This window comes from Siphateles boraxobius, unplaced genomic scaffold (assembly GCF_051911475.1).
Source record: "Siphateles boraxobius isolate OS27281-9 unplaced genomic scaffold, OSU_SipBor_1 61, whole genome shotgun sequence".
Classification (NCBI taxonomy): Eukaryota; Metazoa; Chordata; class Actinopteri; order Cypriniformes; family Leuciscidae; genus Siphateles; species Siphateles boraxobius.
The window spans coordinates 5,811,785-5,883,873 of record NW_027509188.1 but is presented as its reverse complement, the minus strand read 5'-3'; the positions used below and the strand labels follow the sequence as shown (position 1 = coordinate 5,883,873).

At 41.4% G+C, this 72,089-nt stretch overlaps 2 protein-coding genes across 4 annotated transcripts; both read right to left on the bottom strand.

Moving 5' to 3' along the window:
* Nucleotides 1-12,725: 12,725 nt before the first annotated feature.
* On the bottom strand, nucleotides 12,726-47,818 carry LOC143718630 (uncharacterized). 3 transcript variants are annotated; one of them, XR_013196459.1, is made up of 5 exons: nucleotides 47,764-47,818; nucleotides 40,762-40,914; nucleotides 15,143-16,576; nucleotides 14,130-15,087; nucleotides 12,726-13,424 (listed from the first exon to the last, which is right to left on the bottom strand). XR_013196459.1 is itself a non-coding variant. In XM_077209657.1 (3 exons), exon 3 carries the CDS (start codon nucleotides 16,569-16,571, stop codon nucleotides 15,780-15,782), a length of 792 nt encoding a protein of 263 aa, XP_077065772.1. In that variant the 5' UTR covers nucleotides 16,572-16,576; nucleotides 35,533-35,797; nucleotides 40,762-40,894; the 3' UTR covers nucleotides 12,726-15,779. The 3 variants fall into 3 exon arrangements, 2 of the variants coding, with proteins under 2 accessions (XP_077065772.1, XP_077065771.1); XM_077209657.1 differs by lacking the exon at nucleotides 47,764-47,818 and adding an exon at nucleotides 35,533-35,797 and having other exon boundaries at nucleotides 12,726-16,576; nucleotides 40,762-40,894; XM_077209656.1 differs by lacking the exon at nucleotides 47,764-47,818 and having other exon boundaries at nucleotides 12,726-16,576.
* Nucleotides 47,819-55,841: 8,023 nt separating this feature from the next.
* On the bottom strand, nucleotides 55,842-70,708 carry LOC143718626 (uncharacterized). Its single transcript, XM_077209650.1, has 3 exons — nucleotides 70,630-70,708; nucleotides 69,908-70,027; nucleotides 55,842-58,428 (listed from the first exon to the last, which is right to left on the bottom strand). Exons 1-3 carry the CDS (start codon nucleotides 70,652-70,654, stop codon nucleotides 57,599-57,601), a joined length of 975 nt encoding a protein of 324 aa, XP_077065765.1. The 5' UTR covers nucleotides 70,655-70,708; the 3' UTR covers nucleotides 55,842-57,598.
* Nucleotides 70,709-72,089: the final 1,381 nt, after the last annotated feature.

The following is a 72,089-nucleotide window of genomic DNA, read 5'->3' as shown; positions in this document are numbered from 1 at the left end:
GGCCACCAAAATCTTTGGCGGATAGCCGCAAGCGTTCCTCTTACTCCGGGATGAGCAAACAGCTTAGAGGAATGCCCCCATTGCAGAACGGCAGAGCGCGCAGCGACTGGAACGAACAACAAATTCCTAGGACACTGAAGAGGAACGGTGACAAGGGAAAGAGCTCGTTTGACTAGTCGTTATATTCCCCAGATGGAAGCTCCGAGGACGCATCCCTGAGGAAGGATCTCTTCCTTAACAGGGACCTCCCTGGGGGAAGCGAACTGGCGAGAAAGCGCGTCGGGCTTGAGATTCTTCGAACCGGGGCGATAAGAAATGGTAAAATTGAAACGGCCAAAAAATAACGCCCAACGAGCTTGACGGGCGTTAAGACGCTTAGCAGATCGGATGTATTCGAGATTTCTGTGATCGGTCCAGACTATGAACGGAACGGAGGAGCCCTCTAGCCAGTGACGCCACTCGCCCAAAGCTAAACGAATGGCCAACAGTTCGCGGTTACCCACGTCGTAATTGCGTTCAGACGGTGTAAGGCGGTGAGAAAAATAAGTGCACGGATGGACCTTGCCGTCAGTGGAAAAGCGTTGGGAGAGGATGGCCCCGACGCCCACCTCTGACGCGTCCACTTCGACGATGGATTGGTTGGAGGTATCAGGAGTAGTGAGAATGGGAGCGGAAGTAAACATAGACTTGAGATGATCAAAGGCTGTCTGGGCAGCCCGAGACCACTCAAAACGAGACTTGACGGAGGTGAGTGCGGTTAGGGGCGCGGCTACCTGACTAAAATTGCGGATAAACCGTCTGTAAAAATTCGCAAACCCCAGAAAACGCTGAAGAGCGACGCGAGAGTCAGGCACCGGCCACCCGGTAACAGCCTGCACCTTAGTAGGGTCCATGCTGATCCCCTCCGCCGAGATGACAGAACCGAGAAACGTGACAGACTGGGCGTGAAACATGCACTTCTCTGCTTTTACAAACAAACTATTCTCTAGAAGTCGTTGGAGAACCCGTCGAACGTGCTGGACGTGCACCTGGAGAGAAGGGGAGAAAATCAAAATATCATCCAAGTAAACGAAAACAAATATATTGAGCATATCTCTCAAAACATCATTCACCAGGGCTTGAAACACGGCGGGAGCGTTGACCAACCCGAACGGCAAAACCCGATACTCGAAGTGCCCAAGTGGAGTGTTAAACGCAGTTTTCCACTCGTCTCCGTCCTTAATGCGCACCAAATGGTACGCATTGCGTAAATCCAGCTTTGTGAAAATCTTTGCGCCCTGCAGAATCTCGAAGGCGGATGACATAAGGGGAAGTGGATAGCGATTCTTCACCGTTATGTCATTCAGCCCACGATAGTCAATGCAAGGGCGCAAAGAACCATCCTACTTTTTCACAAAGAAGAATCCAGCACCGGCGGGAGAGGAGGACGAGACAATAGTACCGGCTTCTAAGGATTCAGAGAGATATTTCTCAAGGGCTTCGCGTTCTGGGGCTGATAAAGAATATAGCCTCCCACGAGGGGGCGTTGTGCCGGGGAGGAGGTCGATACCGCAGTCATAGGGTCTATGAGGAGGGAGAGAAGTGGGCCGGGAACGACTGAAGACCGCCCGCAAATCATGGTACTCCTCCGGCACCCCAGACAAATCACCTGGATCCTCCTGAAACACAGAAACAGAAGAAACGGGGGCAACAGCAGACACTAAACATTTAACATGACATGATAATTTCCATGAAAGAATAGAACCCCTGGACCAATCGATCTGAGGATTGTGTTCCACAAGCCAAGGATGGCCCAACACAACAGGTATATAAGGAGAATGAAAAATTAAAAACAAAATTGTCTCTCGGTGATTACCCGAGACAGTAAGACTCACCGGTATGGTAGCACGGTGAACCTTCTCGAGGACACTGCCATCGAGAGCGAAAACAGAAGTGGGCTGATTCAAATCAATCAAAGGAATACCCTGTTCAAGGGCCCAGGCTTCATCAATAAAACTTCCCTCGGCTCCTGAATCGATAAGGGCTTGACAGGAAACGGAGGAGCCCGGCCAGTGGAGAGCAGTAGAAAAAGTAGTGCGGGTTCTGAGTGGAGGGACAAGGGCAGTAGCGCTCGCCAGTAACCCTCTCTCTACTGGCGAGCGTTGGCTTTTAGTTGACATGTCGACACATAGTGACCAGCCGACCCGCAGTAAAGGCAGAGTCGATTAGAGATTCGGCGTTCGCGTTCAGTGGCGGTAATGCGAATCCCTCCCAGCTGCATAGGCTCCGTCCCAGCACCAGCGGAGGAGGAAATGGTGGTAGCGGGGAGCGGAGAAAGGAGAGTGGACTCCATACTGCGAGATCGACGCCGGAGCTCGAAACGCTTGTCGATGCGAATGGCCAGGTCGAATAAAGCGTCAAGACGAGTAGGAAGTTCCCGGGAGATTACCTCATCTTTAATGTCTGCATTGAGTCCCTCCAAAAAACGAGCGACCTGGGCGGGTTCGTTCCATCCGCAGGAAGTAGCGAGAGTGCGGAATTCAATAGCAAAGTCGGGAACCGAACGTCTACCTTGACGAAGAGATGAGAGAAGACGCGAAGCCTCTGTTCCATGAGCGGAGCGGTCAAAAACTCGGGTCATCTCTTCTCTAAACAGCGAATACCGGTCTAAACAGTCAGACTCAGCGTTCCAAACCGCCGTGCCCCATTCGCGTGCCCTTCCGGTGAGCAAGGAGACAATATAGGCGATCCGGGCTCGATCCAGGGAGTAAGTGACTGGTTGAAGATAAAACACCACCTCACATTGTGTCAAAAGGAGCGACATTCTGAAGGCTCACCGGCATAACAGGGCGGATTGTTAATCCTGGGCTCATGAACGTCTTGAGGTCTGGGTGGAGGATCAAGCCGGAGACGGTGAATCTGCTCGGAGAGGTCGGTCATCCGAGCCGCTAACGACTCCACTGCGTGTCTGGTAGTGGGCAGTTCCTCCTCGTGACGGCCCAGCATGGCTCCTTGAAGCTCGATCGCCATCTGAATGGGGTTTTCCGTCGCTGGGTCCATAATGGCCAGATTATTCTGTCAGGGATGTCTGAAGGAAGGACCCAAGAGCGATAGCAGATTAACAATGTCTTTAATATAACAAAGGAATGCGCCTCGTAGGGCTAGCAACAGAAAGTCTCTCATTAAATGCTGCAAACAATAGAGAAGTAACCCTGGGCTGGGCTGGCGGGTCCCGGGGTGACAACGAAGGAGAAAAGCAGAGCCACTACAGCAGCGGTATGGAACTCAGGTAAGGAACCCGTCTCTTGTCTTCAGGAGCAGGGTAACTGGGCAGATAATAGCTTTAGCGAGCGAACAATCAGGGAAGCCTGCAGAACAGGACTCACCAAACAAGACAGGACAGGACAAGATAATCAGGTGAACAGTCAGACTCGTACGCAATCATAGATAATAATCTGGCAAAGGAGAGGTGGAAGAAGGAACAAGAAGTAGGAAGACTAATCAGAGGTAAAGAGGTAGCAGCGAGGAAAGGAATGAATGCAATAGCGATAATTGAAGAGAGGGCTGGCGGAGAATGAAGAGAGTAATAGTAAATGGGTGTGTCTGCACAGAGTGTGTGTGTGTGTGTGTGAGAGTGAATGAATAAATGAAAGATAATAGCGTGTGTGACCAGAAGAGGGAGACAGAGAAAGGAAGGAGAATACCAGGATCATGACAGGTAGATTCCATGAAAGCAAGTAAGCCTTAAATACTTAAAAATACATGTGTGTAGTATATTGTTACCTTAATTTTAAGCAAATAGCAGTACCATTTTTTTTACAATGTAACTTTAGCAAGTGGGGCCTGTTGTGCCACAACGTCCAGTCCACCTGAGATGATAAATCTGCTCTTGGCAATGGGCATGGCCTAAATACAGAGTAAGGGTGCGTTTACATGACAACGATGTACAAAAAACAAACTTTTTTTATTTTATTTTATTTTTTTTTTTTTTACAAATGACAACGTTATTAAAACAATCCCCGTTCACACTGATTTGCGAAAATTACTAAAATGCTGTATTTTGCACATTTAGCAATGTCAGTTAATATTGATAAATATACCATTAATTCTGAAGAATGAAATGCTTTTCTTTACGTCAGTTCACAGTGACATACACATTCTTCTACACAAGCAGACTTGTGCCAAACTATAGTATAACTAGTATAGTCAGACTAAACAGGTAATATGCATATGTGTACGTCGTCACAGTTTTTGCGTTTTGGTTGTTTACACAGAGACGAGAATGGTTAATATTGAAAGTAGAAAAATTAGATTTTTCCAACAAACCAAAAAAACACGTCAAACAAGAATTCAGCTTGATTTTTCATTCTGAGGTATAAATATGATTAACAGCTTTAATATTCGATTTCTGCACGTGGGCGGGAACAGCAGAATAATAGTCCTCCGCTATTGCAGTTGTACGGATTGGATTCTTAACGCGTTTATTGCAACTAAATTTCATCTTTTTCTCATCAAACAACCAGATTAACGAATGGCTTAACACAACCCGTACCAGGAAGAGCCTAGACAGGGATTTCTTCTGTGTATATGAATTCACCTACGCTTTGGATCAGCTAGGTATGGCAGGGTAATGATGGCTGTTATAGCCTACCATGGTCTCCCAGTAAGTAAAAATAATAATAAATTAAGATATATATCAATATAATTAGTCATAAATTAAATTTTTTAAACACTAATAAAAAGAAAAAAAAGAAAAATGTATTGACTTGGGTATATAAAGCAGTAGACTAATGGCTAGTGTCCGAGAAATGCATTGATATTTATGAAATAAACACTTATAATAGCCTAGCCATTATACATGTGTAGTTAGACATAAGTGAATTCGTCTACACCAAAATACATTTCCAAAGCCCCTGTAATAATAACAGTGATTAAGCCCAAAATGAATGTAGGTGCGGGTAATGAACACAATATGCTTTTTGTTTTTTTGCCCAAATTGTCTCCATCCTATATTTGTAATAATACAGGTAACATTTTATAATTGACCGTATTTCCCAGAAAATAAATCGCATGTAGACCTGAGAGTAAGTCACACCAGGTCATGTTGAGAGAGAAACACGTGCGTCTAAAGCTCCTGCTCCCCCTTGAGTCGAGTGGGAGAACAACACCACAGGTTCATTCACACCACAACCAGGAGTACACTTTTGACCACATTAAATTTTACACCATACATGCCAGAGTTTAAAGTGTGGATGTCCTGTAAAGAGCACATTCAGAACTTTTCAGAGATACCAAACGACAACAACTTCTCCTTGGTCTTTAAAAATAACTGACATTGAAATTAGCCAATGATTTACTCACCCTGAAGGTTTACATCCAAGGTGTATATGACATTCTTCTTTCAGCCGAATACAATCGGAGTTATATTAAAAAAGTCCTGGCTCTTCCAAGCTTTATAATGGAGTGAATGGCTGTATGTCTTTGGATGTCCATCAAAGCCCATCTATTCATGATTAAAATGTTCCACAGGCTCTGCAGGGGTTAATAAAGATATTCTAAAGTGAAGAGATGCGTTCGTGTAAGAAAGATATTCATATTTAAAACTTCATAGACTAAAATAACTAGCTTCCGGCAGACGGCTGTACACATCGATTTACGCCAAAAGAGTTACCCTTGAATTTGACGCACAACGTCAAAGTCTCTCACATCATTCATCTGTTCTGACCCGACAGACTCACACATCATTTATATGCCTCCGCCTAATCTACTGCGTAAACATTTTGGGAATCATGCTTTCCAAATGGCATATAAACTTCACCTGCTGAAGTTGGAAGTTTAGTTTGAAGACGAAAAACCTTAACAGGCACAATGCTCTCCACCGGTTCTAACTTCTAACATGCATCCATAGTCGCGGTCTCATTGCGCTTTCATAAATAAATTGTGCAAACCTATTTCGTCCATTTGATCAAACCCTTTGACAGCCTGTTTCCTGAACAAGTCTGATACTTACATTTTTGGTCCTTGGTGATATATCGATATCTTTATTTTCACTGCATTTTTAATTGTTATATATATTGGGAAGAGAAACCAAAAGAATATGGATCATGTTAGTTGGTTTAATTTGTTAGCAAATATATATTTCCTTCAGTTATTTTCATGCTTAGTTAAGCATGCTTACATGTGTTGTATGAATTGTTACTTTCACTCTTCATTATTTCGCTCTAGTATATTTTATCTTCATTTAATAGCACAGCAAATATTAAGAGCTGCTTCAGCAGGGCTCAGTGCTGAGGATTGGGTCAGTGATTCAAATGTATATCACAATTCTCTATTTCAATTTTGATACTACAGCAATAACTACAAGCCTAATTAATATAAATATAACATTATTATAGACAAGTAAGCAGTCAGTAATAAAATAAAAAACAAATAATCGAATTACAAATAGCACAAATAAATGCAATAGAACAAAGAAAGGCTACAAATTAAAAAGTGTTTTGCGTTTTTCAGGTAGGTCTAACATTAGTTTTCAGGTACAAAAATTGAATAAAGTAATCAAATGTGAAATAACGATACTCGGTTACTAACGTAACCTCGGTTCTCTCTAGAGAGGGAACGAGTATTGCGTAAGTTTAGCTTACGCTACGGGAAAGATTCATCTTCTCGAGATACTGAAGCCAAAAAATTATCCTTAATTTTGTATAACTTGTCAACGCAGTGCAGCAGCTAGCAGACCTAGAGCAGGCCATCTCGCGTGCTCATTGGCTGCCCTGCGGGCAACTGCTGCAGCCTACCAGTGCGCCCGGCGTGACGTCATGCCCAATGAAGGGCGCCCGCGCCTTTATAGCGTCACAGCCCACCAGATAGGCGTGGCTTAGCGTATAAAATAGGGGCTGTAGGCTGAATTCTCTGGTTTTTTGACGACTGAAGCGAAGTCGCTCGTGGCGCGAGCACGGCCGGTTACGCAATACTCGTTCCCTCTCTAGAGAGAACCGAGGTTACGTTAGTAACCGAGTATCGTTCTCTTACGAGAGGTTCTCTCGTATTGCGTAAGTTTAGCTTACGCTACGGGAACACTTTGTCAACGCCGTGCGCGCCAAGCATTCACATGAGACCCCGAGCTTAAGGGGAACCCCATAAGTGGAAAAAATAAGGTGGCCAGCCACGCAGGCCATCACTTGTACATAAGCACACATAGGGAATACAGAGCAGCGCGCCGGTCTGTATAGTCATATGGCACATACCCTACTTAGTGCAGCTCAACCAGGAGAGCTGAGTCATGAACGTGATCTGAGCAGGAGATCTGGGCAGAATACACCTCTTTTCAGAGTGACAACAGTTTAGCCTGCAAGGCAGGAACTTCTAGGTTATAAAACCTGACAAAGGTAGACGGGGAGCTCCAGCCCGCCGCTACACATATGTCATGGATAGAAATTCCACTGGACCATGCCCACGAAGAGGCCACGCCTCTCGTGGAATGAGCCCTGATGCCCAGAGGGCATTGCAGGCCTTTTGACGCGTAAGCTGCCGCTATAGCGTCCACTATCCATCTGGACAGGCTCTGTTTCGAGGAGGCAAGCCCCTTGGCGCGCCCACCAAACGAAACGAAAAGCTGTTCCGAACGCCTGAAGGAGGCGGAGCGCGTAATGTAAACCCTCAGCGCTCTGACAGGGCAGAGGAGATTCACATCACTTTCGCTGTCAGATGCTGGGAGAGCTGACAGCGAAATAACTTGCGCTCTGAATGGAGTGCCCATCACTTTAGGGACATAACCATGTCTAGGTCTGAGGATGACTTTAGAGTCATTTGGTCCGAACTCAAGACACGACAAGCTGAAAGACAGCGCGTGCAGATCCCCTACACGTTTTACTGACGACAGTGCAGTCAGAAAAACGGCTTTTAGTGATAGATATTTCAACTCCACGGAGTCTAGTGGTTGGAAAAGCTTTCAGGGCCTCGAGGACCAGTGAAAGATCCCACATGGGAACCGACGGGGGGCGCGGCGGATTCATCCTTCTAGCTCCTCTAAGGAAGCGGATGACCAACTCATGTCTTCCCAGTGACTGGCCGTGCGTCGATTCTGCGAACGCTGCCACGGCCGCCACGTAAACTTTGAGCGTGGATGGGGATCTTCCCTTATCCAACAGCTCTTGTAGGAAAGTGAGCAGATGCGCCACCCCGCATGTCCGCGGGTCCAGACCTCTGTCGGTGCACCATCCAGAGAACACCGACCATTTAGACGCGTAGAGCCTTCTCGTGGAAGGGGCTCTAGACTGCGTGATCGTGTTCATCACTCCTTCTGGCAGGGCAACGAGTACCCGTTGATCAACCATGCATGCAGAGACCAGCGCTCTGGATGGGGATGCCAGATCGTGCCGCGAGCTTGAGAGAGGAGATCTGCCCTCACCGGAATCGGCCACGGAGCTGTATGTGACAGCCGTGCCGGTTCCGGGAACAAAGTCTGATTCTCCCAACGCGGGGCTATGAGGAGCACCGAGTGGCGCGTTTCCCTGATCCTCTTGATCACCTGTGGCAACAGAGAGACCGGAGGGAAAGCATATAGCGGGACGCTGGGCCAAACCTGGGCCAGCGCGTCCTCGTCCTTCGAGAAGAACATCGGGCATTGAGCGTTGTCTTTTGACGCAAACAGGTCGACTTCCGCTCTGCCGAATAGGCGCCACAGTTTCTGGACCGTTTGGGGGTGCAGGGACCATTCCCCTGGGGGAACATTGTCCCTGGACAGTCTGTCTGGGCCGTCGTTCAAATGGCCAGGCACATGCGCCGCCCTCAGCGAGCGCAGGTTCGTCTGTGACCAAATAAGGAGGCGTTCCGTCAGATTGCAGAGATTTCTGGATCTGACACCGCCCTGACGGTTTACATAGGATACCACAGATGTGTTGTCCGAGCGGACAAGAACATGCTGGTCCTGTATAAACGGGAGGAAGCACTTCAGCGCGTTCTCGACCGCTATCATTTCCAGACAGTTTATGTGAAAACCCTTCTCCTGGTCTGACCACTGGCCAAAGGCCGGTCTGCCCTCGAACAGCGCGCCCCAACCCGAGTTGGACGCGTCTGTCGAGATGACCTTCCGATAAGAGATGGTTCCCATCATTACTCCATGCTGGTACCAATCGGCCACTAACCAGGGCTGCAGAGCTGTTATGCAGGTCTGAGTCACTCTGATTTTCTGGCCGCCAGACACCCAGGCTCGGCGAGGCGCGCGAGCGTTCAACCAGCGTTGGAGCGGGCGCATGCGCAGTAGGCCCAGCTGGAGCACCGCTGCAGCTGATGCTATACAGCCCAACATCCTTTGAAATGTTTTCAAAGGGAGAAAGCTGCCCTTCTGGAAAGATGCGGCTAGGTGGCGAACACGGCGCGCGCGCTGTGTCGATAAACGAGCCGTCATGGTCATCGAGCTCGCAGCCCCCGGACTCGAGGGCGAGCTCTTCGTGTTCCAGGCCCAGGCAGAGAGCGCAGATCAGGTGGCGGTCTCCGGCGCTGAGCGGGGCTTTACACGAGCCGCAGGAAGTGCGAGGCATCTTTAAAAAGACGCTCGCTGCTCTTTTAGAATGATTTGCAAAAAGGATACGTCGCCGGATAGCGTAGCTCGCACGGATGGCTGAAGGTGGCGAAGACGGCCGGCTTCCTCAGCGCTGTCCTAAGCTGGCTGTTCGCTGTTCGACGGCGGCGGTGGCTTCTCTCAAATCCAGCGATGCGAAGAGCTCGCTGAAGAGTCGAAAAATCAGAGAATTCAGCCTACAGCCCCTATTTTATACGCTAAGCCACGCCTATCTGGTGGGCTGTGACGCTATAAAGGCGCGGGCGCCCTTCATTGGGCGTGACGTCACGCCGGGCGCACTGGTAGGCTGCAGCAGTTGCCCGCAGGGCAGCCAATGAGCACGCGAGATGGCCTGCTCTAGGTCTGCTAGCTGCTGCACTGCGTTGACAAGTTATACAAAATTAAGGATAATTTTTTGGCTTCAGTATCTCGAGAAGATGAATCTTTCCCGTAGCGTAAGCTAAACTTACGCAATACGAGAGAACCTCTCGTAAGAGAACACTACATATTCCTCACTGTATAAATTAAATAATAATGGATCTTTATGAAGTTACAAAAGTTTGTCAATTAAGAGCAGTGAGTGATGTCTTTGTCCTTTGTTGTTTGATTAACATTAAAAATGTTAAGACAATGCACAAATCCAATATAGGTACTTTTACACATTTTATTTCTCTACTGTCTACGTTCACTTAAGATGTAACTAACTATGTTTACTAGGATACTCCCCAAAATGTTAGTTTTAACATAAATTTGTGTGAATTCGCCAGTTTAAACGCAAGATATGAAAGAGAATTTAATTCGGTATTCGTGCACTGTCTGATGTAGCTTTCAGTATACGCGTTTCAGAATTATGTGTACAGAAAACTTCTTAAAAACATCATGTGAATACTGCACTGCCTTGTAATAATGTAGGGAACGATTTGTTATACATAAATCTCAAAACAGTTCATGTTTTACTCGATATTACATAATTAGTTTTAATCCAAATGACGCATACATGCTGAACGAACGATCGATTCGCAATCAAGAACATTCAACAGAAGTGCACTGTAATGACTGAGACAAATCAGATACAAGTATGTTATATTTAACAAATAATCTTTAAAACCCCTCAACAACCACAAAACAACCCCCAAGGTAATAGAACCAGGCCTCTGGTTGCCATAGTTTTAGGACTTAATAAAATGCAGAGCTCTGCTCTAAACTCACTTTGAATCAGGCCAAGCCTGTAAAAATAGACTCTTCTGCCTCAAGTTATAGACTAACTGTTTTTTAAATGAACATGCATCCCAGTACATTGTGTGTATGATTATAACTGTCTTGTATAGTGTCTCTTTGCATTGTATTTTGTTTTATGCATTCTTTGAGTGAACTACTAATTAATGTAACCCCACCCATATAGTGCCTTCTATCAAATGAATGCTCATTCAAGGACTCACACTTTAGTGTACATCACCTCCTCATAGAATGCAGTGTGTGTTTGTTGTATTAATTGAAGTAAAAATGGACACAAACTGCAAAACCCATTCTAACCATGCTCCATAAGGGCCATAAAACCTCCCAACAGAGGAATGTTCCCACTTGGAAATTCCACCTTTCTCATTAATCAAGCCAACCCTGAGAGGTGTGACTTTCCCCAGGCTTTATAAAGCAACCACACAAGTTCCTCCCTCTCTTCCTTTGCCTGGTCGCTCTGCGTGTGGGACCTGAAACCCACTGCTAAGTCCACTGCTCAGGTATTTTGAACTATATCAGGGGCGCTTATGTGAACCAGAGTATGTGAGCGGAGCGAGGAGTGGATTGGTGTGATTTTGAATGGAGTGCGGAGTGGATTTTTCGCTTCGAAGAGCGCTCCACTACCGCTCCATCACAAATACAATTCATGCCAACGGCCCATTATAGAATTGCATTTTTAGTAAGAATTCACACATTAAACGCCACTCAAATCCGAAAAAAACGTGAAGGTTATGATGACGCCGATGGACATGAAGACGGAGCGATATTTCTGATATCAGTGAGCGAGGAGTGGTAAATGGTGAACCCGGAGTGAAGCTGGAACGGATTATTAAATGCTTGGAAAATTGTTGCCGCTCAACTCCGCTCACATACACTGATGTGAATCTCAAGATTGCCTTGTTTCTGCAAGTGTTTCCACAGTGATGGCACATGAAATTCTTCTCTCTGGTGTAAGTTATTACATGATTCTTAAAGGCTAAAAGGCTGTTATAGAAAGGCTAAAACATTTCAAAATGCATCTGCAGACTATTTTTGCAGTCATGAATTTTGTTATTGAGGATTTCTTAAAAATGTGTTTCGGGAACCCAATCTTGTGTCTCGCATTGTGAGCCAAGTGTCTTGTCACACCTCTAGAAGTGAGTGTTAGAAATAACTTCCATTTGTGATCCTATGTAGATTCTGATCACTGTAGAAGACAGTGAAATACAAAGTTCTGGCATGAAACTCGAGAAGTTGTACGCTAATAGGTCCTTTAACCTATTGTATTGGTTCCTATTCTATTGTAGCCAATGAGCTCGCTGCTCAACCTTCAAATACTTGGGTATATTTTGCCTTAGCAGTGCAGCGCACTTTCAGAAACCCTCTGGAATTCAACATCAAAGATAAGTGTATGGGTTTATATCACATCACTATGCGTTTTGCTTCTTCGATTCCTTATGAACGAACCATTCACAAGGTTTAAATCATGTCATGTCAAAAGTCCTGATTTAATGCTTATAGCAGTGCTTCCCAAACTGTGGGCCGCAGCCCCCCGGTGGGCCGTCGCAGTATTGCAGGGAATTTTTTTCCTCCTTATTACACAAATATAAAACATATACAAATATTTTTTTTCCATTATAGCGAGATGAGATACATTGCTTAATTTCAAACTGACGTTAGTTGCTTAGTAGGAATTCAGTTGGTCACAATTAACCGTTAATAAAAAAATGACGTGGCTGCTCTGTAAGTAGCATATGACGACAATTCATCCTGATCAACTAGAACTAAGTGCACTTCAAGTAAACAAAGTAAATGGGTCGTGGAGCTTTTGCTATGTTTTTAGGGGGCCTTACTCCTCTGAAGTTTGGGAAGCTCTGGCTTAGAGTGAATTACTAGCATTAGCAGTTAGATATGCATTTTACATTAATGCAGCAGCAAGCAGACAATGTAAGGATACACAGACAAGCTTTGCTTAACTCTTTAATATGAAAGGCTTTTATTTGTATTTACATATCTAACAGAGCTACAGCAATTCCTAGCATTTTTACAATAGCAACATGTATAACAAATCAGATTGCAATGTTAACGAATATCAACAGCAGTAAACACGAACATGATTTAAAATGCAAACAATGTATTCACCTTATTTACATACAAAGCGGGCAGCTGCATTTTCGGCAGAATTATACTTGGACATAATACTATTTCATAACTACCGACGAACAGCAATGTATGCTACCTTTTCGTATTAGACATCACTGCTCACATGTAGAATGATAATTGTCATTTCAACTTACCTAGAGCGTGCGCAAGGGTATGTGTGTGTGCACCCTGGAGTACGTCAGTCATTTTCGTTTGCGGCACATTTTGCGCTTCGATCACGGACATGTAGCAGCACTTGCTAATCACATGGGCTGAGATGAGTGAGCAGTTTTGCACGTTCTCACGGCTTTATGTCATTCACTGAATAAGTGTTCATGCTGTGGTGAGGACAGACAGTCGGGTGCAGGCTTCGAAGTTCAGGAAGTGACAATGTGGGATTCACTCTCAAATTGCGTTGTTGAAAAATGGTGCGGAAGCAGCAATAACCTAAAGCAGCAGCAATAACCTACAGTAGAAGCAGCAATAACCTAAAGCAGCAGCAATAACCTACAGTAGAAGCAGCAATAACCTAAAGCAGCAGCAATAACCTACAGTAGAAGCAGCAATAACCTAAAGCAGCAGCAATAACCTACAGTAGAAGCAGCAATAACCTAAAGCAGCAGCAATAACCTACAGTAGAAGCAGCAATAACCTACAGCAGAAGCAATAACCTACAGTAGAAGCAGCAATAACCTAAAGCAGCAGCAATAACCTACAGTAGAAGCAGCAATAACCTAAAGCAGCAGCAATAACCTACAGTAGAAGCAGCAATAACCAACAGCAGAAGCAGCAATAAAAGCAGCAGATCTACTCCGCTAAGACCAAACATACAACATTGTCATACCTATTACCAGGCCAATCACTCTGAGTTGTCATGACAGAAATACAAAGTTCTGGCATGAAACTCTAGATTGTGCAGGCTAATATGTCCTTTAACTCACCTGTTCATAATCACATCGTTATCTATAGGGCACAGCTGATATTAACCTTCAAATATTTGGGTAGCATTTGCCTTGGCAGTGCAGCGCGCTTTCAGAAACCCTCCACCTTCCCCAGCTCAACCTGTGTAGATCTGCTAAGGGTAATTCATGTATGCTATATACAGCAGCAGCATGTCTTACTTGCTCACAGCAGCGTGTCGTGTATGTATTGGCAGTAGCAAGTCCCGTACTTGCTCTACCGCACAGCAGCAATACAAGCAGCAGCAGCAATAACCTACAGCAGTAATAAAAGCAGAAGCAGCGTAGCAGATCTATTCCGCCAAGAACAAACATACAACATTGTCATACCTATTACCATGCCAATCACTCCGAAAGTTGTCATGACAGAAATATATTTATATATGTGATTCAAAAGGCTACACACGATAACAGTTAACAAGCAAACAGTAAAGACACTGCTTGTAGAAATCAGACAAATCATCACAATTGTGTATTTATTTGATTGTATATTTTATCTGTCAAAACGCCTCTTCTCTTTATACCAGACTGCCTGATATGCATATCTAGCTGTGCATATGTCATAAAATATAGCCTCCTCTATCATAACTCCTGTTTTTTCATTCGGGAGCTCCCTCTGTTTCTCTGGCTGAAATGATAACACTGTATAAGGATTGGTGAGAGCGCTCAAAACTCCTCAGATGGTGGAAAAATTATAGAAATAATCATTCCTTCTAAGGAAATTTGATGTAAACATGATAATTGTTTTTAATGGGCATGCTTTAGAACTAAAGCGCCAGAGTTGTATGCTGTCCTGTGACTTCAAATAAACAGATATAGACATGACTACGTGTCCGCTGTCTTTTGTGAAAAAAAAAAAAAAAATTGTGAATAAACTTTATTCCTGTATCATTACTGTGCAATCCTCACACAAAAAAATTATCAATGTATCACTTTTTATTGTAAAACTGTGGTAAAACATTGATGCTTGAGTTTTAAATCTTTAAGTAAAAAACAAAAAGGCAAACATTTATCACGTTTGTAAGGCTAAAAGCTTACCCTGCTATTTTGAACCAATAATCTGAACAAAAGGCAGTTGAAGGATGACGTGTATAATTCAAATATTTATCTGACTCCAATATAATTAATCTGACTCAATTAAGTTACTTCTTCTTCTTTAAAGGTAAAGGTCTTTCTTAGAAATGATAGGAAAACATTGGATTTAACCTGAACGTTTAGAAAAAGTTATAATCACTTTAGTGATTTTAGTTTTTAACTTTTAAACTTTTAGTTTAAAAGTTATAATCACTTTAGCTTTCAACATCATCAGTGATAAAAGGAAAGATTCCCAAAGAAAACGACCAACAGGGAACCTAAAGAATGGGCGGTGATCAAGAGGGGGTGAAGAACATTAACATATTATCCTCAATGAATGTTTAAGCAATAGTACCTAGATTGTACATTAGGATACTTTAATATGTCTATTAAGTTCACCACCATTCATTTCAGTGTATAAGCGGTCAGATGAGACCAAACAGACATAATTACATATTAGAACACACAGTAATAAACAGTATGTAGTTGAAAGCATATGTAGTGTGAAGCAAATGGTACAGACGTGTCATTGCGGTGTAAATGACTCCGTCTCTCTCGACAGAACCATCCTGTGCCTGAAGTGTCCCAACAGTCCTCAATCAGCATATTGATGAAATCCCTTGCACTAGATAGGCATTAACATACTGTGATGATGAAGGCAATTGTGCCACATTTAATTCACATGTATACCTTTAAAAGGCTTTTTGAAGTACTAGGGCAGTAAAGAGTTCTGCCCATATTTGCTCAGCCCTACACGTTCATTTTGTGATCTCGCTAGTTTCCAGTCTGATAAAACCTCCTTTTGTTGGTGAAATGATGGGGTTGTGTGATGTTTAGTAAAAACAATGGTTTTAGTAAAGCGCTGCGGAGCTTCTGGCCTGACGGTGGAAACAGTGTGATTTCTCTCCAGTGTGAACTCTCATGTGCCTGTTAAGGATTCCTTTTTGGTTGAAACTTTTTCCACATTGTTGGCAGGTGAAAGGCGTCTCTCCCGTGTGAATTCTAATGTGTTCTACAAAGTGACGTTTTTGAGTGAAATTCTTTCCACACTGAGGGCATGTGTAGGGTTTCTCCCCAGAGTGGATTCTCATGTGCCTGTTAAGGCTTCCTTTTTGAGTGAAACTTATTCCACAGTGTTGGCAGGTGAAAAGGCTCTCTTCAGTGTGAATTCTTATATGCCTGTTAAGGCTTCCTTTTCGGGTGAAACTTCTCCCACACTGTTGGCAGGTGAAAGGCGTCTCTCCAGCGTGAGCACTCATGTGAACATTAAGGTTTCCAATTTGAGTGAAACTCCTTCCACACCGTTGGCAGGTGTAAGGCTTCTCTCCAGTGTGAATTCTCATGTGGACTTTAAACTTTCTGAGTTGATTGAAACTCTTTCCACACTGTTTGCAGATGTGAGGCTTCTCTCCAGTTTGAACTCTCATGTGGACTTCATTAATTTCATGTTGGTTGAAACACTTTCCACACTGTTGGCTGGTGAAATTACTTCTAGTTCCTGTCTTTTTATCCTTTTTTCGTGAGGAAGTCTTTTCAGGCTGTGAACAACTAAAAGTTTTTTCTTTTGTCATGAAATCATAATTCTTATATTGATCTTTCTCTTCCATTTCATTCAGTACCTCATTCTCCTTTTTCAGCACCATCAGGTCTAAGGCGAAAAAAGACAAATGCAAATTACACCAGTTTAAGGGTACAAAGCAACAGACAACAAAACATTTAGACATGTCAAAACTGATATACAACAAGATCCTATATCAGGGATGGGGGCCCTCGGTCCTGGAGGGCCACTGTCCAGAGTTTAGCTCCAACGCTGAAAAAAAACTCCCCTGCCTGAAGCCTAAAGGCCCGTTCACACCAAGCACAATAACTATAAAGATAACGATAAAGATATAATTCTAAAAATCGTTCTCCATATTAAAGAATAGCAGAGTTCTACACCAGAACTATTACGATAAAGATATGAGGAACGATATCGTTGGGATCACTTTCAATTTTTTTCCAGCTGTCGAACGATAAAACACTGACAGCCAATCAGAATCCATTCTAATTTAAAGGTCTCGCGCATTTAAAATGGCCGATGACATTGCAGAGAAGTTAATCGTCGAGGTACAAAAAAATCCTCCACTGTTTGACAAGTCAAATCTCCCTTTCAAGGATACGTTAAAAAAGATGGATACATGGAAAGCAATCGGTCGTATCCTGGGAATAAATGGTGAGAAGTATTAACGATGAGATATTATGCAGTCTAGCATAGTGTAACAAAATTACCTCAGGTAGGCTATAACTTACAGCGCTAGTTTTGACAACATTGCTGAAGTTGCAGTGAAAAAGGCGTTGTATACATAAAGGTGTTGTTGACTAGGCGATGTTTTTATCCATCATTGACTTCGTCAGCTAAACACACTGTTAGATTTGATCGGTTACACTTGACTTGCTAGATTCACTGTTTAGATGCGCTCGGGACATAGCATGCTGGCTGAGGACATCTGCTGGCAAAGACGTGTAAAGGCAATAAGAACAGCAAAAACATATTAAATGACATTGTTGTAAACAACAATTATAATAAAATGTAATCTATAAAATCAGTCAATATCATTAAAGCTATTGTAGTACGTTTTTATGAATGAAACTGTTGTTGATTCATTCGAAAATATGAATTCAATTTGTCTTCAAAAGATGACAACTCTCTAATCAGTGACGGATTCTCCCAACTCCTCTCGTCTTTTAAGGATATCGTGTACCCAAAAGCGCCTGTTTTTCTTTTGATATTTTTTTGTAACGTAAAGCAGCAGCAGGTCATCCATTTTCGCTATTTTGAAACCGCAGCGCGGGCGCGGACGCATATATAGTGTTGTGGACGCATATATAGTTATCTTTATCGTTATCTTTATAGTTATCGTGCTTGGTGTGAACGGGCCTTAAGGCTATGTTTACACGGAAAAGTGGTGTTGTGTTATCACTTTTTATTCTGCATTTAGACAAGCATTATGGGAGGGAAAGCTGCGTGCAAATGGTGACGCAAATGTGTGTGAAATTCGATGTAGTATGCACTCCAGGCAGCTAGGTGGCAGTGTGAAGCACTGTGTGACTCTTGTACGTTTATCAGAGCTGCTAGGGCAACTTGAAGGTCCAACGTATGGAAAAATCCGACATGTTGGTTGTTATTTTCCTGGACTGGCGCTTGCCTGTCGCATGCCTGTGACATACAGTGTTTGGAATAACGCCGTTTAAAAAGAACGGCGTTAGGTAACAACATTATTTTTTCAGTAACGGGCTAATCTAACTAATTTCTTTTCCCGTCGTTACAACGCCTTTAACATTGCTGGACTTTAAATGCGGTGCGTTACCACAGGCGTCAGTTTGGTTTGAAATGTGCTGGGGACAGAGATGCATTCGGAAGTGCATTTTGAGAAGTGCTGGGTACAAACTTGTCAAACTGTGCAGCCCGTTTGCTCAACCCGTAAATAAATCCATCGATCCGCAATCTTTGTCTGAGTTCTTAAATGGTCTGGTGGTAGATCTTTTGCCAAGCGTATCAGAGGTTACGGGTTCGAATCCGCCCTTGTGTAGTTTTTTTTCTCTCATCAAAACTCAATATGTTCATCATTGGTTACAATTTCCAGTACACGAGAGTAGATGTTAAAACTTCATGCTGATTTGTACTCGGCTTTCGCCAAGATAAGCACCAACTAAGACGTAGCTTTACAGTAACCTATGCTTCTCCATCCATTTACGCTTCTTTCCATCTGGTGACGTGAATCTCCTTCTGTCTGGTGTTAATAGTGTATTTGCGCGTCAGCACACACAACGGCTGCAACCACAGTGCGGTCCCCCCATAACAACCCTCTGGATTGAGCGGAGTAGGGAACATCTCTAGGGTCTTCAAGGGGCACCTTCCGTCCTCAGTGTTTCGTCGACTAGCCCACGACACCTCAAGAGGGCTCGACAGTGACTCTGGCGTCCCAGAGTCAACCCCCCTCCGTCCCCCACTCAACTCAGCCCAGCTTACTGACCTCTACTTCCCTCTTGCTGCTGAGACCTAACCACAATCTCACAATCTCTCCGCAACCCAACCATACGCGCCAACCCGTTTGACTAAGGCTGTCGAGCCCCACTGGTGCGTTAATATGCAGTTTCAGTGGCAATGGTTCCGTATGGCATACCACCTACCGCAAAACACAATATCTGCCCAACCACCCGTCATTCACGCAATATACACAGGAACGTAATGACTGTAAATACTATACAACCTCTACAAATAAACCAACAGTGCTGCTGAGACCTAACCGCAATCTTACAATCTCTCCGCAACCCAACCATACGCGCCAACCCGTTTGACTAAGGCTGTCGAGCCCCACTGGTGCGTTAATATGCAGTTTCAGTGGCAACGGTTCCGTATGGCATACCACCTACCGCAAAACACAATATCTGCCCAACCACCCGTCATTCACGCAATATACAGAGGAACGTAATGACTGTAAATACTATACAACCTATACAAATAAACCAACAGACCTTTCAAGTTTTCAAGAATTCTACGAAACCGTAACATGGCGGCCTGTACTCAGCCAGCTAGAATCTTTCCGTCTCAACCACAGCCAGTTGCTGCTCCTTTCTGCTGCTTCAGATAAGTTCTTTACTGTGCGACGCAACTCTTGACCACTGAATCCGACGTCTCTGAGGAACCGGGTTGTAGAGTGTGCCACAAAACCTCGACAACCCACTTCCACTGGATAAACCTGGACTCTCCATCCTCGCTGTTCTGCTTCAGTGGCCAGATGAGCATACCGCAATTTCTTCCTCTCATATGCCTCATCTACCGCATCCTCCCATGGCACTGTTAACTCTATCAGTTGAACAATGCGTGCTGATCCAGACCACAAAACAATATCTGGTCGTAGGTTAGTGGTGGCAATCTCAGGTGGAAAAATAAGCCGTTGATCAAGATCAGCCAGCATCTTCCAGTCCCTAGCAGTTTCCAGTTTTCCTGGGCGAGAATTGGTGTTAGCACCTTTTCTTGGTGGTTGTCCGCCTGGGCGGAGGAATATTGTCTTCTGCATGTAATGTTTTGCTAGAACAGGCGGCAACTTATTGGTCATACTACGCTTGCCTTCCAATGCTAAAGCCAAACATCGCAATACTTGGTCATGGCGCCAAGTAAACCGACCTTGGCTAAGAGTCACCTTACATCCTGTCAAAATGTGCCTTAATGTGGCAGGTGATGAACACAAAGGACAAGAAGGATCCTCTCCTACCCAGAGGTTTAGGTTCTGCGGTGATGGGAGAACATCATATGTTGACCTAATAAGGAAACTGATCCTACTCTCTTCCATTGACCAAAGGTCTTGCCAGCCCATTTTTCGTTGTTCCACACTCTCCCATCTCATCCACTCTCCCTGCTTGCCCTGGGAAATGGCCTTTATACATCTCATCCTCTCCTCCTGCTTTTGCACCTCGTTGACTACCAGCTTCCTCCTTTGAGCTGGGTCTGCCTTGTGCCATTTAGGAGGAGCTAAACTGAGCCCAAAACCCCCTCTTCCATGCTGTACCTGTCCCACGATATCCCCAATTTGAAGGTCAGCCTTTGCCTCTACTACAGATTTCTTTGCTGACCACTTTCTACCAGTTTTTACCACAGGGGCTGCCTCCCTTACACATCTGTCGCGTGACTCTGCTAAAGTCATTTCCAGTCTGACCTTGGCACACTTAAACTCCTCGGTTACAGGAGAGAATGGCAGCTGCAATACTCCTTTGCTATAAAGTTCCACTCTGCTGAGGCAGCGTGGAACTCCCAACCATTTCCTGATGTATGAACTTATTAACGCTTCCAGCTTATCCACTGTTGTCAAAGAAACCTCGTACACATTCATTGGCCACAGCAACCTCGGCAGTAGACCAAACTGAAAGCACCAGAGTTTTAGTTTGCCTGGTAGAGCACAGCTGTTTATGCTCTTCAACCCTTCCACTGCTTGTCGTCTAACTTCTCCCACTCGAACTGTGTCCTTTAGATCCCCATCGTACCATCTCCCTAGACTCTTCACTGGCTTCTGAGAAACTGTTGGTATTGCCTCTCCATTAATGAAGAATATTTTATCTACTACCTTGCCTTTAACTATTGAGATGCTCCTTGATTTAGAGGGCTTAAATTGCATTCGTGCCCATTCAATATTATCTGTTAACTTCCCCAATGACCGATTAGTGCAGGCTACCGTTGTAGTCATGGTTGTCATGTCATCCATGTATGCTCTGATTTGTGGTAGTCGCATCCCAGAAGCCAAGCGCTCTCCTCCTACTACCCATTTTGATGCCCTAATGATTACTTCCATTGCCATGGTAAAAGCCAGTGGAGAAATGGTGCATCCTGCCATTATTCCAACCTCTAAGCATTGCCATGTAGTGCTGAATTCTGGAGTTGAGAAACTAAATTGCAAATCTCCAAAATAGGCTTTCACTAAATTTGTTATCGACATCGGTACCCTGAAAAAATCAAATGATGCCCAAAGAAGCTCATGTGGCACTGAACCATATGCATTAGCCAAATCCAGGAATGTCACGTGGAGCTCCTTCCTCTCCTTTTTAATTGATTGTATTCGTTGCCAGATAACACTGATATGTTCTAAGCATCCTGAGAATCCTGGAATGCCCGCTTTTTGAACTGAAGTGTCAATGAAGCCATTCTTTAATAGGTAGGTTGACAATCTCTGAGCAATAATGCTGAAGAAAATTTTGCCTTCGACGTTTAATAGTGAAATAGGGCGAAACTGACTGATGCTTGTAGCATCTTTTTCTTTGGGTATAAAGACTCCCCCTGCTCGGCGCCATGCTCTAGGTACAACCTGCTTTTCCCATGCCACTTTTATCAATTTCCACAGAATCCTTAGAACTCCTGAATCACTCTTGTACACTCTGTACGGAACTCCATTAGGCCCTGGAGATGATGAAGCCCTTGCCTTTCTCACAACCTGCTCTATCTCTTTCCACTTAGGTGCACAGACTTCCATTTGGTATTCTGGTGGATTGACAGGTGAGATGTCTGACGGAATTGACATAGGCTCATGCCTTTTTGCATCTGTATGCGTTTCCTCCAAATATCTCTCTAGCTCAACCCTAGATGCTTTTAAAGTGCCATTCTTCTCACTGGTGAATAACTTCTTTATGAATTTGAATGGATCTTTATAGAAATTAGCCCTCGCACGTTCCTTCTTTTTGTAGCGTTTCCGTAGGCGCTCAGCTCTGCGTAATGTTGCAAGCTTATCTCTTATGGCCCTTTGTAAGAGATTGAGTCCCTCTTTCTGACTTTGTTCCGCTCTTTTCCATTGCTTCCTCAGCTGTCTCCTTTCTCTAACTAACCCTTCAATTTTCTGCTGCCGTCTAGACAATCCAGGAGTAGTTTGTACTTTTTCCTTCCTTTTTTCCACACCTAACCTCTCACTTCCATATGCGTAAATGATGTCCCCAAATTTATCCAGCTTCTTTTCAACTGTACCAGTTAATCTTTCCAATGCAAAGCATAGATCTGTGTTTACCGTGTCCCATGCAGTTTTCTCACTAGCTCTTGGCCATCTAACTCCAGGCCTATGCCCGTTGAGGTTCTTTTCTCTCTTATGCTGGTTAGTCTGACCGGGTTCACAAGAATCAATGTGTTCATCACTAACTGTGCAAACCCTCATCTCCTCTATGACAGGGGTGCTGATATCCTGCGAACTGTGGTTTGCTTCCTGTCGCTGGATTTCATTCGACTGACTTGACTGACTCCGTAAGAAGTACTGATCAATGCGAGGCCCTTGTCCCTTCTCCCTCAAGCATTTCATTTTCCCTTGATGAATCTTCAAACCCATGACCGTTGTCGCCTTGCTCCAGCCACAGACACAAGCTTGGAGTTCAATGGGTTTGCTAACTGCTGAACCTGAACTAGTCTTTTGTGAAGTACTCTCCATACTCATATCCGTTTCCATTCCAAAGTCGTTAACCATGTTGTCCACCATTGAGTCAGTCTATATATCAAACAGGGACACGTTTGTGTGCATTTTATTTTGTGATTTCACCTGAATGAATAAAGAGTCTCCACAACAGCGATTGATTGAAGTGCACGTCCGAGTGAAGACCGCGAGCCGAAAGAGAACACTGTATCCATGACACTGATTGCCGCGGCAACGAGCGCTCAGCTTGAGTTAAAAAACAACACATTTTAGCGCTAGATCTCTTATTTAATAGCGAATTAAATGTTTTTTTTATTTAATTTTATAAAATTTTATTTAATTTTTTTTTTACATTTATTTAATTTGCTACAGTTACTGCAAACACAATTTATATTATTTAACACTTTACTTTTGAAGAAAATACTTGAAGTACAGAATGTATTCCAGACCAGTTGTCTCACATTGGGAGTTTGATTTATTTAAGTAAGAATAAGACTACAGAGCTAAACACACTTTTTTTGTTGTTTAAAAGTTTACTTTTGTTGTGAACAAAACACTTGGAAGTAGCCTACAGGTTGTTTACTTGACCAGTTGTCTCAGGTTGAGAGAGTTTGATTTAATATGCTAGAGTTAAATGCACTTTATATGGTGTAACTGTTTACTTATCCTACAAAGATAATACTTGAAGTGCAGGATAAACCTCTTGCTGTCTGTCGACTCATTTCAACTGACTTCCAAAAAAATCCAAATTCTTTGACATATAGCCTAGCAACTTTTTCTTAACAGTAACGCAAATAGTTACTTTCCCTGGTAACGAGTTACTTTCATTATAGAGTAATTCAGTTACTAACTTTTTGGCACAAATAGTGAGTAACTATAACTAATTACTTTTTTAAAGTAACGTTCCCAAAACTGGTGACGTAAACGCGTACGCGACGAGAGCCACTGTGAGCAGATTTGCGTTTTTACCCTTTAGACAGGAACGTGACGGTGGAGCATAAGAGAATTCAACCAGGCGCTCAGGTGAAGTATATCCGTGATAGGTGCTCTTGGGATAGGGAAGGGTCCAATGAAATAAGATGCAGGTCCCAGGCACTCAAAAAATGGATAAGGAGGAGAAGGAGAAGGTAAAAAAGCCTTTATTTAAATATGGCTTATTTCATAATAAAAAAGTTACAAGCCAACATGTTTCGACCCACAAATGGTCTTCTTCAGGGCAAAGTAACATACGGAGCATTTTTAAGATTTCCACTCTGGAGGGTGGTTTCACCTTTTTGTTTTTAAGCCCCAAATAGCCGTCGCCGTGTAATATTGTAATATAGTGTAATATCTGATAAAATATTTTTACGTTTTCACCCGCGAGCGTTCTCTTGTAAACAGGGCCTTAGTGATCCTTAGGACATTGATTAGCTTGTTCAGGTGTGTTTGATTGGGTTGGAACAGAATTCTGTAGAACAGCGGCCCTCCAGGACTGAGGTTTCCCTGCCCTATACTCAGGAGCGTTGCACCGGGGGAAAAAGGGGACAGAGTGCATAGGGCCCAGAGACTTATAGGGGGGACATTGATGTCCCGTCCATAACAATGTCCTTCGAAATACCCGAGGAGCCCCTTCTTTTTGACCCTAAATGAAGACTGAAAAAGACCTTTGCTCCGATTGGAGGACATCAGACTTTGATGACTGCAGCACCACACAGCATCTTCTCAATAAAGAATCAAGATACACCAGATTCTCCTGGGCCCAGTTTTTCAAAAATTTAATCTGGATCAGAATGATCTGGATTTTGAAATCCCATGTTTTGCTTTCCAGGATCTGATAATCCATTTTACTTCCATGCCGGTTTTCAAAGAAAAATTGGATTATCCTGATCAAGATACACACTTTCTTTAGATTATCAAATCTGGATAGTGCTCTAAATGGAAGCACATTTCACAGTGCAGATTAGCCATGTAAAAAACAACAGGTAGAAGAGTCAATGTGGGGTCACTATAAGTGTTTTTATTTGAAGAGACCGAAAAAAGCTAAAAAGAACACAAACATCCCGACCCATACGTAGCCCCTAAAGGCGGGCATACACTGTGCGATGTCTGTGCGATTTCAGCAAGGTACCTACTCACACTGAACGAGTAAATCGCATGCCATGTAAAGCCAAAGTTCAGGATTTATGTGCTCACACTATACGGTCCGAACGTCAAGCTTGACTGCACACACTATACGTGTGAAATCTGTGCGATAAACCCACTTGCTGGGTTGAGCCTAGATGATATCATGTATCCAGAGATATTGTCAAAACAAGCATCAGCTATCAATATCAAGATGATTTAGCATTCCCAATTTATGTATTAAATTATTATTAGTATTATTGTATTATCATTATTAGGGAAGGCCTAGGCTAATTTTATTATTAAATTATTAAATTGATCTGCTATTATAATTAATTTGCCACGCAATAATTTCACAGCACATCACTGCAACGAGCTGTGAGGATAATAAAATATTACATAGAAGCTTACTCCTCCTCATTGAAAATTGTAAAACATTTAGTTCGATTACAATGAATTATAGGCATATAATTATAACAGTCTATAATATGTCCGAACACTGCAATAATTAGTCATCAATGAAAATTAAAAAGATTTATTTCAAAAACATTGTTTAACAAATTAATAAAAGAGGCATGGCGTTACATCACAGGTGGCTTTGAAGACGTGGGTAATAACTGGACAAACTGGAGGTAAGCAATAGTAATTTGTAGCTAGTTTGAACTACAGAACTTAAAGATCTCCCTCTTTTCGTTTTTTTTTTTTTTTTTTTTTTTTGCTGCAGATTGAAATGGTTAACATTCTGTTTTCGCGTAGGCGCAGTGAGGGATAAAACACTGAGTTTAGGGCAATCGGTTCGGAGCTCTGCTTCAACTGTGCGATATAGTCACGAGGATCGACCAAAATTTCTGACATGCCAGAAATTCATCCGATCATCCGATTGCCGATCGGGAGAGGTTATCGCCTCTCGTTTCTCCGTGTACACTGCACGACAAACGACGCACGACAAAGCTGAAAATCATCCCGACCCGAAAAAGAGTCGCACGAGTCAGAATTCGGCTCAAAATCGGACGAAAATCGCACAGTGTATGCCCGCCTTTAGGCAGGAGTGTCAAATTCAGCTCCTGGAGGGCCACAGCCCTGCAGAGTTAAGCTTAATCTCTAATTAAACACACCTGATCCAGCTAATCAAGTCCTTCAGGCTCATTTGAAAGCTACAGATGTGTGTTGGAGCAGGGTTGGAACACCTGCACACCTGCCCTTAAAGGGATAGTTCACCCAAAAATGACAATTCTATCAGCAATTACTCACCCTCATGTTGTTCCAAACCCGTAAGACCTTTGTTCATCTTCGCAACACAAATTAAGATATTTGTGATTAAATCTGAGAGCTGGATCACTCCTCCATAGGCTTCTAAGGGATTGAAACTTGTTCCCCGAAAAGTTATTAAAGACATCGTTAAAATAGTCCAAGTGACTACAGTGGCTCAATCTTAAGTTTATCAAGCGACTAGAATACTTTTTGTGCGCAAAAAAACAAAAATAATGACTTCTGCTCCACTGCTTTGCACATGCGTAGAAGTGCGAGAAAATAAGTCATTATTACGAGAAAGTTTCTCATTATTACGAGATGTTAAAGGCACACTATGCAGAAATTCCGTTTTTGTCAAACAGCGCCCCCATGAGTCGTAGAGTACTTGTGTTTAACGTTACTGTCACGTAACATTTTTACATGATTGCAGCTAAATTACAAGTAAATAGCCTATAGCCTAGGCCTACTGTATAATTTCATTTGTGTTTTTGAGTGTAATGTAAACATTACAAAATGCCAGATGACATCAATAAAGTTACATGTACATCGCATTATTTCGTAACAATGTCCGTTATGATGTCGTTAGACATGATTATTGAAATTTTGAAAATCGATTTGCATTATAGCCTGAGGCAAGACACTTTCACCAGAAAAATAAATAAACAAACATGACTATCAGCCTGCAGACATTAGGATAGTTATCCTGAAAGATTATTTATTATAACCATCGTAAACTAGCATGTTAGTGTTTAACGTTACTAGCTACCAGATTGATAATTCGCTACTCTACTAGCATTACTTGATTCATGAAGATAAATGGAGGACCAGATAGATTCCGTAACATGGCCAGCCATGTTATTCAGCCTTTTACATTTCGCGAGAATAACGAGAGAGAGCCGGTCGCGCGCTTGCAAACTCTCACCGTCTTCAAACTGTCTTGCTCTCCCTCCAATATTGATCCTCGTCCGGCCTTTTAATTTGTCACTCTCCCTTTTTCTTTTTTTAGTCTCCACTGACAAAACCTTTGCCTTCTTCCTTTTAGTTGTTGCTTGTAGTTGCAACAACATACAGACGGGTATCAAACGCTAGTTGGGCTCTCACGTCAGAATCATGAGGAAGTGGGGGAAGTGACGTATGCCGTAAAGCAGTCGAATTTTGTAGTTCTTTTTGTGCTCGGGTTCCTACCCGAAACCCGAAGTTACATAGTGCCAGTAAAAGCCATACAGACACTGTCAGGCTACGGCAGACGTGTCATTCAACCTATTGTAAGTCAATGTACCATCTCAAGGGTCTTGGAAATATATTATGAAGTTTGAAAAACTACATAGTGTCCCTTTAAGTCATTATTACGAGAAAGTTTCTCATTATTACGAGATGTTAAGTCATTATTATGAAAAAATGTCTCATTATTATGAGATACTTAAGTAATTATTACGAGAATGTTTCTCATAATTATGACTTATTATCTCATTATTATGAGAAACTTTCTCAATATAATGAGATACTAAGTCATAATTATGAGAAACTTTCTCATTATTATGACTTAGATAATCTTTTTTTTCTTACTCAACTATGGCGGAAACGGGCTTCCATAAGATTTACATTGAAGCTTCAAGTTTATTTCTATTTTATTTGTACTGTTTGGGTATCAGTGTTAAAGAGCTGATGAAAACATTGGCTTCTAAGGCATTTGTGAAATAAAATTTAGTATATGACTAACATTTTTATTTTTTAATCAAAAGATTGTGCACCTTTTCCAGATAAGTAAAAGTCTCATCTCTTGTTCATTGATGCTGCTTGGGTTAAGGTAAGGTCATTCAAGTTTGGGTAAAGGTAATATTCTGTCAGCACACCACATTTTGGTGAACCAAAATACATTAAAAATATGTAATACATTAAAAATATGTAACTGTTCTATTTAAACTTTGTTAAAGGTGCAGTTTGCAGTGTCCAAAGGTCTGACTGGATTGTCCTGCACAGATAAGCAGCGCCACTGGAACTCAGGGATACAGCGCAATTTAGTCCCCAAAAGGTTGAGCAATATATGTTTCAGGCACCACAAAGAAAGTTCTGATGTCTCTGAGAACATCCTGCCCATCTTTCCATCTCTACCGCCAACCCCTGCCTACAGCCCACATGGAGCACTGAAGATGAGCTAAAAAGTCGCCAGTGTTCCAGTGGGCAGCCTTCTGGACAAATGCATCTCTGCTGAACCAGATCAAATTCCAGCAGCTCCCACACAGCTCCAGCAGCCTGATAGTGAACATGGCACGGATATACAGTGCCAGAATGCATGTCATTTTATGATATGTATATTAAATTAGATGGAGATAAATGTGCCAGTTTGGAGGAGTTCACTAAAATGCAGAGTGCCTCCCACTTGTGGTTTGATGCTCGTAAATTAAAGGAGAACTCCGGGCAAGTTTTAAGTTAATATTGATCGTTATACCTTTGCGAGTACTGTCTAAGAAAAAAACCCGAACCGGATTGGTGCTTGCAACACGGAGCTGCGACTGCGAATGCCCAGAGCTCCCACTCAGCTAAAACGTCAGTTATGGGGGCATATACATAAAGAGTGTCTTTGTGCCTCTTAACAGACACAAAAATGCAATTAAAATGTCTGTCCAACATGAACAGGCCCCTTACATGTGAACAAGATGCGTTTAGCAACTTAGCCATTGTTTAAATTCACCTAAATAGTGTTTTAGACTGCTGAGTCCTGTGGGAAGTTGTAGCCGGAAAAGTGTTCAGGTGGGAGGAACGTAGTGTGTGTGAAGAGTGATGATCGGAGTTGCTCACAGGTGAAAAAGAAATGGTTCGCGTTTGTGCGATTCCGAATTGTGGCAACAGAATGCGAAAATATAAGAACTTAAATTTTCATCGTCTTCCTTTCCATGACCTCAAGATTCCGCAGTTGTGGCTAGTTGAACTTCAACTTGATGTGCAAACTCCTATACAAGTACTACGCGCTAAAGATTACCGCATTTGCAGCGAACACTTTGAAAAGGATGACTACACAGACACAACACAGCGGGGCCGGTTGAAGAAAAAAGCCATTCCGTGGACGAAGACGTGTGCAACCACTGTGGAGGTAATGTAAACTTTATTTATCCTTCCATTTGGGCAAACACGGCTTGAGGAGAGATGTGCAGTAATATGTTTTTGTAGTCTTATTTGCAAAACTTTAATTATTTCACTAGCTTCTATGTCTTATGTCAATTATATTTGTGTTTTGCTAATTTCTATGAGAATACAATGCACTTGCTAGAGAGAATACGGGGAGGGGGAGGTGTGTGATGATCACACGCTACGACCTCTCTGGGAAAATACTATCCGAATGACCACACTAAATGATAGATATACATACAAATAGTGGACAAATAGTTCCTACAAGACTACAGCTTGCCGTCCAAAACACTATTTTGGTGAATTTAAACAATGGCTAAGTTGCTAAACGCATCTTGTTCACATGTAAGGGCCCTGTTCATGTTGGACAGACATTTTAATTGCATTTGGTGCCTGTTAAGAGGCACAAAGACACTCTTTATGTGTATGCACCCATAACTGACGTTTTAGCTGAGTGGGAGCTCTGGGCATTCGCAGCTCCGTGTTGTCCTTCGCAAGTCCTCTGGGTTTTTTTTTTTCTATAGACAGTACTCACAAAGGTATAACGATCAAGATTAACTTAAAACTTACCAGGAGTTCTCCTTTAAGAGTAACTGCTAGCTCTGTAAAAAAGGTCCCCGTGCATGCATCTACTAAAACGGAGGTATTACTTATTGGTCCAAAAAACTACCCACAATACAATTTTAATTTAGAAGGATGTCCTGTTACTTTATCCACTAGAGTAAAAGACCTGGGTGTTATACTAGACCGCAACTTGTCTTTCGAAAATCATATTCCATATATTACAAGAACAGCCTTTTTCCACCTTAGAAACATTGCTAAGCTACGTAACATGCTATCTGTTTCTGATGCAGAAAAGTTAGTTCATGCATTCATGACATCGAGAATAGATTACTGTAATGCTTTATTGGCTGGTTGTCCTGCATCCTTAATAAACAAGCTACAGTTAGTGCAAAATGCAGCCGCTAGAGTTCTTACTAGATCAAGAAAATATGAACATATAACACCAATTTTATCATCTCTACACTGGTTACCTATTAAGTTCTGTATCATTTACAAAGTAATACTAATGACCTATAAAGCCCTAAATGGTGATTTGATTTATTTGATTTTATTTATTAGGATCCCCATTAGCTGATGCAACAAGATGCATCCGCTACTCTTCCTGGGGTCCACACAAAATACATGAATAAAACGCACTACACAATCAATGCACAGATTAACATATTACAAAATATACACAACCAATGCACAATCATACACTAAAAACAACAAATTCTCATGGAATACAAATATACATGTATATACGTACACACACATATATACACATATATTCATTTTGTTTATAAAGCCAAGAAGTGATCCTTTTAGCCTCCCATCAACCGTTAACCAGAAGAGTTTGCCGTGCATTTTAATAACATTAGCCCTTATTGTACAGCAAAGGGCTAAACAAGCAGCTCTATTCTGAACCCTCTGTAGTTTCCCTAAATTCTTCTTTGCAGTTCCTGACCAAACCACAAAGCAATAATCTAAGTGAGATAACACTAGGGTCTGCAAAACATGTTTAGTTAAAAAACGAATAACACCTTTTAACTACAGATATATTTCTCCCCATCTTTTTCACCACTTCTTCTATATGTCTTGACCACGACAAAGTACTATCTAAGGTTACCCCAAGAAGCTTTGTTTCATTTACCTGCTCAACAGCAACATCATTTAGTACTAAATCCAACATGGGCCTTGTTTTTAATGAACATTTTGTTCCAAATAAGATACTTTTAGTCTTGGCTATATTTAAGACAAGTTTATTATCAGTGACCCAATTAAATACCATCTGCAACTTGTTATTGAGAGATGCAGTAATGTTTTCTAAACCTGGTGCAGGCATATAAAGTGTTACATCATCTGCATACATAGACACAGAAGCTCTTTTACAGACCAGTGGGAGATCATTCGTAAAGATAGAGAAAAGCAATGGTCCTAATGAAGACCCTTGTGGAATCCCACATGCTACAGACCTTACCTCAGAGAAGCTTCCATTGAAATACACCTTCTGTGTTCTATCTGTCAAGTAGCTCTCTACCCATGCTAATGCAGGTGGTGTAAAGCCATAACATTTGAGTTTACCTAGTAACAAACTATGGTTGATTATGTCAAAGGCAGCACTAAAATCTAATAATACTAGTCCTACAATATTTTGGTGATCAATATACTTTAAACAATCATCTGTCATTTGTACAAGAGCTGTACAAGTTGAATGTCCTTCTCTATAAGCATGCTGGTATGTGCTTAATTCATTCATAGTGAAATAACTTTGTATCTGGTTAAAAAAAAAATCGAAAAGTTTACTTATAGTAGGTAACAAACTGATCGACTGTTAGAGCCAGAAAAGACAGCATTACGCGTTCTACCTATGATATTATTTAAGGTGCTCCAGAGCTTTTTTCCATCATGTTTTATACGATTAATCCTGGATTCATAGTATAGTTTCTTCTTCTTTCTATTCAGGTTGGTGACATAATTCCTCAATTTACAATATATTTGCCAATCATATAAGAAACCAGACTTCTTTGCCACTTCTCTTGAATTTTCTCTTTGACCCATGTATCCTTTTAATTCCTCATCAACCCAAGGAGCCCTAGCATCTCTAACAGTCAGCCTCCTAACAGGTGCATGCTTATCCATAACTGGGGCCAGCAATTTCATGAATACATCAAGTGCAATATCTGGGTCTTTCTGTTGAATGAGATCAGACCAACAGATATTTCTAAAATCCTCCACATATGAATCACAGTAAAAATCCTTGTACATTCTTTTATATACAATTTTTGGCCCCGCCTTTGGAACTTAAGTTTTCCTGGATAAGACCACCAAATTATGATCACTAAAGCCGATCAAAATTGATACAGCTTTAGAACAGAGTTCAGCTACATTAGTGTTAATATGATCTATACATGTGGATGATATAAGTCCTATCGTATTAATACATTCCCTGGTTGGCTGGTTAATAACCTGAACCAGATTACAGGCCTCAGATATAGTAAGAAGTTTCTTTTTCAGTGAACATTGTGATGCAAGAAAATTAATGTTAAGGTCTCCCAGGACATAAACTTCCTTATTTTCATCACATGCTCGCTCAAACATTTCTCCCAGATCGTCAAGATACTGATTTCCAGAGCCTGGTGGCCTATAAAAGCATCCCAACAACATAGGCTTTAAATGGGGTAGGTGAACTTGTAACCATAACATTTCAACGTCACATGACATAGAATCTTCTCTGATTTTAACTGGGATGTGGTTCTGAATGTACATGGCAACTCCACCCCCATAAACATCCCTATACCTTCTATAGATACTATATTCCTGTATCTCTACTATTGCATCATCAAATGTATTGTCTAAATGAGTTTCAGAAATAGCTAAATTATTAATATTATGAGATGTTAACATTACTTATGTATGGAATTTTGTTTCTCAAACTACAAATATTTATATGAGCTATTTTTAAGCCTTTCTTGGGAAATGACATTAATATAGTGTCTAAAAATTAACACACGTTCAGTACAAATGTATGTAGGCCTATAGTCCATGTGAGTATTCACTTAAACCCGCATTCTTAGCTGATCTTTCCATTTGGACCTGTCATCCTCTGGGAAGGAGAATGAACAATATGTCTGTCATGGCGAATGTAGGCAATGTTTCCCTTTGCTCGTTCAGCCTTCATGACCGGAACTAATTCCCTATATAATTCACTTTTTCCTTACGGCTTCAGAATAGTCCTCATAAAAGTAAATGTTCGTACCTCTCAGTTTGTGTACCCTGGTCATCACAGCTGCCTTGCCTTTCCATCTTAAAAACTTGACAATTATCGATCTGTGTCGGTTTCCTGCTGTTGTAGAATCACTCATACGACGGGCTCGTTCCACCGCGATCCGTTCTTCATTCATTTCTAACTTTTCGGCTATTACGCGGCGGACTTTGTTCTCGGTTTCTTCCTCATTCTCACGTTGCGATTCAGGAATTCCATCAATAATAATGTTATTCATTTTCGACCTCGCCTCAAGATTGTCGATTTTCCCATCCAGTAATGGCGTCGATTTGCACACTTTGTTTATATCCCCACGTGCCTCTCGGCACATTTTAACAATCTCTTCTGTGTTCTTCTCTTGATTATCCACCTGCGCTTGTGTGTAGTCCAAACTCGCTTATTTGTTGTTTCCATAAAGAGTTGTAAAAACTTAAAGTTTTTTTCCTGAAGATCCATCATTTAACATTTCCGTTAGAACATTCACCGAAACATATTCCTCCTCAACAGCAGACTCTTTCTGAGACTTCTTAGGAGCCATGTCACAGTCATGCAGACATCCCAACCTGGTTTAGCTCCTGTGTATTTAATGGACCTCCTATCGCCCTACAATCCATTGTGTTCTTTAAGATCACTAAATTCGAGGCTTCTGGTCATTCCTAGGATATCTAAGTCCACTAAAGGAGGGTGGGCGTTCTCACATTTAGCTCCTAAACTCTGGAATAGCCTTCCTGATATTGTTCGAGGCTCAGACTCGCTGTCCCAGTTTAAAACTAGATTAAAGACGCATCTCTTTAGCCAAGCATTCACATAATGCTTACCTTTTATACTAGGGGTGTAAATCGGAGCCTACATGACGATTCGATACGATACCGATTTCTTAAGCCAACGATTCGATTATTTTCGATACTTCAGAATTCGCCGCGATACGATTCGATACGATTCAATAATCGATATTTTTACGTGATATCTATTAAGTTTCAAATAAATCAACAAAAATGTTTATAATTTGCCTTTTATTGAGAATACATGAACAGTATTCTATTCACATAATGTGTATGTTGTGCTCAATGCACTGCAAATAGAACAGCAATTATAACAGTTACTGCATACAATTCAAAACTTGATTCTATCGAATCCTGGTGCGTTTCCGTGCATCTTACGTCATCGCAAACGTGCACCACGCATGATAGAAAACAGAACGCGGGTCAATATATTGTTTTTTTATTTTTTTATTTGGTGCTATTATGCACAGCTGAGTGAACAATACCGGTTTACTGTGTGTCGCATTTGGCTTTTTGCTGATTGCAAACGCAGGAGAGAGTGGATTCCCATTAATTTGTTGCCCTGAGTCCACGCGCTATGTGTGTGCGAATACACACCAGACTCACTCTCGCTCTTATCCAAAGTAAATTATCAACACTATCCTCCCTTACATGTGTTTTATTTAACTAAATACATCAAAATCAGCTAAAAAGAATGCGCAGGTCACTTACTTCCAGAACAAGTGCGCACCCGAGTCCGTGATGGTTTCACATTCACGCGAGCCGCGGCACGGTTCGAGTGCAACCGAACTCAGCGCACCTCCTCCAGGCAGTCTCGGGTCTGGTACCCCAGTGCGCACCAGGGTCCACATGACAGATAGCGTTTACATAATTAGCGATTTTTCATGCGAACCGTGCCCGTTCCGAGTTGGTGTGAAAGCACCCTAGACTTTTCAAGTAAGCTGTTGAAATAGCCTTTTGTACACATTAGCGCCTGTTTGTTTACGTTAGTATCTGCTAGCTTGGAATTCGCCGACTAAGTGACTGAGGGTGCATTCACACTGGCAGTTTAGTTCGGTGACTAACTAACGTTAGCCCAGTGCATAACAACAATCGTTTGTACGCATATGAGCGGATGCTGAAAATAGACAGGCGGCAAAACAAACACATTAATCGATACTCATGCGGACACATCGATGCATCAAATCGTCGGCTGTATAATCGATGCATCGATACGAATCGATTAATATTTACACTCCTATTTTATACTACTGTTGAATCAGATCGAATTCATAAATATTATGAACAGCAGCTATGCTAATTATTTCCCATCTGCTTTTCTGCTGTTATCTAGGTAAATGGCGTTCGTCAGCTCCAGTTTGTATCCAGCCTCTCACGGAGACTCCAGATGCCTCAACACGTGCGATGAGATGACTAAACGCCTGTGAAGAGACGACTCAACGCCGGCGATATGTTATGCCCTAAATTAATACATGATTAACTAACTGTATTTTTCTGTGTACATTTCTGAAATTTACTTTCTGTAAAGCTGCTTTGATACAATATGTATTGTGAAAAGCGCTATACAAATAAATTTGAATTGAATTGAACTAAGCCAGATAATTTTCTTAGAGAGCACCTGTTTCCTAGGTTCCATGGGAACACTGCAACCAGGTATGGCCAGGAGAATGAGGAGGTGGCCTACGCATGGGTTTACAGTTGAGAAGAGAGGTACTGTAGTTAGTGTCACGGAACCATGACTTTCTGCAAGCCCAGATGGCATGGTTAACTCCACAGAGCTGCTGGAGATTAAACGTCCTGTTCTGACCAAGAACTGTGCATCTCTGGCTGAAGTGCTTTCCAGCAAGCTCACAGATGTGAAGATGGTGGACGGGGTTCCACAGCTGCAACCAAATGGATCCCGTGGTTACTACTGTAGTGTTACAAATTTATTAAATGTTTTATTTTAGGTTCCAATACAATAGTATATAAACTGAGAAAGTTTAGTAGACTGCATTTAGCATTTGAAGTATTAATGATGATATCAGAATTATCAGCAAGAGATTCATTGCCAGTCCTGATCTCTCTATTGTAAGTCAAGCAATTCAGGTGTCGGACATTAGCTTTTGTCTGTATGCACTTCCTGGCCATTAAGATGGGTGATACAGATGGGCTGATTGGATTGCCATCTATACATGACACTGTTATGCTGATTGGATTAGCATCTGATGTCACAAACCTGCCTGTTCCTGTCTGTCCAGAGCTCTCTATTCGTTGAAGAGTCTGGCTGATTGGATTAGGATATTTACATTTGAATCACACTGTTATGCTGACGAATATCAGGGTTGGGGAATTTCCGGTAACGTACTGATTCCTGTACTTCACATTTACATGCTTTGTTCAGATTGCCTCCCCATCAATATGTAAATCCCTCCCCCTTGGAAAGATATAAACACTGTGTTTTTAGCTATCGAGTCAGACTTGGTGACTACAGCATCGCAACAGCAAAGTCTTCAATAAAGAGTAACTTCTGCATTGAAAGATATCCCAACGTCTCCTGGTCTTTCGCTTCTAAGTCTCCTACACTTAAGAAGAAAAGGTTTACAACACTACCTTCAAGTACAACTAGGTATGTTTTGTACAAGACTAGAGAGATGCAAGCTGCTTGTCTGGGCTCCATCTGAGAAAGTTGTCATTGATGTGCCATTTGATTTGGAGTATTGTTCACAAGTTCTACCTAAACCCAAGTTCTTCTATTTTAGTCACATGCTGCCAAGGATTGTAGATGAGTTTCAGTCAGGCAGACTCATACTGTGCCATAAATATGTACATATGTGTAAATAGGCTCAGGTTCTAGTCTTTAACCTGCTGTATGGGCATGCCAGACACCAGCTTTCCTGTGTCTGTGTTGATGTGTGATGATACCTAACTGTTAATAATTGTTCTGCTGACCCTTTGTTAGGCTAGTTCCTTGATGTTTTTCTTTTTATAGCTAGCGCTCAGTTTTACACACGAAGGTGATGTTTTACCATTTTATAAGTGAATAATTGCAATTACATTCAATGTAAACAAATGACATGAGTTAATAAATTCCATTAGTGAAATACTGTATCATCTTGCCAGTTTATGTACATAAAATACACTTTTTTAGTTATTTACATGTGGTTAGGACAACATCCACTCGATCAAAATATGACTAAATACAACAAATTACATTATCAATTGAAATTAAAACAAATTGAAAAATTTAATAATACACATTTTAGTTGGACACAAGTTAAACTGAATACCTTGGTCCAAAGCAGGCCAACTTGGGCTTGAGGAGTGGTCATGAATAGAGGCAGAGTTTACTTGAGTCTGGAGACGGCAGCGCCGGGTGAGTCCATACACCAGCTAACATCATCATTAAAGACTTGTAAAATCATTTTAGCTCAAAACTCACTTTCTTGCTTGAATACCTTCTGTTTGTGATCTGATGTGGATTCTGATCACAGTATAAGACAGAAATATTTATATGCGATGCAAAAGACTATGCGCACTAACCATTAGCCTACTATAGTAAACATGGTAAAAATGAAGAAATCAGACAAATCATATAGGCTATCACAATAATGTTTTATTTTATCTGTCAGTATGTCTTGTCTCTTTAAACCGGACTTTTTGATATTTATATTTAGCTCTGCATATATTATAAAAAAATAAAGCAACTCTGGTTTTTCGAGAGCTTCCTCTGTTTCTCTGACTGAAAATATAACTGTATTGGGAGATACAGTTCGTATCTTCAGTTCGGGCTCCTCAGTTCGTTTTCTTGGTGGCATATTTGTAGAAATATTTATTCTTTCTAAATGTGATGTAAACATAGGCTATGTCATGTCTGTGACAACAAATAAACAGAAACAGACGCGACTGAATAATGTGTGTCCTCTTTCTTTTGTGAAATAATGGTAAACCACTTTATTGCTGTGTGACTAATGTGCAATCTTGACACAAGTGAATTCACTATGGTCAGTGTATCACTTTTTATTGTAATCCTGTGGTGATTTCTTTCTGATTAGTTTTCTGATAAAACTTCCATTTGTTGGTGAAATGATGGGTTTGTGTGACGTTGTTCCAGAGAGGCGTGTTACAGGCGGGTTTTAGTGAGGCACTGCGGAGCTTCTGGCCCGACAGTGGAAACACATCATGGTTTTGCTTAACAGTGGATTTGGGCTCGGTGCTACAGGTCCAAGGCTCTTTTAAAGCCCTGACCCGACAGTGGAAACACGGCTATTGTTTGTCTGGAGCTGCTGTGCTGCTGGCGACTAACAACTTACTCTTTTTTGTATTTACTGTTATGTACTGCATATACATTTTTTTGCTTCCTTGTCATTTGTTCATCAGCTTTTCTTTATTTTTCCTGAAGCATTATTTTGATTAGCTTCTGCTATGATAAATAGACATCCACTCTTGCATTGTGTGTGTAATGGAGGCCAGCTAGTAACGCTAGAGAATCTGGTGTTTAGCATCCTTGTTAGCACGCAGGGCTAGCATGCTGGCAATCGGGGTTCGAGACCAATTTGGAGCGAGGCGAGAAATTGCCTTTATTATTTAAAATCTCCCCCTCATCCCTCAGCGCTACCAACTGTAGAAGTTAGCAGCACCGGTGCTACTGCTTTCAAATGTTAGTCTGAATCCCTGCTTGAGGTGTGCCAACCGTAGTTCAAGTGGAAAAATTGACTGCTGGCCGTTGAATTATTAGAAAATAATGCACACAATAATGCACACATTAAACTAAGTAAAAACTTATTACTGAGAAACATCCTGCTCAAGGCTTGATCAATATGGTAAAATCAACACCATTGTTACTGTCTACAGAGTGAACAATCGCTGAGGATTGGAAATTCTGATATGGTTATGGGTGTTTCGTTTCCAACACTCGCTGTAAGCAGTCGACCAACAGATTGGGTCATCTGACCAATCAGAGCAGAGTAGACCAATCACAACAAACTGAGTAATCTGACCAATCAGAGCTGAATAGCTCACGGAAAGGAGGAGTTTAGAGAGACTGAATCTTCATATGAATAATTTTAGATTCTTTGAGAAATGAGGTAAAGTGAAATGAATATTATGAGAAAATGAAAGTGTTTTTGATTTTGGATACATGTAAATCTGTTGTTGGAAACTCCAAAACAAAATGAGGAACCTTTAAAAAAGCATAATAGGGGCGAAATATTTTTTGTCCTGTTTCATATATTAGTGGTTCCCTCTTTTCTACCAACAACATTCGAGCTAAAGTCTGATTTTGTGTTGCTTTGACAAAGGATGTGAAATTTTAAAACAAAAGGTGGATATGATGGACTACCAGAGAAGATCAGCAGCTTTAAACATCTCTGAAGCCGCTCATATGATCCACTCAGTTATTACTTATTTATTGCTTTATTTACTACTATTTAGGAGTGTGACGGTTATTATATAACCGTGAGAACGACGGTTATAGTTGAACACCGTCATTAGAACTCTATAACCGCCAAAACCGTGTTATTAAAATATTTTTTACAAACATTTTTTATTATAGAGAATGTTTAAATACTAATATCAGCTTACGAGGGAAACGGAGGCGGAGTTAGTGGTGGTGCTGCTGCTACTGCTGGAGATGATTCGGGAGAAATCTCTGCCCCTTTACCGATCAGAGCGCGCGCTGACACGGAGTAGAGCCTTGTTTATACTCGATGCGTCCGTTTCTTTTACTGTCTATGGTCCGCACGAGCGCGAAGGTGTGCGCGGCAAAAATGACGCGTTGGGTGCGCAAGACCGGCAAGACCCCATTTCGCATTGCTGTGAGCACAGCTTTTTTTTGTAACAGCGCCCGCGCGGCATCCGAGGATGAACACTTCAAGCCGAATCTGCCCGAGCATGTTGGCTACGTCACACCGCACCGGCAGCCAGTTTGCGCGTCTAAATTGCAGTTCATTGCAAAGTTTTTTTTGTTAAGGTTTTGTTTACTGTGTGTGATTTATTTAAAACAAAGCACGTTCATTGTAAAGTTTTTTTTTTTTGTTAAGGATTTGTTTACTGTGTGTGATTAATTTAATGGAAAGCACATTCACTTCTAGTCGTCTTGCTGTTGCATTTTAAATAAACATAGAGCAAGTAGATCAGTGTCTGCTCCTTTATTCAAACTAAGTTGTCCTATAGACCTTATGCACCAGAGAAACGAGGGCGCCGCCATCTTTGGAATATTATCTTTGAACTTCCGTTTTTGCGGTCGCTCTGTATATTTCTATGGCATCGCTGTCCAGGAGTAATTAGCTGGTGAAGTTGATTTACTTATATGTAGAGTTAACGAAAGGTACCATGAGCATTGTAATGTTTATCATAAGCATTGTAAAGCATATGTGTTAACAAATGGACCTTGGAATTTTTTTAAACTAGCCGTTCATTCATAACTACGCAAGATCGCTGTGAAAATACAGACCGAAGTCAAAAGACAACGAGCTCAGTGCTGAAAAGGGGCGTGGCTCCATAAGGTCTATAATAACAGACGAACGACGCGACCTCCCACGCCCCCGACGACGTTTATGTTACGAACCGTCACATTTGACTCACGTCATAACCGTCATCACCAATTCTGAAACCAGCAACTACTATTTATGTTCAGGTATGTTAAAATGTTAGTAGAGCACCTTTGAGGATGAATATAAAATTACTTTTTTATTGTTATCTATTCAGAAGTAGACATTGAGTATATTACACAGAATAATTATTTTGTTTAGGCTACTAATGTATATTATTTTCTGCTTTTTATACTTTTGTATATTCTCTATTTCTGTAGAGCTGAACATTTTAATACGGATCAAATGACTGAATTTAGCTTTGAGAATGAACCAACCTTTTTGTTCAGTATCTTCATGTTTGACTCTGAATGTTTCTTCAATCTTCACGTCTTCACTCTCCTCTTTAATAAACACCATCTTTATGTTTGCAATCTCCTCTTTAATAAACGCCATCCAGTCACGTGGATCTCAGCTTCAGTGTGTTTGTCCTGTTTAAGATGAGAATAATTAACAGAAATAAAAATAAATCCACATTTAATATCTGAGTGTGTCTCAATCAGCTCTAGTTCAGTAGTTCAGTTCACTGCTAAGGGAGTTAATGGATTTTAAACCCCCTGATTACAATTGGTATGATGAATTATAAATTATACTTAATCTTCTTGCTGCATTAGGACATTTTTGGTCATTTTCAGTTTAATTTCTTTTACCATTTCGGCTGTTTGAATGAAAATGGTATGTAATTTAGCGAAATTGTGACTTTTTGGACAAATTTTAAAAAAATTATCCCATGTTGCATAATATGTATTACACACACTTAGGGCTGGGACGGTTACCGCATTACCGCGGTCACGTGACTCCAACCGCGGGTCTGAGCTCGTCACATTCATCACCACAAAAAAAAAAAACATTGGCCTGCACATGTGTGCACGTTGTGTCTATGACATGGATTCATTGATTCTGATGACATGAATTTTGTCTAATGATACTGTGGCTTACATGGATTCAAGGTTTTCTAAACAAAACTTATAATCAAAAGATGGAGCAAATCCGACCTTTCGCGAGTTGAGGAGCGCAATGTTCCATGACACATAATATTTGTATTAGAGACACATTCCATTCGTATTAGAGATGCGAATGACACATTCCATTCGTATTAGAGATGCGCGGATGGGCTATTATTATTTCATCCGCAACCGCATCACAAAACTCATCTGTCCGCCATCCACCCGCACCAACGTATTTTGATCATTTTTAGAAACCGGATCCGCGGCGCTGACTGTTTTAAGGTCTATGAGCGATGCGAGGCGCTGCTGCCGCGAGGCTAGAAAGCTCTTCGCTGTCCTAGAAAGAACACTGATCCAATGCAGAAAAGATATTTAAAGGCTAAAATCCCTAGTATAGTGGCTATGTTGTATCCCCAGAATATCAGCAGTGAACTCCGTCTCCGATCGCCACACAGGGATAAATATAAATAAGTAAAAATCTTATAACGCACATCGGCAAAACTGACCTTACCTGACTAGGCTACTGTAGACTAAAATTTTATCATTTCGTTTTGAATTTTGTTTAAAAGTAGACATTTAGGCCCAGCCTACGCCGAGTTTCGGGACGAGCTCCAGTTCACGCGCAAGAGACCGCACCGGCGCTTCCACGTCCTCCTGATTATATGTCTGCTATATTTGCTTCTTATTTATTAATTCCAGGCAATTAGTTAATGAAACAGTGATTAAAATTAAGGTACAATTTATACAAAACGAAATTTTATTTAAAGAAAGGCTTTCTACCAAACAAAACTTAACAAAGTGGTCAAAATCGTGTCTGACCCATCTTATGATCCTATCTTACTCATGCTGTTCACTTTTCATATAATCGTCATAAATTAAATAAAAAATAACACTATATTATGTAAACATAAATATGGGGTATAATATCTGTAAGACATGTTGCAATAGTTGCAATTTCACACTCGTCAAGCTGAAGAAAACCTACACGACCACCAAAGCAGTGGACTACGTTACTGAACCAACAGACAGCGAGCCGGAGTCTGATGGCAGTGTAACGGAGAGCGCCTCAGATGACTGCGGATTCTTACTCCTCATCTGACCCAACTCAGAGTGAGGAACTGGATGATACACAGGAGACAGACGATCCTATGTGGACATCAAAAAATGGACTCCACTGGTCACCCACTAACTCCGAGACGCTCCGCTTTGTGCCAGTCAAGGTACCAACACACTGCGCAACAGCTCCCATCGTAGACCCCAGGTCGCCTTCCAGCTACTGTTCACGGAGGAGATGGTAAAATTAACCGTGGACAGAACAAATCTCCAGGGGAGACGGTCCCAGACAGATTGGATTAATGTGGATGCAACAGATGACTTACATCGGGGTGCTAATTCTACAAGTCTACAAGTCAAGAAATGATTCCACCCGGAGCCTGTGGGATGACCACACAGGCCGGCCCATCTTCAAGGCCACCATGCCCCACCGCAATTTCCAGAAGTTCAGTTCAAATGTAGGATTTGACGACAGGCTGACCCGACCTGGACATTACCGGGATGACAAGCTGGCGGCGTTTAGGCCGATCTGGGATAAGTGGCTGCACCCCCTTCTCTTTAACCCCGGGGTGGACGTCTGTGTAGACGAGCAGCTGGTCGGGTTCAGGCCGCTGCAGATTCCGGCCGTATATGCCAAGCAAACCAGCAAAATCTGGAACCAAGATCTGGGTCACAAGTGATGTTTCCGCGTCTTATGCCGGTGCAAAGGAGCTGTCGACAGCCTGGATAAGGTTTGTGCTATTAGCAACAGTAACTCACACATTTATTTTATATGCACATCTTTATGTGGTTTTCTAAAATATAGGCATATTTAGTACTAAGTTTATTAGGGATGGGTATGATTAATCGACGATCGATTATTGATCATTAAGAATTTCGTCGATCACGTTAATTTGTTATCGATTATCATTAAACTAATGCTGCTGCGTTGCGTAGTGTGAGTGGAAAGTGAACGTGTTCCCCGGGCTGGTCAAGTTAGCACGGAGGTACCTGTGCATCCCGGCAACGTCAGTCCCCTCAGAGAGGGTGTTTTCAGTGGCTGGACTGAAGCCTTGTTTACACTCAACGCGTCCGCACGAGCGCGAAGGTGAGCGTGGCAAAAATGACGTCATTGCGGTATTCGGTGTTTCACAGGCGAGCGCGTCGAGTATAAACGCCTCGTCTGTTTGGGGAGGTGCGCGGGCAGTCTGTGGAGACTCGCGCTGCAGAGCCAGGCGAAAGTGTATACGAGGCTTGACGGTCAGGTTGCGTTCGCGTCTTACCCCAGATCATGTCATCAACATGCTTATCTTTCTCAACAAAAATCAGTAGACTGGTGTAGAAGTTGTATGTGAGTTACTAGTTATTTTTTATGAGGCTTTGTTAAGTAGCCTAGCCTAATTTATTGTTTCAGTAGGTATAGTAGGGAGGTTAAGTGACTTTTGACTTCAAGTCATGATGCAAAGGTCCCCTTTGGTATGGAAGTACCTTAGGGCCATAGAAATAAATTTATCCTAAGACACAAGTGAGATCACATTTTGTATCTTATATATGCACATTTTTTAAAAATGGCCGCCGACCATACTTGAGAGGCCCATATCTTTGCTTCTGTTATAGCTATAATGACAAATTTGGTATCAACGGGTACATTTTTGTGGTCAAGGAGTCCAATAAAATAGGTTCCAAGACTAAAAAACAATAATGTTGTCCTTAACATGACAATTGGAGGTGACGTATGCAATTTTTTATTAAAAAACGCATGCCAAATACACAGTCCATTCACAACTTAATAATTTCTATGTTTAGGTCTGCTTCACATGCGCCCTTTACAGCACTGGCTGAAGACGCGGGTCCTGCGTCGAGCATGGGCATCCGGTCGTTTACGTCTCAAGGTAACTCAGAACTGTGTCACAGCTCTGGAGCCCTGGAAGGCAGTCGACTGGTATCAGACAGGTGTAAACCTGGGAGTAATCTCTAAACTGATAGTGGTTTCGACAGCCGCCTCCAATTCGGGCTGGGGCGCCCTCTATGAGGGCAGACCGACTTTTGGCCTGTGGTCAAGCCTAGAAAAGAGCTTGCACATAAACTGTCTAGAGATGAAGGCGGTCGAGAACGCCTTGCGGTTCTTCCTTCCCCTTCTAAAGGGCCACCATGTCCTTGTCCGCACGGACAACATGTCGGTGGTTTCCTACATAAATCGCCAGGGCAGTCTGAGATCCCGGAACCTTCATGCACTGGCAGAACGCATCCTTGTATGGGTTCAGCGCATACTACTCTCGCTGAGAGCGGCGCATGTGCCAGGCCATCTTAATGTGCGTCCAGACAGGCTGTCCAGGGACAACGTTCCCCCAGGGGAATGGTCCCTCCACCCTCAGACAGTTCAGCTTTTGTGGGACACCTTTGGCACCGCAGAAGTCGACCTCTTTGCGTCTCAAGACAACGCTCAGTGTCCAATATGTTTCACAAAGAACAAGGACGCGCTGGCCCATCACTGGCCCAGCCGCCCTCTCTATGCTTTCCCTCCGATCATGCTGTTACCACAGGTAATCAAGCGTATAAGGGAGAACGGTTCCTGTGTACTTCTAGTAGCTCCGTTCTGGCCGAACCAAGTTTGGTTTCCGGAGCTGATGTAGCTTCAGAGCTTGCCTCCGTGTCCTGTCCCGTTGAGGAGAGATCTCCTCTCATTGGGCTCTGCATGTGTGGGCCATCAACGGGTACCCGTCAGTCTCCCCGACGGAGTGTTAAACACGATTACGCAAGCTAGAGCGCCCTCTACTAGACGGCTTTGTGCTTCCAAGTGGTCAGTGTTCTCAGGTTGGTGCTAATCTCTCTCACCCTCTTTCTCGACTCCGTTCTTGGATAGTTTTGAGTTACATTTTGACAAAACCTGTCAGATCTAAGTATTATTATGTTTTTGGTTAAGTTACTGTTTAACATGATTTTTTTTATTATTTATTATTTTGGAACAAACGAGGGTCTCTGTTTAAGAACGCCAACTCGCAGCTGCAGGTTCCGTTGCTTTCGAGCACCGCAGCGCATATATCTTCAAGTTTAGCCTAACCGAACGTCCAGTTTTACTGCCACAAGTTGATCATCTTGTAATAAAGATCTAATCGAGGAAAAACACGCTGTATTTTTGTATTTTCATTGCATTTTTAATTTATAAAAAGTTAGATAAATAATGAATTTGAATATAAAAATATTAATGATTAATCGATTGTTGATCGTTAATTCTCCTGACGATTGACTAAGAAAATTCTATCGAATGCCCATCCCTAAAGTTTATAATGCCTTTTTTTCTCTTGTATTTTTACAACTTGGGCCAAAAAATAGATACATGTTATACATTTTTCCTTGGTCTTTTTTTTATTTTCCAGGTTGTTGGCGCATACGGCTGCGAGAGGAAGACAAGTCGGTGGCCGATGGCAGTCTTCAACAATCTAATAGGTCTCTGCTTTCAACGCCTTTGTGCTGTGGCTGGCTGTTGACCCTTCCTGGAACCAGGACAAAACTTTCAAAAGGAGGATGTTCCTGGAGGAGCTGGGGAGGATGCTGGTGTATCCCCAGATGGAGAGGAGAGAGCGCCTCCCCCGCACACCAGCCGCAGCAGCCATGGTGCAATCACAGCGGAGAACAGAAAATTCTGAGGCAAGTGGGGCTGCAGACGCCCATGACAAGAGGAGAAGGGGGTGCAGTTTCTGCATTGACAAAAAAAGAAAAATCTCCACCAATCTCTCAAAATGTGGCATTTACATCTGTAATGCATTGCAATTCTGCAGCTCCTGCAAATGAGCTGAACAATGACCCCGTTTTGTTTTGAAGTTTTTGATATGTTTGATATGTTTATAGAATTTAGAAAAAAAAAATTGATGTTCATGGTGATCTTGTAGTTTTGCTTTCTTTCTAGAGCAAATTTTGATGTGTATGGAGTAAAAATCAGGAAAATGTTTGCAATACTGCAGATGTTTGCAGTATGTCAATTATATAAAAAATGATACCAACTGGTGGAAAACAGTAAAAAGTAAATATTTAACCCCAAGGCTTGGTAATGACAGGGTATTTGAATGTAAATTATGATTTTATGATATTATGACAGTGGGTTAAAAAATTGATATTTTAATGGGTTTAAATAGGATCAAAATTTGTCAACGCGCTATGTGTGATTTAAAAAACAAAAACAAATCTGACACAGCACAAACAATAAAAAAGCACCAAAAGTAATGTTGCTGCTAATCTTTGACATATTCAAGACTGTGATAATCCAAAGCTAAGGTTTTCACTTTGCATTTAGTATATGGAAAATAATTACATTTTTGTGTTTTTTCCTCTTATACAAATTGATGGTATCGTCACCTAAACTGCAATTTAAAGGGTTAAAATTCTGAAATTAAATAAATATTTGTTTATTATTATGAGGACTGATGCTGGTTAAAAGATTTAATAATATATAATATATTAGGTAAGTTTAATATGTGAGCATTTTTGGTCCTTAACGCTCTAAGTGCGATTTTTTCTTTAAATCTAACATAACAACAACTACAAAAATGCGTAAAAATCAATGTTGCTGCTAATGATGGACATATACAAGGCTGTAATAATTCCCTCCCAAGAAATCCACCTTGCATGTATAGTACACAATTGTTTTTAATTTTTTCTATGTTTTTTCCATCGATAAAAACAGTGGCATTAAGTAAACAAATGGCATTTAAGGGGTTAAAATTCTAAAAATTAAATAAATATTTGGTAATTATTTTCAGGACTGATGTTAGTTAAAATATTTAACTCAATGAAAGTAGAAAAAATAATATATAATAGTTTTATGGCAGAGAGACTACAGTTTTAGAGCGGACATTTTTGAAAACATTAGCAGTTGGTTTGTATAAGTAGTCATTACACATGTTATTGTTTGTTGTTCTCATTCATTTACACAGTTTGAACAGCACGTGTCGTGATTCAAATGATTCAAATCACTGAATCATTTTGTAAAGTATTTGATTCAATTGACTCGGAGTGTCGAAAAGAGCAGTTTCTCCATCACTAATTACCAGTGACTGAATTCGTGTTTATGATAAACTGATTCACGATAAAGGGGAGCGAAATGAGATGCAAGTTTAAGGGTACTGTTTCTCGTGTGTGGATCCCCATTACTCACAAAAATATCCTTCATTAAAGTTAGATAAAGCATTACAATGGTATATACAATAGCAAATATAATTTCACATCGCTTGTACAAAAAAATAAATAAAATAAAATTTGGATCTGTTTCTATCTTTTTAAACAGTTTAAATTCTTCAAACTAACCTTTATTCAGCCAAATCACAACAGCTGCAGGGGCGCGTCGCAGCCTTATGACGTCACATATCCAGACCAAAATAAAAGTCCCGTTCACAAGCTGCTGTCTACAATCACAAAAGTAAATAATAATAATAAATAAATAAAAAACGCAGCAGTGCATAGACATGTGCTGTCTTTGTACATTGAAATACATAGAGTCGGTATGTTTTTCCAATATTAAAAATGTGGACATATTAAGTTCATATTAAGTTGAGAGTCTAAAAATAGGTATAAAAGGTGTACAAAGTTATCTTTAACGAATCAGTAAAAGATAAAAGTAAAAGCAATAAAAAGAAGTAAAAGAAGCAATACAGTTTTTAAGTATAACTGTAATTCATTCAATACCAACAATTATTGTGGTATTACTTAAAGGTTCAGTCAAATATTTTTTTATTTATATTTCACAGATTTTTTATTAAATCAAAAGTAAGTCAAGTCTTCAATGTCAATGGTAATTTGTGTGAGTTGGTACCTGTGTAGTGATTGAAATAGCTCACTAATGAGTGAACACAGACACAATTCACACCTGCTCCACAGAAAACTGCAATATCAAAAGCTGCTAGTTCAATAAATGTCCTGTTTATAAATTATACATAAATTCTTTCTACATATTGTGTTGTTTTGTATCAATGCGTTTTCCTGAAAGTATTTAAGATTAATAAAGTGGCAAACACACAATAAAAATGATTGTGAAATAGTGTTTGAAAACTGGCTTGAAAATGGAAAATCCAAACTGAATGGTTGTTATTCCTGAATGTTTTGGTATAAAGGTCTAAATTTATTCTCTGTCGAAGAAGACACTTGCTGTACGTACACACCGCCGCCGACTTGAGCTTCCAAAGTTACCGAAAGTCATTCATTTTCAATGGAAGCTGGCTTCTCAGCTGCAAGGAGCGTCAAATCCATCGGCATCAACGCTTTGAGCGACCAGAGCGTCAATCAGAAAGTTGAAAGTAGCTCAACTTTATGGTAATGAGCTATGACACGGTTCAGCAGCAAAATGGCGGCAACCAATTGGAATATAGACGTCCCCCGCGCTGGCTGATTCCAGAAAACATAACATGTAAACTTTCGTTCCTACCAAAACATTAGTTCCGAGAAAATGGAGGAGAAGCTAATCATCGGCGTTGCTGGGTTTCCTATCATTTATGATATGACGTTGATGATCCATAATGATCCAGTGATATACACATTTGAGGATGAGCGCAACTTTTATTGGAAATATTTACGAACACTCGTTTTAAGCGGGAATGCAATTAATTTGCTCACGGTAACACCGATTTGAGCATTTGCACTAGATGCAAATAATAATAATAATAATAGCTAATTATTCTTTCTTTTTTTTCCAACCAAAACAGTTATAAAAACGCTGTCATTATAAAAGGTTTCTAGTGTCAATGTATTGCTTGTTTTTTTCTGTTTACATTTCATGTTGTGACACTTCTCTTCTCTCAAACATAGAATGCTGATACGTCAGAGCGGCCAAAGCGTCAACAAGCTTCCCTGTACTTTTTGACAAGCGTCCTTGACAGGGCGGCCAGAGTTTCTTCGCAGCTCAAGTCGACGGCGGGGTATACGTACAGTTAGTAGATATAATAATATAATTATTATAGCAGTTATAATATAATTTTTGCAGTTTAGTGTAATGAAAATATACTTAAAGTATAAAATATAATAACATTTAATGATTTTTGACAACACAACACACGTTTAAATGCTTTATTTTTTTGTTGTTTTACTTTTATTTTGTTTAATGGTGATTTACATGGGTGTTTTTTGTTTTTAATCTTATCAACAGATTATGTTTTGGTAACACTTTAGTATGGGGACCAATTCTCACTTTTAACTAGTTGCTAATCATCTTGCATATTACTACCATATTGCTTGTTCATTAGTACTTATAAAGGACATTTTAATGCCATAATTCAATGCATGACCATATTCCACATCCCAAAATCCTACCCTATACCTAAACTCAAACGCAACAACTACCACCTTACTAACAATTATAAGCAGAAAATTAGGAGTTTACTGAGGCAAAAGCCCCATACTAAAGTGTTACCAAAGTTTTTAATCGTATTTATAAATATATATATATACACTTACCTAAAGGATTATTAGGAACACCATACTAATACTGTGTTTGACCCCCTTTCGCCTTCAGAACTGCCTTAATTCTACGTGGCATTGATTCAACAAGGTGCTGAAAGCATTCTTTAGAAATGTTGGCCCATATTGATAGGATAGCATCTTGCAGTTGATGGAGATTTGTGGGATGCACATCCAGGGCACGAAGCTCCCGTTCCACCACATCCCAAAGATGCTCTATTGGGTTGAGATCTGGTGACTGTGGGGGCCATTTTAGTACAGTAAACTCATATGTCATGTTCAAGAAACCAATTTGAAATGATTCGAGCTTTGTGACATGGTGCATTATCCTGCTGGAAGCAGCCATCAGAGGAAGGGTACATGGTGGCCATAAAGGGATGGACATTGTCAGAAACAATGCTCAGGTAGGCCGTGGCATTTAAACGATGCCCAATTGGCACTAAAGCACCCCCACACCATTACACCACCACCACCAGCCTGCACAGTGGTAACAAGGCATGATGGATCCATGTTCTCATTCTGTTTACGCCAAATTCTGACTCTACCATCTGAATGTCTCAACAGAAATCAAAACACATCAGACCAGGCAACATTTTTCCAGTCTTCAACTGTCCAATTTCGGTGAGCTCTTGCAAATTGTAGTCTCTTTTTCCTATTTGTAATGGAGATGAGTGGTACCCGGTGGGGTCTTCTGCTGTTGTAGCCCATCCGCCTCAAGGTTGTGCGTGTTGTGGCTTCACAAATCCTTTGCTGCATACCTAGGTTGTAACGAGCGGTTATTTCAGTCAAAGTTGCTCTTCTATCAGCTTGAATCAGTCGGCCCATTCTCCTCTGACCTCTAGCATCAACAAAGCATTTTCGCCCACAGGACTGCCGCATACTGGATGTTTTTCCCTTTTCACACCATACTTTGTAAAACCTAGAAATGGTTGTGTTTGAAAATCCCAGTAACTGAGCAGATTGTGAAATACTCAGACCGGCCCGTCTGGCACCAACAACCATGGCATGCTCAAAATTGCTTAAATCACCTTTCTTTCCCATTCTGACATTCAGTTTGGAGTTCAGGAGATTCTCTTGACCAGGACCACACCCCTAAATGCATTGAAGCAACTGCCATGTGATTAGTTGATTAGATAATTGCATTAATGAGAAATTGAACAGGTGTTCCTAATAATCCTTTAGGTGAGTATATACAGGTCCTTCTCAAAAAATTAGCATATTGTGATAAAGTTAATTATTTTCCATAATGTAATGATAAAAATTTAACTTTCATATATTTTAGATTCATTGCACACCAACTGAAATATTTCCGGTCTTTTATTGTTTTAATACTGATGATTTTGGCATACAGCTCATGAAAACCCCAAATTCCTGTCTCAAAAAATTAGCATATCATGAAAAGGTTCTCTAAACGAGCTATTAACCTAATCATCTGAATCAACTAATTAACTCTAAACACCTGCAAAAGATTCCTGAGGCTTTTAAAAACTCCCAGCCTGTTTCATTACTCAAAATCGCAGTCATGGGTAAGACTGCCGACCTGACTGCTGTCCAGAAGGCCATCATTGACACCCTCAAGCAAGAGGGTAAGACACAGAAAAAAATTGCAGCGTGGCAAGGAGGCAATCAGCCTGTGGCACTGCTGAGGTGTTATGGAGGCCCAGGATGCTTCGATAGCGGCCTTAAGCTCATCCAGAGTGTTGGGTCTTGCGTCTCTCAACTTTCTCTTCACAATATCCCACAGATTCTCTATGGGGTTCAGGTCAGGAGAGTTGGCAGGCCAATTGAGCACAGTAATACCATGGTCAGTAAACCATTTACCAGTGGTTTTGGCACTGTGAGCAGGTGCCAGGTCGTGCTGAAAAATGAAATCTTCATCTCAATAAAGCTATTCAGCAGATGGAAGCATGAATTGCTCCCAAATCTCCTGATAGCTAGCTGCATTGACCCTGCCCTTGATAACACACAGTAGACCAACACCAGCAGCTGACATGGCACCCCATACCATCACTGACTGTGGGTACTTGACACTGGACTTCAGGCATTTTGGCATTTCCTTCTCCCCAGTCTTCCTCCAGACTCTGGCACCTTGATTTCCGAATGACATGCAAAATTTGCTTTCATCCGAAAAAAGTACTTTGGACCAATGAGCAACAGTCCAGGTCAGGCGCTTCTGCCGCTGTTTCTGGTTCAAAAGTGGCTTGACCTGGGGAATGCGGCACCTGTAGCCCATTTCCTGCACACGCCTGTGCACGGTGGCTCTGGATGTTTCTACTCCAGACTCAGTCCACTGCTTCCGCAGGTCCCCCCAGGTCTGGAATCGGTCCTTCTCCACAATCTTCCTCAGGGTCTGGACACCTCTTCTCGTTGTGCAGCGTTTTTTGCCACACTTTTTCCTTCCCACAGACTTCCCACTGAGGTGCCTTGATACAGCACTCTGGGAACAGCCTATTTGTTCAGAAATTTCTTTCTGTGTCTTACCCTCTTGCTTGAGGGTGTCAATGATGGCCTTCTGGACAGCAGTCAGGTCGGCAGTCTTACCCATGATTGCGGTTTTGAGTAATGAAACAGGTTGGGAGTTTTTAAAAGCCTCAGGAATCTTTTGCAGGTGTTTAGAGTTAATTAGTTGATTCAGATGATTAGGTTAATAGCTCGTTTAGGGAACCTTTTCATGATATGCTAATTTTTTGAGATAGGAATTTTGGGTTTTCATGCGCTGTATGCCAAAATCATCAGTATTAAAACAATAAAAGACCTGAAATATTTTAGTTGGTGTGCAATGAATCTAAAATATATGAAAGTTCAATTTTTATCATTACATTATGGAAAATAATGAACTTTATCACAATATGCTAATTTTTTGAGAAGGACCTATATATATATATATATATATATATATATATATATATATATATATATATATAAATTAAAGGGATAGTTCACCCAAAATTGAAAATTCTGTCAGTATTTACTCACCCTCATGTTGTTCCAACCCCGTAAGACCTTCATTCATCTTCGGAACACGAATTAAGATATTTTTGATGAAATCTGAGAGCTGGATCACTCCTCCATACTAGTCCATAGGCTTCTTCAGAGATTGAAACTTGCCAGCCCCGAAAAGTTATTAAAGACATCGTTAAAATAGTCCAAGTGACTACATTGGCTCAATCTTAAGTTTATTCATTTCCTTCTCTGTGGGCCTTGAATCAGTTCACTAGTGTAATAGCATAAGCTTCTGTTGTTGTACGTCACACGCATCACCCACATGACCAGCGTCGGCCAATAGTGAGCCTACGTGTGACGTAGCTCTACGGAATCACACTACGTTAACTGACTAGAGGCCCATAGAGAAGGAAATGAATAGTTGAAATAAAGTCGTTATTTTTGTTTGTTTTTGCGCACAAAAAGTATTTGCGTCGTTTGATAAACTTAAGATTGAGCCACTGTAGTCACTTGGATTATTTTAACGATGTCTTTAATAACTTTTCGGGGCTGGCAAGTTTCAATCCCTGAAGAAGCCTATGGACTAGTATGGAGGAGTGATCCAGCTCTCAGATTTCATCAAAAATATCTTAATTCGTGTTTTGAAGATGAACGAAGGTCTTACGGGGTTGGAACAACATGAGGGTGAGTAAATACTGACAGAATTTTCATTTTTGGGTGAACTATCCCTTTAAAAACTTTTTATACACGTATAGAAAATCAGATTTTATTACTGTTAAGAATTATACAGTTTGATGCTTACTATATAAATAAATAAAAAGAAAGATGTCACTTCCGGTCAATGATGTCACATATAGGTGAACTCTATATTATTTCGGTGGAGAATGTGGTGTGACGGGGTTGAGTTCAGACTGAGAGACACAACTTTACAGCCTGACTTTTATAAGATATATAGATAGTAAAATATTTTTCACAATTAAGGAACAATAAAGACCAAACACAAACAATGAGCACATTTAATTAATTATTTAAGCACAAATACACTGAAGTTCCTCAGTACATGGCAATAAACTTTGGTGCAAGACAGGATTAAGAATTTTTTGAATGCAATATAATAATGTACATACCAAAGTACTGTACAAATCTTTTAAATGTCATCATGTACTCACCCCTAAGTTGTTTTAAACCTGTATTAGTTTATTTTTTCTGCTGAAGACAAAAGACGACCTTTTGAAGAACCTGGGTAAACAAAAAGTTTCTGGTCCTGACTGACTTCCATTGTTTTTTTTCCATACTATGGAAGTCAGTGGGGACCAGCAATTGTGTTCTTGCTTAAGCCCCCTTCACACAGAGATTCCCGAAAATACACTAGTAATGTGTAACGGTACTTATACAGTGAATTTGCGGAATCTGTGCACGTGTTCACACACATCCCGTAAAGATCTCGTAAAGTAGGGTGACCAAATGTCCTCTTTTGCCTGGACATGTCCACTTTTTACATACTGTCCGGGCGTCTTTATAAATTCATGAAAATGTCTGGTTTTCACTGTTTTTTCATGGGACCATTAAGCGTGTACTTTAAATTGAATGGCGCTTGGCTTTGCACACAGAGGCTCTGCGATGCACACATACACAGGGAGCAGAGCAGACAGCGACAATTTGTGGGGATCAACACGCTGTGTGAAAGAGGCTTTAGATAAATATCGTTTAAGTTAAGACCCCCACTGGGGCCCATGGGTGCAGGCAGACCTTGACCACAGTCTGCTATGACTTCACTCTCCCTGCAGAGTCAGACTGTAATTTCTTCATTCTAACTCAGAAGAAAACTGCAACTTTACCATCACTGAATGGACGACCATCAACTCTTCCGACTTCCTCTCTTCTCCTGGTTTCTCTGCGTGTCTTCTCTGGCCCAGGACCTGCAGGCCACAATCTGCTCTCCAGCCATGTGCTCATGGAAAGAGAGAAAACCTTCAACTAGAACAGAGTCAAACAAACCATTCAAGTTCATCGACATTTCTTCATTCAGCACCGAAGAAATCGATTGAGACTCATGGAACCATCAAAATCCTTCTTTAGGAACTTCATGAATTGTCTTCACTGCAAAGGCCATGCAAGTAAAACCAGATGATTACGTTACTTTAAATGAGTAAATTTTTTGTGTCCACCTTTGTGTGGTGATGTTCAGACACGTGTACCTCCCACTTGGTCTCTTCTCCTCTGATTCTCAGTACAATCTTGCTGGCCTCTGCGTCCAGGCTGATGGTCACTTTGCAGATGCTTTCCTGTCTCAGACGGCGGAGAAGCCGTATTTCAATTATAATTGGGATTGCTGTTCTCTGGTATGGTGATTGTTATGGTATTACTAGAAAACTGATGTACATCAAACATCACATTGAATAGACTCAATGAAGAAATAATAATTGAATTATTATCCCCCCAACAAAATTAAGTAACACAGTTAGCTTACTCAGGTGATCGTTGTCTCATTAATTGTAGGCATTGAGGGACTGATGATAATAATGTGCTAGCAAAAAATAGCATCCTCGCACGACCGCTGAATGAGAAATTAAAGAATAATTATTATAGAATAATTATAGAATTATAGTCATTATAGAATGTAGGTTCCGCTACCTGCGGCCCAAGAGAAAAAGGGTTTTAGAAAATGGATGGATTTGAAAATAGCTGCATTTACATGGAACCTCTAAATGATTTCAAAATCAGACTCTAGCAGTTGGAATGAAAAAGTCACAAGTAACCAGTGAAATATCCATGTCATTGCATTGCTTGTCAATAGCATTGTATCCTAGTAACCTTTGGTTATCGGTTTACTTTTGTATAAACCATGGAAACACGTTTCCAATAATAAACAAATTGCCTTAAGCAGCAGCATGTTACCGAAAACTCCCAGATAGCCTTAAGGTACAAGCTTGGTACTGATTCTCAAATAGGCTTAAGTACAGGAGTATGTTGCCAATAACCAGATAAGCCTAGAATAACAATCATGTTTTTAATATTAAGCAATTTTCTTTAATCAACAACGTTATATAACAACAAGCAGTAGTTGATTACCAGATAGCTTAGCAGCATGTTGTCAATTAGAACCAGAAGCCTAATTCCCAATTACGACAAGATTCTTTAAGTAACAAGTTTCCAATAATAGACAAAGTCTTGAGTAACAGCATGTTTGCTTAGCCTTAAAGAATGAAAATATTCCCAATGATAACATAAAATCCTGGTAAACACAAGTAGATTCATTATTATCAATGTATCACTTTTTATTGTAAAACTATCGGTAAAACATCAATGGTTGGGTTTCTTTAAGTAAAGAAAGTTAATATTGAAGTAAAAAAGAAAAAAATGTATCATGTCCGTTTTGTGATCTCGCTATTTTCCAGTCTGATAAAACTGCCCTTTGATGCTGAAATGATGGGGTTGTGCGATGTTGTTTCAGATGGACGTGTTATGGGATGGTTTTAGCAAAGCTCTGCGGAGCTTCTGGCCCAACTGTGGAAACAGTGTGATTTTGGGCTCAATGCTACAGGACAAAGGCTATTAGCCCTTACTGGCCATTTGAAAGCCCAGGCTCGCACTGGCGCGACAGTGGAAAAGTGGCTATTGCCAGATCTCCACGTCTCTGTATATTTGAATCAAAAGCCTCTTTCTGTTATATTGTGTCTTTATTATTTTGCACATGCCTAGTTTTATTAATTTTTTTGATACAGATTTATACTTCTGTTAACATGTAAAATTGTAACTAGTTGGCTTCTTTACTCCTCTCATAGTCACTGGATTAATTGGGAATTCGGTCCTCTAAGGTGATTAAGTAACATAAAAATAATCAGCACATTATACAGTCCAGAGGCGGAGTGGCAATCAGGAGAGTCAGGAGTTTTCCCGATGGGCCGGTTGTGTTTCGAGGCCGCGAGGGCTGGTCTGATAATAGTTATACATTGCAAGTTCTTGGCAACACCATCCGCTGCCCGCTTGTCAAACTGTACAGCCTGTCTGCTCAACCCGTAAATAAATGCATCGATCCGTAAATTTTTATTTAAGTTCTTAAATGGTCTAGTGGTAGATCTTTTGCCAAGCGTGTCAGAGGTTACTGGTTCTAATCCGCACTCGTACAGGTTTTTTTTCTCTCATGAAAACTGAATATGTTCATCAGTGGTTACAGTCCATATCAAGAAGGGACAGGTTTGTGTGCATTTTATTTTGTGATTTCACCGGAATGAATAGAGAGTCTCTGCAACGGCGATAGATTGAAGCGTGCATACGAGTGAAGACTAAACGAGGCCGCGAACCCCAGAGAACACTATCCATGCAACTGATCGCCGCGGCAACGAGCACTCAGCTTGATTTCAAAAACAACATTTAATAGCGAACTAAATGAATGGTCTGCTAGTTAACTGGATATGTTTTATTTATTTGTATTAGGTACATCCGTGCCTCAATGTTTCATTGTGGTGGGGGACAATATCAACCCTGAGAAAAAGTGGTGGGATAGACTTCACTGGATCTAAACAAATCAATCTAACCATAGATGTGAGCAGTAGTGCTGGCTTTCTTAATCTATTTTAAATAATTTTGCAAGGGTTCTTTTTTTTTTAAGCAAAAAATGTTAAAGCCCCTTCGAAATTTCCCGGTAGATTTTTTGGTCCCACTCCACCCCTGATACAGTCTCTCAAACATAAGGAGTTTCCTGTTAGTGAAACTCATTCCGAATTGATGACATATTAAAACAGTTCACTCATAAGTGAGAACTCATGTGGTACTTAAGGGCAATTTTATACCTAAAACTTTTTCCACAGTGACTACAAGTAAACGGCTTCTCTCCAGTGTGAACTATCATGTGCCTGTTAAGGCTTCCTTTTCGTTTGTAACTTTTTCCACACCTTTGGCAGGTGAAAAGTCTTTCTTGAGTGTGAATTCTAATGTGCTCTTTAAGGTTTGCTTTTCGGTTGAAACTTCTTCCACACTGTTGGCAGGAGTAAGGTTGCTCTCCAGTGTGAACTTTAAGATGGACTTTAAGATTTCCAATTTGAGTGAAACTCTTTCCACAGTGTTGGCAGGTGTAAGGCTTCTCTCCAGTGTGAACTCTCATGTGTCTGTTAAGGCTTACTTTTTCAGCAAAAGTCTTTCCACACTGTTGGCAGGTACGGCGCTTCTCTCCTGTGTGAATTTTCATGTGGACTTTAAATTTGTCATGTTGATCGAAACTCTTTCCACACTGTTGGCAGGTGTAAGGCTTCCCTCTAGTGTGAATTATCATGTGGACATTAAGGTTTCCATGTTGATTGAAACTCCTTCCACATTGAGGACATGTGTAAGGCTTCTCTCCAGTGTGTATTTTCATGTGCCTGTTAAGGCTTCCTTTTAGAGTGAATTTGTTTCCACAATGTTGGCAGGTGAAATTACTTCTAGTTCCTGTCTTTGGAGTCATATTTCTTGAGGAAGTCTTCTCAGCTTGTGAGCAACTGAAATGTTTTTCTTCAGTTAAGAAATCATGATGATTCTTATATTGATCTTTCTCGTCCATTTGATTCAGTACTTCAGTCTCCTCTTTCAGCACCATCAGGTCTAAGTGAAAAAGAGACAATGCAAATTAACACCAGTTTAATGGCACAAAGCAACAGACAACAAAACATTTAAACATGTAAAGCGTCAAAACCAACATACAACTAGATCCTATACCCAGGGCTGTCGCACCTGGGGAAAAAGGGGACAGTGCATAGGGCCCGGAACCTATAGGGAGTGCATAGGGCCCAGAACCTATAGGGAGAACATTGATGTCCTGTCCATAACAATTGTCCTTCGAAATACCTGAGAAGCCCCTTTCATTTTACCCCTAAACTGAAAAAGACCGAAAAAGAACTTTGCTCCGATTGGAGGACATCAGACATCAGAATCCTGCTCAAGATACACCAGATTCTCCTGGGCCCAGTTGTTCAAAAACTTCAAAGCAAAATTGGACTGGATCACCCTGATCGAGATACACACTTTTTCAGATGACCAAATCCGGACTACTAGAGCTCTAAATGGAATCAAATTTTAACTGTGTAGATTAGCCATGTAAAAAACAACAGATAGAAGAGTAAATGTGGGGTCCATATAAAGCAATATTAAAATATTTTTATGTTCTGAGTTTGTCACACCACAGAAAAATGTGTAATTACTCACCCGGCCAAATCTGAATGATAAAATAACCGCCAAATAAATAAAATTAGTTATCAAAATCTTGAAAGAATTAGCAGTATTCTCTGCTCTCAAACTCTGGGGCCATGTCCGCTTTCGGTGCTGAAACCACTCCCACTCGCGGGAAAACGAACTCGGTTACTAACGAACCTCGGTTTCCTGAGAGTAAGGAAACGAGTATTGCATAGCTAATACGCAGTGGGGAAACTTCTTTTCCTCAAAATATTGAAGCAATAGTTTAAAACGCAGTGCAGCTGCACAGCGAACACAGCAGAGCGTCTAGTTCGCTCATAGGCTGTGCTGCGGCAACTGCACATCCAATGGCCGAGCGCCTCAGACGCGCGACCCAGTCAACTGACTTGGCGCCGATTACGTCAGAGCACGTCTAAATGGGCGTGGCCTAAGCCCATAAAGATCGCTCATTTCGGCCAATATCTCAGGTTTAAATCGACTGAAGCAACACATCCTGACAGATTGCAATAGTGCGGCAGGCTATGCAATACTCGTTCCCTTACTCTCAGGGAACCAAGGTTACGTTAGTAACAGAGTACGTTCCCTTTCGAGAACGGTCACTTCGTATTGCGTAGCTAATACGCAGTGGGGACTTAATGTAAAACGCCACACATTAGCAACTGGCTGAATCCAATCCATAATAAGTCTCCCAGTATAAGTGACACTAACCAGAGAGAGTCGGGTTTCATGAATAAAAACTGGGGCTCATTAACAGTCCTAGGACTACCTTTGCTTATGGACAGTAGCATATTAGACAGATAAAAACCAGACAACGTCGGGTCAATTATCATACTGAGAGGACCCTGGGCTGCAGGCAAGGTACCTCCAGGTTATAAAATCTGACAAATGTGGATGGCGAGGAGCAACTGGCTGCTGCACAAATACCTTGAATTGGCACACTCCTGGACCAAGCCCACTAAGAGGCCATGCCTCTCGTGGAGTGGGCTTTAGCGCCTATGGGACAAACCTGGCCCACAGAGGCGTATGCCAGCGAGATGGTCTCTGCTGTGTGATCGGTAACCCTTTGGTGCGGCCACCGAAGCAAACAAAGAGCTGTTCTGCCTGCCTAAACGGCACAGAACGCTCCAAGTATATTTTTAGAGCCTTAACGGGACAAAGCAGATTAGCCTCCCCATCGTTCTCCGAGGTGCTAATAATGTAATAACCTGAGCTATGAACGGGGTTGAGAGCACCTCAGTGCATAACCATGCCTTAGCTTGAGAATGACCCAGGAGTGATTCATCCCAAATTCCAGGCAGGAGGGACTCACAGTGAGTGCCTGCAGCAGAGCAGTCTTCAACGAAAGTGGTTTGAGATCAACCGACTGTAGCAGTTCGAACGGGGGCCTTTTCAGGGCCTCAAGGACCGGGGAAAGGTCCCACGCCGGTATAGTGGGAGGCCTGGCGGGGGTTCAACCTCCTCGTTCCTTTGAGAAAATTAACGATAAGATCGTTTCACCTAGCAACTGGCTAGCCACAGGTGCATGGTAAGCTGCCACATACACTTTGAGCGTGGATGGGGAGCGACTCGCATCCAAAAGCTCTTGTAAGAACGAGAGTACCACTGATACTTCGCATGAGTGGGGCTCGAGGTCTCTGGCTGAGCACCAGCCAGCGAATACTGACCCGTTCAGAGCATAGATGCGCCTTGTAGACAGTGCTCTAACCTCAATGATGTACTTTTTCTGGGAGGTCCCGGATACCAGTTGAGGGGCCAAGCGGTCGACCTCTGCCTTGTTGAATACACTCCATATCAGACTGTCTGTTGAGAGACCACTTGCCTGGGGGAGTGTTGTCTCGAGATAGCATGTCTGCACCCAAATTTTGGACTCCCGGGACATGAGCAGCTCTCAGAGAGCACAGGTTGGCATGCGACCAAAGGAGGAGATTTCTGGCCATAAAATACAGGTTGCCTGATCTGAGGCCACCCTGGCAATTTTTATAGGACACCACTGACATGTTGTCCGTGTGGACTAAGACGTGGTGCCCCCTGAGGTCTGACAGAAATGCGTTCAGGGGCAACCAAACTGCTCTCATTTTCAGGCAGTTGATATGTAAGCTATTCTCCGGGCTCAACTAGAGGCCAGAGACAGACTTGCCCTCGCACAGCGCTCCCCAACCTTGGTTAGAGGCATCTGTGAAAATTACCTTCCTCCTGGAGGCCACACCCATAATCACGCCCGACTGGTACCAGTTCTAAGCTTTCCATGGAACCAGAGCTCTGATGCAGCGCTGGTTCACCATAATGTGAAGGCGTGCTGACCGCCACACATTGGCTGGTACATGGCGCTTTAGCCAGTGCTAAAGGGGGAGCATATGCAGTAATCCTAGCTAGAGTACTGACGATGCAGCGACCATGAAAATGAGAAGCCTCTGAAACTTCCTGAGGGGCGTGCACGTACCCTGGAGGCGGCTATCAGCTGTTGGATATAGAGCGCGCGCTCTGGTGTGAGCCGCGCTCTCGTCATTATAGAATCGATGACTGTGCCCAGAAAGATTACGTTCTGGCTGGGTAATAGTTTGCTTTTGGAAAAATTGATCCTGAGCTCCAGGCATTCCAAGTAGCTGGGGAGCATGGATCTGTGTGTCAATAATTCTGTCTTTGACTGAGACATAATGAGCAAATCATCAAGATAGTTCAGCACACGCACTCCCTGTTGCCTTAGGGGAGAAAGCACTTCGTTCATGCACTTGGTGAAAATACGAGGTGCTAGGGACAGACTGAACGGTAGAACCGCGTATTGATAAACTCGCCCCTCGAATGTGAATCTCAAGAATGGCCTGCGATTGGGCATTATTTGAATGTGAAAGTAAGTATCTTTCAGATCCACAGAAAAAAAAAATCCCCCGGGCAAACCTGCACGAGGATTTGTTTGGTAGTTATCATTCTGAACGGCCGTCTCATGAGAGCTTTGTTCAGATCTAAAATGTGGCGGGTGCCACTGTCCTTCTTTGGTACTAGGAAGTAACGGTTGTAAAACCCTGACCGGCTCGGGGGGGACTAATTCTATCGCCCCTTTTGCCAGCAGATTTTGTACTTCTGTGCGAAGTAGGTGAGCAACGTTGTTTCTCACCAAGGTCTAGATGACCGTCTGAAACCGCGAGGGTCTAAGAGCGAATTGGAGTGAATATCCTTGCTTTATAGTGTCCATAACACAGACTGACACTTTTGGGGATGGCTTGCCAGGCCTCGGCCCTTGTGGCTAGGGTTTGAATGACAACTGGGGTTGGGCTGCTTAGGATAGGGGGGACCTAATACCCTTGTGTTGTGATTTGTGCACATATTCTCTTAGGGAGGACCGCGTCTTGTGACGGGCTTGGACTGGTTTGTGAACACTCATGTCTTGCTCTAACAGAACTGCTGTTGAAGCAGTGACTATCAGTCGTGGTGCACGCTTCGCAGCAGGCACGCTGATTGCAATGATAGTGTGCGGTTATCAGTGGCGTGTGCTTTGTTACGGGCTTGGTAACTGGTTTGAAAACATTGCCAGCCACCCGTGAGTGGGGTCTTTAGGGGAAACATTTATTTCTCACTCTGTTTGAGCTCCTGTGAGAACAGTGTTTGTCTGCAGCGGTGCATGCTTTACAGCGGGCCCATTGACTGCAGCTATAGCTCGCTCTGTTTGTTTGCGTTTATCGGTTCTCTGATAAAGCAGCGTTAGTCTGCAGGGGCTGAGTGCTTATAACGGGCCCTTGCTTTAGTTAAAGCATCAAAGATACTAGGGGTGGGAATCGGCACCTCACGATTCGATTACGATTCAGAGGGCTGCAATTCGATGCTAAAGCGATTATCGATTATCACAGGAAAATAAATGTGTGCCTGAACTAGCAGCATACTTGTAGTAAATTAATAATATAACAACGACCAGTACAGCCAAGTGTTTTTCCTCCTCTGGGTGGAAACGTGTAATATGGCTTCTCATATTTGTCGTGTTTCCGAAATATTTTAGTTTTATTCTACAAAGCTTACAACTAGAGTGGCTCTTGTCCAGCTCCTTTCCCCCTTCAACTTCATAGAAGCCAAAATATTTCCACACGTCGGCTTTTAATGAGGAGGGTGTTTGGATTTCGCGCTCAACCATCGCGTCTCTGTTATGTGCACACGCCACAGACGGTCCGGGCACTGCACTTCCGCGCTTGAGAGTTCCGTCTTTTGCGTTCCGACAATATTAAATTATTATAAATATACATCTTTTTTTTTTGGAAAATCGATTTTTGACATTTGTGAATCGATTCAGAATCGTCCACATCCGCATCGCGATGCATCTAAGAATCGATTTTTTCCCCCACCCCTAAAAGATACATGAGCTAAGAGCTAACTGTGAGGGATGAGCGAGCTTTCTTTGAAGGTGTTGAATAACATCGGAGAAAATACTTTCTCTGGAAAAAGTGAGTCACGAGGGAGGCGGGGCCGTCGTGGGCTCAGTCGCTGACGCTCATTGTTCGTCTGAACCATGCGGAGAACGCACAAGACGAAGGGCATGTGCAAAGGAGAGGCACATGCCACCGGGCGAGAGGGCGAGGTAGCTCATGGTGGCTTGTTCTCGCAGTTGTCAGCCGTGGTGTGAGAGAGAGCAGTTTCAGCGTGGTTTGATTCCGGGCATGAAAACACACGTGTTGTGTCTGAATCACGGAGAGGCAGGGCTGGAAGCTGGCCTCGAGCGCAGTGTGTAAAAAGCAGTGTGTAAAAATTGTCATGCAATAAACTTCACCTGCTGTCAGAGCTGGGATTCGAACATGGGTCTCTGGCACGGAAGTCTCAGTTTCCACCACTGAGCCACGGGGGGTGGACCCAAGCATTATGTGTCTGAGTCATGGAGACGGCTCTGTGTGACATGTAGAATGGGAGGACGCGGTAGCTCTCTTTACGTAAAGAGAGATAGCCGCGCACATCTAACCGCATGCTTCTTCCATCGAGGCTTGAAGAGGGAAAGGAAGCGGGGGAAGTGTGAGAAGTGGTTTTCCGTCTGAAAGGAGAGTTAGCCACAAACGCGGGAAGTAAATAAGCAGGCTGTCGCATTTCTGGAACAGCCGCCCTTGTCTCAGCACGAGGCACAGGGGACCAGGCTGCATGAAGAGCAAGGCATTTGGAACAAGGCCTCGTGAAACTTGCTCTTTCACAAAACTGAGTGTAGAAGAGCGAACACAACAGTAGCAGAAAAAGGATATAGCGTTTTTTCTCGCCGGATGGCCACAGGAGAGCAGCGAAAGAAGAGGAGCGGCTTCCGGGTGAGTTGAAAGGGGCTGTCTCGCTCTAGCTGATTTGGCTTGTTTCGACAGCAAAAGGCTTCAGGAGGACTCAGAGACGTGAAGTATCGCTGAAGTTGAGTAAATCTGATACGTTTGATACGTTAAAAACTTGATATGTTTTATCGAGTTGATTAGTGTTGTCCGGTTCATGAAGGTAATAAAACCTTGGCAAGAGTTTACGTCAAAGATTTATATCAATTTAGAAATTAAATTAGCTGTTCCTGAAAATAGGCTGTTTTAGTATAAATGTTTAGTTTTCACAATCCATGTTTCCAATCTTTAAAATAATAGTGAAAAGACAGTAATTATGTGAAGATCATGTTTCCAACATGTTTTATTTTGTTACACTTATTGATGTTCAACAAAATAGCCTACATAAGAAACATGCATTTTGTCCCTCTCAAAAAATTGCACACATGCATCTGGTTCTATGTCGAACATGTCCAAAATTAACAGTTCTTGCTTATGTACTCCTCCATCTGAAAAGAAAATATCCAGGTAAAGTGCTTTGGATACATAGATACATTAAGATATTAAGTTCAACTTTCATAATACAAACTAATAAATAGATTTCTCTGCATGCGTGTTTCCTAACTTTGCTACAGATGGGCAGGGCATTGCCATTAGACTTTCCAAGCAGATTGCCAGCTCCAACAAGAGACTGAGACAGGCAATAAAAGAATACAACCACATTCAGTGGCCCCCGCAAATGAGCATCTTCCCTACAATAATTGATTTTCAGGAAGCATGCGATCCCTCTTGGTATAATTACCTAACCTTAGTAACCACACAGCAGTCACTCAAGAAACAATCTGACAACCACTTACCAACCACAACTACCTGCCCATCATTTTTGAAACCACCTGGTAACATGACATAGATTTTTAAAATTTCTTTTATCTTTCAGATTGAAGAAGATAATGTTTCGAGGAGTCTAAAAAGGCGAGGGATTGATGCCTTACATATGAAGACTCGGGCAGCTGAGGAAAAGCACATGCTTTACCAGGAAATGAGAACTGTAACTGAACACCTCCATCAGCAGCATGCCTTTCTGTGCTCTGCCATCAAAGACACAGATCAGCCTGGTGCAAAAGCTGCTCTCACCCAACGTCTCCATCAGCTGGAAAGAAACGATATCAAGCCACTGTGATGTCACCCACATATACCAGACATTGTTCCTGTAGACAACCCCTACTTGTGTCAGGCCCTCCCCATGTCAAGCATACAGACACTAGTATACAATGATGATGGTGATAATGATGATAATGATAATGAGGATGACACTGAGGATGACCATGATAACTAGGAATGTTAGCACTGGTATGACAGGACAGGGCCTGTATTTACAAAGCTCACAAAGACGTGTTTTACTAGGTCTGATCTATTTTAAAGCTTAGGTACTGTATTTAAGCACATATCGACACTAGTATGTGAGTACAAAATTGTGTGTTTACCACATTGTGATATCCATTGCTATTGGTGATCCGAGAACTGCTGTACCTGTACGTTCGATAATACGCGCATGCTCAGTATCAGCTGCTCGTGCTCAACACTTCTCTCTGCACCAACAAGTCTCAATTCAGTGAACTGTTAGATTTACTGGGGTAAAATATACTCCAGGATATTGGTTTATTTAGAGTCAGAGGGACTGTCAGGCATGTCTGAAAGTGAGTAACTTTAGTAACTTGAGGATCAGCACTGACGCAAGACACGAACTGTTTAGAACAATTCAGTCCGATTTAGTGTACTGGTTCGACCGGTTCACTAAAAAGAACCGGTTCAAAAGAATGATACGTTCACGAACCGGACATCACTAATCAACTCGATAAAACATATCAAGTTTTATCAGATTCATGTACTTTACGTCATCTTGTGACGCAGTGAGGAATAATAATAGCATAATAGTAATATAATCCTGGAAAAATTTACCTCAGAAGTGCTGGTTTCGGTTTAATTTCGAGGAGCAATGGATCCAGCTGAGGATTGTGAATAGTAAGTGCTTTATTCTTAGGTGCTTTGTTCGAATCGCGATAGTGTGTATGTAAACCGCAAAAAGACTGTTTAAATATGAATCACATGTCTATGTGTGAATATGGGTGTCACGATTTCGATTTAAAGCTCCAGTAGGTAGCTTTTGTAAACAAATATTTGTTAAAACTGTCATTATGTCCTGAAAGTAGAATATGAGACAGATAATCTGTGAAAAAAATCAAGCTCCTCTGGCTCCTCGCTGTGGTCCTACTGCCATTTGCAGAAATACACCGCTTGTGCTTATAAAACTTAAAGTTTATTATTTATTTTTGAAATGACCGATCGTTTCACTAGATAAGACCCTTATTCATCGTCTGGTATTGTTTAAAGCCCTTTGAAGCTGCGCTGAAACTGTCATTTGGTCCTCGAAACGTTTGTGTCCTATTGAAGTCCATTATATGGAGAAAAAGCCTGGAATGTTTATCAAAAAACTTAATTTTTTTGGACTTACTGACCTTTACCTCGCTACTGCTGCTGAGGCTGCTCCTTTTACCTAACCACAATCTCTCACAACCTCTCCACAACCCGACCATACGCGCCGATCCGTTTGACTAAGGCTGTCGAGCCCCACTGCGGACGTTAAAGCGGTCAGTGGCAACGGTTCCGTATGGCATACTACCGCAAAACACAATATCTGTCCAAACACCAATCCTCATTCACGCAAAATACACAGGAACGTAATAACTGTAATTACTATGCAAACTATACAAATAAACCAACAGACTCATCAAATTTTCAAGAATTTTTCGAAACTGTAGCATGGCGGCCTGTACACAGCCAGCTAGAATCTTTCCGTCTCAACCACAGCCAGTTGCTGCTCCTTTCTGCTGCTTCAGATAAGTTCTTTACTGTGCGACGCAACTCTTGGCCACTGAATCCGACGTCTCTGAGAAACCAGGTTGTGGCCACAAATCCTCGACAACCCACTTCCACTGGATAAACCCGGACTCTCCATCCTCGCTGTTCTGCTTCAGTGGCCAGATGAGCATACCGCAGTTTCTTCCTCTCATATGCCTCATCTACAGCATCCTCCCATGGCACTGTTAACTCTATCATATCCCCTATATATCATAAAAACGGTATGTTACAGACGAATGTATGAATGTTCAGACTTGTTGACTAGTTTTGGATAGATTATAAAGTTTTATAGTAAAATAGACTACTGCCATATCAAATAAGCTTTTGTTTGCCAATTTCTGCTCATATGTTAAATATATAGTATGGGATATTCTGTCAAAAAATAAAGTAGGTAGCCTATATTGAATTATCAACTAAGATGTTATTATAGTCTTTGTTCAAATGTATATTCAAACTAATGAATCCTTAACTTTGAAATGCGTATGATAAAATATATGCCTTTTACAAAAAAAGATTACACTTGAAATAGTTAATTTTATTTTTTGTTGGTTTACATGTGAAAACCTTTTAATAAAATATATATATTTAAAAAAAATACATATTACCGTATGAGAATTAACTGCACAATTACTAAAAATGTGTTACTTCGATATTTTATAATTTGCATGCAAACAACATATGTGGAAAAATACCTTTTTAACAAGATGTTTCCAACTATTACTTTAACCCAATTCTCTCTGGGCCTATATATAATTATTTAGACAATTTAGATTATAGAGTAGACCAAAAACAACAGACTGGGCCATCTGACCAATCAGAGCAGAGTAGACCAATCACAACAGACTGGGTCATCTGACCAATCAGAGCAGAGTAGACCAATCACAACAGACTGGGTCATCTGACCAATCAGAGCAGAGTAGACCAATCACAACAGACTGGGCCGTCTGACCAATCAGAGAAGAGTAGACCAATCACAACAGACTGGGCCATCTGACCAATCAGAGCAGAGTAGACCAATCACAACAGACTGGGTCATCTGACCAATCAGAGCAGAGTAGACCAATCACAACAGACTGGGCCATCTGACCAATCAGAGCAGAGCAGAGTAGACCAATCACAACAGACTGGGCCATCTGACCAATCAGAGCAGAGTAGACCAATCACAACAGACTGGGCCATCTGACCAATCAGAGCAGAGTAGACCAATCACAACAGACTGGGCCATCTGACCAATCAGTGCAGAGTAGACCAATCACAACAGACTGGGCCATCTGACCAATCAGAGCAGAGCAGAGTAGACCAATCACAACAGACTGGGCCATCTGACCAATCAGAGCAGAGTAGACCAATCACAACAGACTGGGCCATCTGACCAATCAGAGCAGAGTAGACCAATCACAACAGACTGGGCCATCTGACCAATCAGTGCAGAGTAGACCAATCACAACAGACTGGGCCATCTGACCAATCAGAGCAGAGTAGACCAATCACAACAGACTGGGCCATCTGACCAATCAGAGCAGAGTAGACCAATCACAACAGACTGGGTCATCTGACCAATCAGAGCAGAGTAGACCAATCACAACAGACTGGGCCATCTGACCAATAAGAGCAGAGCAGAGTAGACCAATCACAACAGACTGGGCCGTCTGACCAATCAGAGCAGAGTAGACCAATCACAACAGACTGGGTCATCTGACCAATCAGAGCAGACTAGACCAATGACAACGGACTGGGTCATCTGAGCAATCAGATCAGAGTAGACCAATCACAACAGACTGAGTCATCTGCCCAATCAGAGTAAAGTAGCTTGTGGAAAGGAGGAGTTTAGAGAGATTGAATCTTCAAATTAATAATTTTAGACGCTTTGAGAATGAGGTAAAGTGAAATGATAATGAGAAAATTAAAGTGTTTTTGATTTTGGACACATGTAAATCTGTTGTAGGAAACTCCAAAACAAAAAATAGAAAAAAATTTAAAATAGCATAATAGGGGCAAAATATTTTTGTCCTGTTTCATATATTAGTGGTTCCCTCTTTTCTATCAACAACATACTAGCTAAACTCTGATTTTGTGTTGCTTTGACAAAGGATGTGAAATTTTAAATCAAAAGGTGGATATGATGGACTACCAGAGAAGATCAGCAGCTTTAAACATCTCTGAAGCCGCTCATATTATCCACTCAGTTATTACTTATTTATTGCTTCATTTTATGTTAATTTACTACTATTTATGGTCAAGTATGTTAAAATTTTTGTAGAGCACTTTTGAGGACGAATATTACACAAATGGGTAAAACTTTACAATAATGTTTATTAGTTAACGTGAACTACGAATAAACAATGGGCTACTTCTAAAGCATTTATTAATCTTAGTTAATAAACTAACATGAACAAACAACAGTTGTATTTTTTATTAACTAACATTAACAAAGATAAACTAATATAGAAACAAATGTATTGCTCATTGTTAGGTCATGTTAGTTACATTAACTAATGTTAATGAACCTTATTGTAGAGTGTTACCCAAAAAAAAAAAATCCGCATTGTTCTCTATTCAGAAGTAGACATTGGGTTTATCACACAGATTAATTGTTTTGTTTGGACTACTTCTATAGCTGTATGATTATACTTCTGTATATTCTCTACTCCTATAGAGTTGGACATTTTAATAAGGATCAAATGACTGAGTTCAGCTTTGAGAATGAAACCAACCTGTTTGTTCCTCAGTTTCTTCATGTTTCACTGTCAATGTTTCTTCAATCTTCACGTCTTCACTCTCCTCTTTAATAAACGCCATCTTTATGTCTTCATTCTCCTCTTTAAATACGCCATCTTTAAGATGAGAGTAATTAAGAGTTAATGGTCTTCAATTACCTGGTTAAACAAAAAACACTCAAAACTAACACTGCCTGTATAACAAGAGTTTATTTAATTTGTATTTATGATCTACATTTGGTATTTAATGAATTATAGATTATATTGATGATTACACTTTTATGAAAATATTAGCATTTGGTTTGTAAAAGCTGTGACACTACACGTTAGTGTTTGTTGTTCTGATCATTTACACTGTTTGAGCAGCACGTTTCGTGATTCACGCGATTCGAATCACTGAATCATATCGCACAATATTTGATTCAATTGACTCCCAAGTTTCGAAAAGCTCGGTTTTTCCATCCCCAATTACCAGTGACTGAATTCGTGTTTATGATAAACTGATTCACGATAAAGAGGAGCGAAATGAGACGCACGTTTACTGTTTCTCATCAGTGGATGCGGTTTACTCACAAACATATCCTTCATTAAAGTTACATAAAGCATTACAATATACAATAGCAACTAAAATAATTCCACAATGCTTTTTTAAAATAAAGGAACCATGAAACACTAAACTGTTTCTATCTTTTTAAACAGCTTAAATTCTTAAAACGAACCTTTATTCAGCCGAATCAGATGCATTATTATAACAGATGCAGGAGCGCGGCGCAGCCTTGTGTCGTCATATATCCAGACCACAATAAAAGTCCTGTGCTGTCTACAATCACAGAAGTGCATAGAAATGTACTGTCTCTCTATCTAACTATTTTTACCAGATAATCCCTGAATTACAAATGTAAATATAATAATATAAGAGTCAGTGGTTTGACCAATATTAAAAATGTGGACATATGAAGTTAATTTGAGCCTAAAAATAGTTTAATTTGTAAAAAATTATATTTCAAAAATCAATATAGGCAAAAGAAGCACTATATATATATATATATATATATATATATATATATAAATAAAATTAATTCAATAGGTTCAGGCCAATTAAAACATTTTTATGAAATCAAAAGTCACTGTACGTGAATGACTTTTTCAAGTCATTCATTTTCAATGGAAGCTGGCTTCTCTCAGCTGCAAGGAGCGTCAAATCCATCGGCGTCGCGTTTTGGGCGTCTTGAACGTCAATCAGAAAGTTGAAAGTAGCTCAACTTTATGGTAATGAGCTATGACGCGGCTATTTCAGCGGCAAGCAGCGGCAAAAGCCAGCAACCAATCGGAATATAGACGTCCTCCGCGCTGGCTGATTCCGGAGAAACACACCATGTAAACTTTCGTTCCTACCAAAACATTAGTTCAGATAAAATGGAGGAGAAGCTAATAATCGCCGTTGCTGGGTTTCCTATCATTTATGATATGACGTTGTTTGCTTATAGGGACCAGTTACAAAAGAACGATGCATGGGATAAAATAGCTGGGATAGTTTACATTTTTGTTCTTAAAGTTGAACTTATTTTAACTTGAATGACGCGCTTTTTAAAACGCTGTGACATGTGCGAGACGCGGCAAAAGACACAAAGCTCGAGCACACAGTCTAGCGCGTGTTTACATAGTTAAATAGAAAAGCAGTGAAGTGGAATGCAAAAACACCAATCTCATGTGACATTTCATGTTGTGACATTTCTCTTCTCCCTGCTACGTCAGTGCGACCAAAGCGTCAACAAGCTTCCCCGTACTTTTTGACAAGCGTCCTTGACAGGGTGTCCAGAGCTTCTTTGCCGCTCAAGTCGGCGGCGGTGTGAACGTACGGTCAAGCCTTCATTCTCCAGGGTCTTTTGTGTGAGTTGCTGACTATGTAGTGATTGAAACTAATGAGTGAACACAGACACAATTCACACCTGCTTCACAGAACACTCTGCACTATTAAAATATGCCAGATCAATAAATGTCATGTTTATAAGTGGTACATAAATAAGTGCTATTTCTTCATATTGTATTAATGTTTTCCTGAAAGTATTTTTAGGATTAATTTATAAAGTGGCAAATACCCAATAAAAAGGATTGTGAAATAGTGTTTGAGTTCATTTTGACAGATCACATAGTAAATGTGTTCATGTTTTATTATTCA

Coding starts and splice junctions, on each gene's coding strand:
- LOC143718630 (XM_077209656.1), bottom strand. CDS start 40,879: ATGGCGTTTATTAAAGAGGAGATTGCAAACATAAAGATGGTGTTTATT. Junction 16,577..40,761: donor TGAAGATACTGAACAAAAAG/GTTGGTTCATTC, acceptor TTTTCGCCTTAG/ACCTGATGGTGCTGAAAAAG.
- LOC143718626 (XM_077209650.1), bottom strand. CDS start 70,654: ATGCATCTGATTCGGCTGAATAAAG. Junction 70,028..70,629: donor TCTGATTCGGCTGAATAAAG/GTTCGTTTTAAG, acceptor CTCATCTTAAAG/ATGGCGTATTTAAAGAGGAG. Junction 58,429..69,907: donor AGAAACTGAGGAACAAACAG/GTTGGTTTCATT, acceptor TTTTTCACTTAG/ACCTGATGGTGCTGAAAGAG.